We start from the raw sequence: 71,220 nt of genomic DNA, 5'->3' as shown, positions 1-71,220 counted from the left end.
TGTTACACTGTCACCACCACACATGGTGTAACTAAATAAAGGTCTTGTTACACTGTCACCACCACACATGGTGTAACTATATAAAGGTCATGTTACACTGTCACCACCACACATGGTGTAACTAAATAAAGGTCATGTTACACTGTCACACATGGTGTAACTAAATAAAGGTCATGTTACACTGTCACCACCACACATGGTGTAACTAAATAAAGGTCTTGTTACACTGTCACACATGGTGTAACTAAATAAAGGTCTTGTTACACTGTCACACATGGTGTAACTAAATAAAGGTCTTGTTACACTGTCACCACCACACATGGTGTAACTAAATAAAGGTCTTGTTACACTGTCACCACCACACATGGTGTAACTAAATAAAGGTCTTGTTACACTGTCACACATGGTGTAACTAAATAAAGGTCTTGTTACACTGTCACACATGGTGTAACTAAATAAAGGTCTTGTTACACTGTCACACATGGTGTAACTAAATAAAGGTATTGTTACACTGTCACACATGGTGTAACTAAATAAAGGTCTTGTTACACTGTCACCACCACACATGGTGTAACTAAATAAAGGTCTTGTTACACTGTCACCACCACACATGGTGTAACTATATAAAGGTCTTGTTACACTGTCACCACCACACATGGTGTAACTAAATAAAGGTCATGTTACACTGTCACCACCACACATGGTGTAACTAAATAAAGGTCTTGTTACACTGTCACCACCACACATGGTGTAACTATATAAAGGTCTTGTTACACTCTCACACATGGTGTAACTAAATAAAGGTCATGTTACACTGTCACCACCACACATGGTGTAACTATATAAAGGTCTTGTTACACTCTCACACATGGTGTAACTAAATAAAGGTCTTGTTACACTGTCACCACCACACATGGTGTAACTATATAAAGGTCTTGTTACACTCTCACACATGGTGTAACTAAATAAAGGTCATGTTACACTGTCACCACCACACATGGTGTAACTAAATAAAGGTCTTGTTACACTGTCACCACCACACATGGTGTAACTAAATAAAGGTCATGTACACTGTCACCACCACACATGGTGTAACTATATAAAGGTCTTGTTACACTGTCACCACCACACATGGTGTAACTAAATAAAGGTCTTGTTACACTGTCACCACCACACATGGTGTAACTATATAAAGGTCATGTTACACTGTCACCACCACACATGGTGTAACTAAATAAAGGTCATGTTACACTGTCACACATGGTGTAACTAAATAAAGGTCATGTTACACTGTCACCACCACACATGGTGTAACTAAATAAAGGTCTTGTTACACTGTCACCACCACACATGGTGTAACTAAATAAAGGTCTTGTTACACTGTCACACATGGTGTAACTAAATAAAGGTCTTGTTACACTGTCACCACCACACATGGTGTAATTAAATAAAGGTCTTGTTACACTGTCACCACCACACATGGTGTAACTAAATAAAGGTCTTGTTACACTGTCACCACCACACATGGTGTAACTATATAAAGGTCATGTTACACTCTCACACATGGTGTAACTAAATAAAGGTCATGTTACACTGTCACCACCACACATGGTGTAACTAAATAAAGGTCTTGTTACACTGTCACCACCACACATGGTGTAACTAAATAAAGGTCTTGTTACACTGTCACCACCACACATGGTGTAACTATATAAAGGTCTTGTTACACTGTCACCACCACACATGGTGTAACTAAATAAAGGTCTTGTTACACTGTCACCACCACACATGGTGTAACTAAATAAAGGTCTTGTTACACTGTCACCACCACACATGGTGTAACTAAATAAAGGTCTTGTTACACTGTCACCACCACACATGGTGTAACTATATAAAGGTCTTGTTACACTGTCACACATGGTGTAACTAAATAAAGGTCTTGTTACACTGTCACCACCACACATGGTGTAACTAAATAAAGGTCTTGTTACACTGTCACCACCACACATGGTGTAACTAAATAAAGGTAATGTTACACTGTCACCACCACACATGGTGTAACTAAATAAAGATCATGTTACATTTTCACAACCACACATGGTGTAACTATATAAAGGTCTTGTTACACTGTCACCACCACACATGGTGTAACTATATAAAGGTCTTGTTACACTGTCACACATATTGTAACTAAATAAAGGTCTTGTTACACTGTCACCACCACACATGGTGTAACTAAATAAAGGTCATGTTACACTGTCACCACCATACATGGTGTAACTAAATAAAGGTCTTGTTACACTGTCACCACCACACATGGTGTAACTATATAAAGGTCTTGTTACACTGTCACCAGATACCATGATTTTCCCCACGACTGTTTGCAGAACCGAAGTAACATCACGTTGTTTCAAACATCGTAACAGTAAGTCTATGGTACAATGCTGCCGTTTAGAACATCCGTGACACCACCTGGACAAACATGTTCGCCCATTTCGAGAACCATAAACTAATGAAACGATAAAGAATGATCAGGCCAGTGGCTATGAAATTAAGATATTTTTCGGAAATTCTGTAGGGGTTTTATACATTGAAGTCTCTCAAAAACACTTTGCAAACCCTCGAACTAGGATACTCTTAGAAACCATACTGGCATTTAATTCCATAACAATTGTACTTAGACAATACAGCAAGAATGTCTTTGACATTTAAGCTCAATGCTCCATCATTATTACAATAGAAACAAACTGTCTTTGACATTTAAGTTAAAGCCAATTGATGGAGATAAATGGAACAACTTTGCTATCGTTGGAAACAAACCTTTAATACAATAGAAAAGAGAAACCCCTCGGCTCCTACACAGAGACAATTGACCCGCGGAACTTTGGTATTTATAATATTACTGGGTTTTCAACCACGTGATACGAGTATTTCCTCCAATTTGGTATTAATGTAGAATGAACAAAGAAAAAACTCATTCATGATATTTAATTCCTGTAGAGCAGCATTACTAATATACAAATCCAACGTCGATCCGGAAACTAAGTCATCTACGCACATATACATACACTAAATGACTGCCCGGTGTTTCCGGAATCTAATGGATTTACATATACATTGTATTCAAATCTTTCTGACTAATTATGTTCTTTAGCAATAGTGTAACATGCAATGCCATGAACGCTTGAGCATGGAAGGATTTCACGTGTTTTGGTGTGTGTATAGGTAGGTACCCGGAGGATGCAACAATTTGTTGTAGGAAAGGCACATGTCACAGAAGTTGTTGATAAAGATAAATTAATGATGACTGTCTGTTGTCTGTTAGCCTAATCTGTAGTCTATTGATAGACATTATAGGTATGGATGTCCTACATTCTCCCCAGCACCGTCTGTCTAGCTTATTTTCTTTCTCTAATTGCCTCCATTGGGAAAATCTTGCCCATTGAGTTCTCGTTCCGTACAACGAATGACAAAGCAGCACACAACCATACTTTACGAAGAGGAACTCCGTACACCCGCCATTGAATACGTGTAATTTAGATTCTGAACACTAGTCCCGGACACCGTTGTAATGATGACTACCCTTCTAGCTGAAGCCATTTTCGGAGACGTTTCGTAAATAATTCCTACCACCAGATCCCACAGTTCTACGAATCTTAGGGATCAACGGATCCCATCATCCTTCGAATCCTATCGCCTTAAAGTATCAACAAAACGTACATCTACTTTGGTTTTGATCTACTGTGTATCAACAATAAGCTCTACTTTCATTTTCTCAATTTCAATACAATGTCGCAAACAGATAGCTAGGTTTTCTGTCCTATTTTTTTTTTTATAAAATGATAAACATGTCCATCCACACGTGCTGTTATCCTGACAAATTGTGTCACTCAGTGTCCTGTTTTAGTATCCCGATGTGTATCTTAATATCATTTGTTCTATCTCACCAAATCAACACCGCATTAACCAATAGTATACCGAGGAGAGTGTGGGGTCAGTCAGGAGCAACTGGGGTAGGGTGTGTAACCAGGATAAACATTGAAGAAAATGACACCGTCCTGTACTAACAGAAGTAAATGAGGTCTTAATCGTATGGTTATTAATCCTAAACAGAATAAAATGTTATTTTAGACTTCGCGAAGTGGTTACTACATTCTAATTGGGATCTAATAAACCAACAACAAATTATCTGACACGCTGGGTCCTTGATATAAGCCAAATGAATTTCTGGGTGGGAGTTATCTTCTTCATAGTCGTGATAAATGGATTTTACTTGTTTACTTGGGCCATCTTTCTCGCAAACATGAAGATAAGGAGTGGATGGATGCACCTGGTTTGTCCGGTAATTACGCCGTCCCTGACTTTGTTGATACTATCTCGCGACAGTTAACAGACCTCTCACTGAACATTTACCATACGTAGATTGTAAAGGGCTGGCCAGTCCCCACATCTTAGAATGCTCAGGGTATGCCAATCACGACAGACATTACCTGTGACAAGAAATCTTGGGGTGTGAGTCCAATGACATAAATTGTACACGGAAACTTGGCATGTTACAATGTTACACATTGGAAATAAGATTTTATTACCACTGCAAATATGAAAAAAATGACATCTTAATAGATTTTGGTTGAGAGAATTATGTTAATCCATTCCTTGAAACTTAAGTTGCTTCACCTATTTTAATGTTATCTAATTTTACTGATAAAGACTCTTTTAGATTGCGTCCATTACATATATGTACATGTATATGTTTTTAAATCCCCTACCCACATTCCAGGTATCATATTACTAGTATACTATAGATGGACAAGGGACCGTGGTGTGGACTTTATATCAAGTACCTGTTATATTGTGTGCTGAAAGATGGTAATGGTCTTGTCATTGTTTCTCTTGGTAATATTTTAATAATTTAGTAAAGGTTTGTGGATGGTCAGGATACGATTAATTTACGGGATAATACCTTAAACATTATACCCCCTCTGGTTATAATCTGACCATTTTAGATGAGTCTTGGTATTACTCTTGTATGTTCTCGTCAACTACAATTAATATTCAAATAATATGTTCTAATTTCAACAGGTTGAATTACTTGGAAATGATACTGTGGTCCAGTTCAGATTTTCTGTACTCGGCGCTTCACTGCATCTGTCCGCGACCATTACACGGCCGTAATGATTGGGCGTTATCTGACCAATTAACGCCAACATGACAGCAGGGTTATCACCGAGAGGTCTGTAGCCAATCACTGTCGGTGTATTGGCACGATGGCCTGTTGTTGATCTACCACAAAAAATATCGCAATGTTTACATTCGAACTTATTATATATTATATGCAAACAATATTCTATAAATCGAGCGAAGGTGGCGAACATTTTATTTCATTTAATTAAATATTCGTGAGGCTGACAATATACTTAAAGCTCGCACACAAGCAAGCCTTCCTCATCATATCGCTGAAAAGTTAAGGTTCATTATATGAACATGTGTAAATTCCGCATGTCAATTTGAAATGAGGCTGCATCTTTACAATTTCGAGTAAAGAAATCTTTTGTCAGACAGAAAGAACAAAAAGTCCCATTGTCAAATATGCCGCAATGGGAATATTGAAAGCCCCTCTATGTTTCCGTAACACACACATTATGACAAAACAAAACAAAAGAAATATGTTGAATGATAGAAAATATACCATAAGGATAATATATGTATAATGACAATCAATACCGTAGTTCTTTATAATTGTGATTAAACATCTCTAATGCGGTGCCCCATATGTAAATGGCCGAAGAATATCTGCCATACACGCATGCCCAAACCGGTTTGCTTTGAAGAATGGCGGACTGGCCGTCAAAGCCACCCATCAGATGCGGCCGTGAAGTTTAGATTGGTTTGGTTTGATATTGTTTAACGTCCGATCAACAGCTAAGATCTTTAAAAAAAACACAAAACATCATCTTCGACTTACAGGGTCAACGTGAGCATGTTAGACAACAAAACAAAACAAAAAACGTTAAACGTGAAAAACCACTATGAATTGGTAGTGAATCTTCTCTGCATTTGGTAAACAAACCCCTGCCTTTTAATAAATTATTTTAGAATTAACTAATATGATGATGTCAAAATTATATTTAATTTGAAATCATTCTTGACAAAGGGACGAATGAAATATAATAAATTATTTTAAGATTTAGTTAAAATATATCAAATTTTATATCCAAAATATTCCTAGGTCTGTACTTTCATATTACACATATTTGGCCTTTGGCACCAACTCTGTTTACCTGTTGACGTAGTTGATCTGATGTTAACGGTACGTGTTATACATGGTTATGTAATATTGTCTGTATATCAGACGTCTGTATCTATCAATCATAACTGTATACTTAGGACTATATAAGGCTGGATATTTCTGTACTGTTTTGTCGGAATCCTAGGACGGTACTGATCAGTCCTACACACGAGAATAAACCAATATATAACTACTTCGGACTCCGTCTTCCTCTCTTACACCACACCCATCAAAATCTACGAGTGACTTACAGAACTTTGTAGGCCACACTTTTTGTTTATCATCTGAGGATGTGACTCAGCACACGTTCGTTTGGTTCACATTAGTTTTAACAATATTTTAGTTAATTTATAGACATTGCATACAAAAATGCAAAATATCAGTTCATAATTTGCAAAAGGATATGGAAACAAGCTTAAAGCTTTATATCAATCCATCTCCCTCGAATTCTATTTCTAAATGTTTATTACATACGCTATCTATGAATTGTTGACGTAACTGAGCAGATTTGACCGAAATCAAATGTAGATAAACCTATAGGGATTATGAAGTTTAACTTTTTTTTTAAGTTTGATATTTATAAACAGAAACTTAGAGAGGCTTTAACGTTTGTTAATACAGTTTATGTAACAGTCACCTCGTCTTTTATCAGTAATTCCAATTTATTATTTTTCGCGAAAATTGTATTTTAAAAAGCGCGTATGAATGGGCATTTTTTTAAGTATCAAAATCCTTAAAAAATGAGCATTAATATGTTCCCGATTGATTGGTGTAGATATTTTAATTGTTGTATTTCAAATACACAATGTTTGTTAAAATACACAAGTAATGATATGTTTACCATAATAAATTGTAATACATGTGTGTTTCATCGCTAGATGTTATCTTTAAATTATGTGGAAAACAATGCAATCATAAACAATGAAATATTTCTTGTATTTACACAGCAAGTTATCAATGAAGATTGGACACTTAGTTTAAACTGTGTTTTATTTGTCAACTTCCATGTAGCAATATATATACAACATATAAATGATACAAAAAGGAATCAGAAACAAGTGTAAATACACTTATATAAATCTGACACCTCTATATATATATAGGTTGACGTTACATAACAGCATAGCCAAGATAAAAGACAACATCGTATCATAATGACAATTGAGTCTATTGTGAAAACATCTGTTGGAATTTGATCAAATAATTGATTATAATGAACACTTATTGTATATCACAGATTATCTAACTGATAAAACACACCAAAGCAAATAAAATTGCACTTCGTTACTTTGTTTTATACAGTTGAGTTCAAGTGTTTATGCCAGAGGCTACACTTGTAGACAACAATATAATCAATCAATCAATCGATCAATCAATCAATCAATCAATCGCCCCATCCATCCATCCATCCATCCATCCATCCATCAATTTGTTTATGTAAGTGTCATATACATGTACCACAATAACATTGAACAAGTATATAGTTACAAAGTATAAAACAGTTTAATATCGGGGATAGATCATCTTAACCTTGATAATATATAAAATGCTGATATTCTGAAAAGAACTGTTACAATAATATCTTTTTAGATCTATAAACCAATCACAAAATCACAAATTCCAATCCAGAGAGCAGGTGATTGGGACAGTCCCTACCTACCAAACTCTCTGAAATCGTACTGTCATGTACATCATGATTTAAAGACCTCTTTTACAATTGGTTTGGCTAGGTTTGGTTTGGTTTGGATTGGTTTGGTTTAGTATCGCCCTATCAACAGCTAAGGCCCGCCTCCTGGTTATATTTCGGCTGCTGAAGTCTTTTTCTGCACTATTTAGAAGAATCAAAGCAAGAATTACCTGTCGGAATATCTTTAAGATTGAATTCACAAATATTCTATTGGTGTTTTAAACAATGATTGTGAGAAAATGAAAGCTAGAGAAAAAAATCAATGTTACGGTGCCGCGTTCGTTTGAGGTATTGGCTGCTTCCTGTATCAATTTCAAAGACCACTGCTGAATTTCTCAACAGGGTTTGTACCAGGCGACACCAACAAAACATCTAAATAGTAGTTTGAATGTGATCTACGAGTAACACATTTATTACTAGTGACACCATTTGAAGTCATTTATAACAACTTTAAATGCGATTAGACAGGTTTATGGCATATACAGAGCAGACTGGCGTTTACAGTGGACAGTGGAAGGAGATACACATACCCCATTCACCCACCCCCACCCAACCGTATTTAAATCTACTGTTTAAAGTTTTCACTTGCCTTTATGTTTTTCTTAGAGAAAAGGTGCTGTCGGTACCTAAGACGAATCCATAATAACACGAATATATATAACATGTTAATTATGTACTGGCCTTAGTTAATTATTAGACTGGACATGGTACTGGTCAGGTTAGTGGACCTTAATCAAAAGGCTATTGCGGTATTGCTGGAGCCTACAGTATCAATGGTGTTATGGACGAGTATCCATCATAAGGGAGGTAACTCTAATGGTCATGCCTGGATGTGGCAGGCACTCGTTGTACCTTCACCACCAAAACAAATGATATTTTGTCATAGGACTGCACCCCCCCCCCCCCCCCCCCCCCCCCCCCTTAAACAGTGAATGATTATTGAACAACTAGAGTATCATATCAACCTTAGAATAAACAACGACTCCATATGTAGAAGTCCCAAGGAGGAAACAATGGACAGCTGCTACTGTACATACGTAGTCAATGCTGTCATTTAAGGAGTCGTATAAAACAATACGCGCCAAGCATTCAATTAGATATCCCGTTATTTTGCTAAATGTGACTTATGTCCTCTGTAACTTGATCTGGATATTGGACCAGTGAAATATTTCCTTCAATGTATTATAATTACAGCACAGGGGCTTGACTATACGTTTAATATTTCTAGTGGATCGGGAATTCGTGCCGTGCCCCTGTGTATTATGGAATGTCCTTTGTGTTTTCCCGACTTGTAATGTGTTCTTCTAAAGTGGTTAGATAAGAAGAAACATACATGACACAGGCAAACTATTGTTTTATGGAAAGCTTACAATTGTCCTATATATATACATATATTATACAATTATAGCCTTTCGACCAGCTCAGTGCATGGTTTATTAACATGAAAAAAATATTAATCGAGGACGAAAACCGAGGTTGACATTTTTTTCAGGTTAATTAAACAATGTATTAACCGAAATCAAAAGGCTTTAGTAGTTTTGTTATAAAATGATTGTTTTGATTTTTAATAAGCATTCCCTGAATTCAAGTAACGCTTGTATATATTATGTCAGAGAGTGACTTTTGTAACATTTGAAACTGATTCATTACATCTTTTAAACACTAAATAATCAAAGTAAACTAATACATTCCGGTGCATTCAATACACTTATGATAATTTAATATTCTAAAAAATGATTGCTTGTCATGTTTCAAAACCTGCAAGATATTTTACACTGTTGGACAATACCAAGAGGAAGTATTTTATATGTAATCTATTTTAGAAGCACCCAGTTAATCAGCTTTTTTGAACGGCCGATTAATGAATTTTTATCGGGAATCACTTGACACTATTTAAGCCAATCAGAAAGTGTGAACAATATAATTTATAATATATGTACATGTATATATATACAGTGTAAATATATACATGTATATATATATACGAGATATGATTAAAGATAAGCGCAATTTTCCATCAGGATTTGGAAATAATACTCTTAAGTGTCCATTAATGCTGGATAGGACGGTGTCGATCGATGGAAGGGAAATAACTCTTCCATCATTCGAAAGTACGGACACTCGACGATCCAATATATCATACTCTCCGCTTGATGTGGGTCTTTATTGCCTCATCCAATAATTTAATTGTACCCGCTTATAATTCGCCGTAATTACTGTTCCCCTGGTATTCTACAGCGCTTCCAAAATGCGCGCGTAACACAGAACACGTGTAAATCGCCATAAAACCCACATTCACTTGATTTCACGTTTTATAGTCTAATGAAAGTTTAAGTGCTGTGGAAAAGAATCAAATATCAATTTGTTAGCGATGGATAATCTAAAAACAAATCGGCTGGCCATTGTCGGTATTTTATTGCCATGGGAAATGTTGATTTGATCCTGGCCCCTATTTCAAAGTATTGCCAATTACATTGATGACACGTAGGGATCCCCTCCCCCGGGGCGCACGTATTAGATAGTGGTGTGGGGTTGTGTACTGGGGGTTCCATTTGAAGTGTTATATTGCGATTCTACGTCTCTTGGTGGGTACCGATATCCGTTATGATATTAGACTTTGCATGCTAAATGTGTAATCTCTGTTATAATCATCGACCATTTCTGTCAAAATACTAATTATAATCATTGGCTATTATTTCAAATTGATCTCTATAATATTTACTCATCAGTCGGCCATTTTTCTGAGTGGTACCGTGGATCAGTTTATAGTTCGTTCAACATTTTATGTTGTACGATTCAGCTACTTCCTGTTGGTTTCAACGTATACTTAGTGGTATTTACTTGCAAATTATATGGTACATAACTAACAGTTGTCAGCCGCTCTATATCTTAAAGAGCCGTTATTCATGCCGATAAGACTTTGTAATTATACTTTTAACTGTTATGTCTTTCAAATCGTAAACGCTTACCATCCACATCATGCTTCATCGATGAATGTTCACGTGAACGTTCCCTTTTTCTTTTATATTTTCACCAAGTATATTGTACAGTACATAGATAGTAGCATATTCCCAAACCATCGTGAAATGGAGATCGATATTGAAGGCTTGCCTTTCCATTATTGGTGTTGATATTGACAGCGAATCTTGATATGGAGTTCCCCCGAGTAGCATTATACTACTGTACATACCATAGACAGATTCTTTGTTACATAACTGGCATCAAATCAGCGGAAGTTATTACATTCTCCGGAAGTTTAATAACACCGATCTCGCTAGGTGGCGTATAAAGGTGACCAGACGCTGTGCCACTAAATTCTTTTCTTTATCTACCGGTACACGTGGAGGAAAATTTGAAATATTAAAAAGCTCGTTAAAAATATATCATCCATTTTAAGATTTGAGAACTTATGAGCTCCCTACTGTGGCACGCAGGTCTGTATCCACGAACGGGAAGGCAAGCTGTCTCCCAGCCGCTGAGCCGACGTCACTTTGAAAGGTACACGTTTATCATAGTTTGACGTGTAGCACAGGATGTTCCCAATATCATGATTTCCAAATTGAATGCCTCCTTCCCTTCCTCACCGAACATAAACTGACCGTCTCCCCACATACCAAACAAGCATACCACAATGGATCGTTATCCTCAAACATACCCAAAAATAAAATCGCACTCAAGTCTGCACCCAAATATACCTTTCAGCGCATCACTCCGACCAACATTATGTAATATTGATTCGCCTCAGATATGCTCCAACATGTATAACCGACCTCAAATATGCTCCAAAATAACTCGCCCTCAAAAATGCTCCAAAATAACCCGCCCTCCAAAACGCTCCAAAATAACCCAACATAATCCTACATTTAAACACGCTCCTACAAAACTCACAACCGAACACGCTCTAACATAACCTAATCTAAAATATTCTCCAACATAACCCGACCTCAGACATTATCAAACAGAACCTGCCCTCAGACATTATCAAAGAGAACCTGCCCCCAGACATTATCAAACAGAACCTGCCCCCAGACATTCTCCTACAGAACTTGCCCTCAGACATTCTCCTACAGAACTTGCCCTTAGACATTCTCAAACAGAACCTGCCCTCAGACATTCTCAAACAGAACCTGCCCTCAGACATTCTCAAACAGAACCTAACCTCAGACATTCTCCTACAGAACTTGACCTCAGACATTCTCCTACAGAACCTGCCCTCAGACATTCTCCTACAGAACTTGCCCTCAGACATTCTCAAACAGAACCTGCCCTCAGACATTCTCCTACAGAACTTGCCCTCAGACATTATCAAACAGAACCTGCCCTCAGACATTCTCCTACAGAACCTGACCTCAGACATTCTCCTACAGAACTTGCCCTCAGACATTATCAAACAGAACCTGCCCTCAGACATTCTCAAACATAACCCTACGTTAAACACGCCCCTAACCCAACATGAAACATTCTCCAAAATAATTCGCCTTCAAATTGTTCCAATCAAAATTGCATGGCATCAAAAATACTCAAACATCATCCGTTTTATAGCAAGCTTCGACAACCGTCCTCACACACTTTTCTCTGGCATCAAACTCTCGACAATTACACTATGCTCGATGTATCATAACGTTTCTAGCTTCAGATCTTCTGGGGTTCCCGTCATCTCATTCTTCGAAGTCACAGAGGAAAGTTATTGACTTTAAAACATTTTCAAGATTTCTAACTCTTTATATACATGTACCTTCAAAACCCCTTTAAAATAAACTGTTCTTTTTTCGATCTGTAGTTTACGATCTAGACTTCTGATTGTGCATAGACAGTGTATGTAATACCATGTACGTACAGATATGATACTTCTGTAGAGTATACGAAAATGTGATGACGTATGAGAAGGACCAATAACAGACTAATGTGTACGTATCGGTTCTTACTCAGCATGCCTGTAGGCATTTTCAGCTCTTAAAACTCACAAAAACTATAAAACATTTTAAATATATTCAAAACGTATGTTTCTACTGAAGAAAATCGATGGGTAATTTTCGGGACCATTTATCTTTACTGCTTTGTCGATGATTCTATTTAGATAAGACAATGCCTAGCTCGTGGGAGAGTATAGCAAACAATAAACTGGTATCTTATCCCGCCGGGGATAATAATATTACTATGATAGTAATGCGATTCTTTCTGGGACCACGCACATACCGATATATATATTTTTTACTACAATGAGTGCCATTTTGGGACAAAATACAAATAAACTTTTTACGCGTAAGGTACTTTGTATCCTTGTACCTGTTCCTGTGCTTTGTATTCCTGTGTCAGACCCCTGTGTTATACATCTTGAAAAGGGCATTTTTCGTATTCATGAAAATTACATACAAAATGCAGCTTTGAATGTCTGATATGAATCGAACTCCAAAAACATTGGTTATGGCTTAAGTTTAGTAAGGGTTTACATTATGCCTAATAAATCAATAAGGCTACACAAAAGGATCGAATGACATAAAATCGCCTTTAATTTATTCATCATACAGAGTAAAATCGCCACCAATGGGTCCATCATTAAGTATGCACCAAAGGGTCGACGGAAGTAAACTCGCCACCAATGGGTCCATCAATGAGGCTACACTAAAGGGTCGAAGGAGGTAAAGTCGCCACCAAAGGGTCATCAATGAGGCTACACTACAGGGCCGAAGGTGGTAAAGTCGCCACAAATGGCTCCATCATAAGGCTAAACCAAATGGTTGAAGGAAGTGAAATCGCCACCAAAGAGTCATCAATGAGGCTACACCAAAGGGTCGAAGGAGGTAAAGTCGCCACAAATGGCTCCATCAATGAGGCTACACTAAGGGTCGAAGGAAGTGAAATCGCCACAAATGGCTCCATTAATGAGGCTACACCAAAGGGTCGAAGGAAGTGAAATCGCCACAAATTGCTCCATTAATGAGGCTACACCAAAGGGTCGAAGGAAGTGAAATCGCGACAAATGGGTCCATCAATGAGGCTATACCAAAGGGTCGAACAAAGTAAAGTCGCCACAAATGGCTGCATCAATGAGGCTACACAAAAGGGTTGAAGGGGATAAAGTCGCCACCAATGGTTCCATCAATGAGGCTACACCCAAGGGTCGAAGGAAGTGAAATCGCGACAAAAGGGGCTATCAATGAGGCTAAACCAAATGGTTGAAGGAAGTGAAATCGCCACCAAAGAGTCATCAATGAGGCTACACCAAAGGGTCGAAGGAGGTAAAGTCGCCACAAATGGCTCCATCAATGAGGCTACACTAAGGGTCGAAGGAAGTGAAATCGCCACAAATGGCTCCATTAATGAGGCTACACCAAAGGGTCGAAGGAAGTGAAATCGCCACAAATTGCTCCATTAATGAGGCTACACCAAAGGGTCGAAGGAAGTGAAATCGCGACAAATGGGTCCATCAATGAGGCTATACCAAAGGGTCGAACAAAGTAAAGTCGCCACAAATGGCTGCATCAATGAGGCTACACAAAAGGGTTGAAGGGGATAAAGTCGCCACCAATGGTTCCATCAATGAGGCTACACCCAAGGGTCGAAGGAAGTGAAATCGCGACAAAAGGGGCTATCAATGAGGCTATACCAAAGGGTCGAAGAAAGTAAAGTCGCCACCAATGGTTCCATCAATGAGGCTATACGAAAGGGTCGAAGTAAGTAAAGTCGCCACAAATGGCTCCATCAATGAGGCTATACCAAAGGGTCGAACAAAGTAAAGTCGCCACAAATGGCTGCATCAATGAGGCTACACAAAAGGGTTGAAGGGGATAAAGTCGCCACCAATGGTTCCATCAATGAGGCTACACCCAAGGGTCGAAGGAAGTGAAATCGCGACAAAAGGGGCTATCAATGAGGCTATACCAAAGGGTCGAAGAAAGTAAAGTCGCCACCAATGGTTCCATCAATGAGGCTATACGAAAGGGTCGAAATAAGTAAAGTCGCCACAAAATGGCTCCATCAATGAGGCTACACCAAAGGATCGAAGTAAGTAAAGTCGCCACAAATGGCTCCATCAATGAGGCTACACCAAAGGGTCGAAGAAAGTAAAGTCGCCACAAATGGCTCCATCAATGAGGCTACACCAAAGGGTCGAAGAAAGTAAAGTCGCCACAAATGGTTCCATCAATGAGGCTATACGAAAGGGTCGAAATAAGTAAAGTCGTCACAAATGGTTCCATCAATGAGGCTACATCAAAGGGTCGAAGGAAGTAAAGTCGCCACAAATGGCTCCATTCAATGAGGCTACACCAAAGGATCGAAGAGAGTAAAGTCGCCACCAATGGTTCCATCAATGAGGCTATACCAAAGGGTCGAAATAAGTAAAGTCGCCACAAATGGTTCCATCAATGAGGCTACACCCAAGGGTCGAAGGAAGTGAAATCGCGACAAAAGGGGCTATCAATGAGGCTATACGAAAGGGTCGAAGAAAGTAAAGTCGCCACCAATGGTTCCATCAATGAGGCTATACGAAAGGGTCGAAGAAAGTAAAGTCGCCACCAATGGTTCCATCAATGAGGCTATACGAAAGGGTCGAAGAAAGTAAAGTCGCCACAAATGGCTCCATCAATGAGGCTACGCCAAAGGGTCGAAGAAAGTAAAGTCGCCACCAATGGTTCCATCAATGAGGCTATACGAAAGGGTCGAAGTAAGTAAAGTCGCCACCAATGGTTCCATCAATGAGGCTACACGAAGGGCGAAATTCAACATTGATTAACTTAACTGACTTTAAGGATATATTTGTTGAAAAAACCCTTGTAATCTCACATTTGTCCATGCGTTCCATCCCCAAACTCTGTAATGTTTTGTAAAATTTTACGACCATTTCCCCATTTTCCATTGTTGATGTCATTACTTTGTGTTCATTGTTTTGACTTGGTGTTGATTTACTTAATTATGTACTTGGCGTTGATTTACTTAATTATGTACTTGGTGTTGATTCACTTAATTATGTACTTGTTCATTTACTTAATTATGTACTTGGTGTTGATTTACTTAATCATGTACTTGTTGTTCATTTACTTAATTATGTACTTGGTGTTGATTCACTTAATTATGTACTTGGTGTTGATTCACTTAATTATGTACTTCGTGTTCATTTACTTAATTATGTACTTGTTGTTCATTTACTTAATTATGTACTTGTACATTTACTTAATTATGTACTTGTTGTTCATTTACTTAATTATGTACTTGTACATTAACTTAATTATATACTTGGTGTTCATTTACTTAATTTATGTACTTGGTGTTGAGTCACTTAATTATGTACTTGGTGTTGATTCACTTAATTATATACTTGTTGTTCATTTACTTAATTATGTACTTGTTGTTCATTTACTTAATTATGTGCTTGTTGTTCATTTACTTAATGTACATTAAGTTCATTTACTTCATTTACTTTGCGTACATTAACTTAATTATATACTTGGTGTTCTTTCCCTTAATTATGTACTTCGTGTTCATTTACTTAATTATGTACTTCGTGTTAATTTACTTAGTTATGTTCTTAGTGTTCATTTACTTAATCATGTACTTGTCGTTCATTTACTTAATTATGTACTTGTTGTTCATTTACTTAATAATGTACTTGTTGTACATTAACTTAATTATGTACTTGTTGTTCATTTACTTAATTATGTGCTTGTTGTTCATTTACTTAATGTACATTAAGTTCATTTACTTCATTTACTTTGCGTACATTAACTTAATTATATACTTGGTGTTCTTTCCCTTAATTATGTACTTCGTGTTCATTTACTTAATTATGTACTTCGTGTTAATTTACTTAGTTATGTTCTTAGTGTTCATTTACTTAATCATGTACTTGTCGTTCATTTACTTAATTATGTACTTGTCGTTCATTTACTTAATTATGTACTTGTTGTTCATTTACTTAATAATGTACTTGTTGTACATTAACTTAATTTTGTACTTGGTGTTCATTTACTAAAGTATGTTTTAGTGTTTATTTACTTAACCATGAACTTCGTGTTTTTACTAAACCATGAACTTCGTGTTAAATCACGAACTCCATGTTTATTTACTTAACCATAAGGTCCGTGTTTATTTATAAAACTATAAACTTCTTGTTCCTTTACTAAGCCGTAAACTTCGTGTTCATTTACTAAACTATGAACTTTTTGTTTTTACTCAACCATAAACTTCGTGATCATTTACTAAATTATGTGTTTTGTGTTCATTTAAAGATTTTTTTTTTGGTATTAAACATTGTTTCTTTACCGTAAACAAAAATGATGAAATATCAAGACGATTTTCATGTGTTTAATGCAGTTTTATATAAAAATCGTTCGACATACCGTATGTATTTTTAGATTTTAAGGGGTAAGGAATGTCGTCAATGTACATGTACTTTCGCAAACAAGAAATGACAATTTCTGTATTTCAGTTGAGAAACTAAAAAAAAAGACGCTAGATACGATTGGACACATAGATTTATTGTACATAAATTATATTTACAAAAATATGTACATAACAAATTCTCGGATAACAAATATATATTACCAATAACAGCATTATCATGCTCGTCTTGTCCATACAACAGTCAATCACACACACCCCTTAACAACCACACACCCCTTAACAACCACACGTACAATGTACCATTCTCCCAGCACATACACACATTTTACTACATCCATACTCTTTTCACTATCCACATAAGCCCAGTACAGACTATAATATTCTATCTGCCCTGGCCACTCGCCCGCACTCACTACACATTCTGCCATACCATCATATGTTGTGACCACGCCCATCTGTTTTGACAACGCCCATGTGTAGTGGCCTCGCCCACAGATGCCGCATGGACCATAATCAACAAAGGCAGTAGTCATTAACATCTAATGACAGTGTGTAGTGTTATCACAATGTCGACAAAAATAAGGGAAAATATCTAACTAACCGAATACAGTGTATGTACCACGTCCAACACATTGGGCAAAGTCTACCAGGCCTGAAGAGGAGACAATGTCTAACAAAGTCTACCAGGCCGGAAGAGGAGACAGTGTCTAACAAAGTCTACCAGGCCGGAAGAGTAGACAATGTCCAACAACGTCTACCAGGCCGGAAGAGGAGACAATGTCTAACAAAGTCTACCAGGCCTGAAGAGGAGACAATGTCCAACAAAGTCTACCAGGCCGGAAGAGGAGACAATGTCTAACAAAGTCTACCAGGCCTGAAGAGGAGACAATGTCCAACAAAGTCTACCAGGCCGGAAGAGGAGACAATGTCTAACAAAGTCTACCAGGCCTTAAGAGGAGACAATGTCTAACAAAGTCTACCAGGCCTTAAGAGGAGACAATGTCTAACAAAGTCTACCAGGCCTTAAGAGGAGACAATGTCTAACAAAGTCTACCAGGCCTGAAGAGGAGACAATGTCCAACAAAGTCTACCAGGCCTGAAGAGGAGACAATGTCCAACAAAGTCTACCAGGCCTGAAGGGGAGACAGTGTCCAACAAAGTCCACAAGGCCTGAAGAGGAGACAATGTCTAACAAAGTCTACCAGGCCGGAAGAGGAGACAATGTCTAACAAAGTCTACAAGGCCTGAAGAGGAGACAATGTCTAACAAAGTCTACCAGGCCGGAAGAGGAGACAATGTCTAACAAAGTCTACAAGGCCTGAAGAGGAGACAATGTCTAACAAAGTCTACCAGGCCGGAAGAGGAGACAATATCTAACAAAGTCTACAAGGCCTGAAGAGGAGACAATGTCTAACACAGTCTACCAGGCCGGAAGAGGAGACAATGTCTAACAAAGTCTACCAGGCCGGAAGAGGAGACAATGTCTAACAAAGTCTACAAGGCCGGAAGAGGAGACAATGTCTAACAAAGTCTACCAGGCCGGAAGAGGAGACAATGTCTAACAAAGTCTACCAGGCCGGAAGAGGAGACAATGTCTAACAAAGTCTACAAGGCCTGAAGAGGAGACAATGTCCAACAAAGTCTACCAGGCCTGAAGGGGAGACAATGTCTAACAAAGTCTACCAGGCCGGAAGAGGAGACAATGTCTAACAAAGTCTACCAATCATTAACAGGAAAAGATGTCCAAATGAAAAAGTATCCGCCATATTCAAAATATTGTGAAAAGTATACTTGGCCTTTACAGGAGATGTCCAAATGGGACTACATCCGCCTCGTGCAGACTTCTGACAGCGTCCAGTTCGTTATAACACCGCGTTAAGGAAATGGAACAAGATTCAGTTCGTCAGAACACGAAACAATGTCGATCAGACCAAAACGGGAGACACAGTTCACATAGGACATACACGGGCATTTGACGTGATCCAATTCGTCCTACACGGTGTTTATAACGAACGAATGCATGAGGGGCAATACACAACGTGTTCGATCACAAGTTCAACTCCTTCGATAGGATACAATGCCCTTTTACTTATTGTGAAGACGTATACTTATTCATTTGACAGATTGAAATTTCCTGAAGACGTCAAAAATGTTAGTAAGTGTCCGGATAGGACGAATGTCCACCATATCATTTCCTAGCACTAGTTATCACAAGACTTAAACAAATATCCAGCACAAGCGATCACATTTAGCAATCTGTGAACTTTGATTTCTTCTCATTAAATTACTAAATTAAGGGTGACTCTACATTGCTTTACTCACTATAACTACTACCGCCATCGATAAGATTCATAGCTATGCACGTGTTTGTAAACGGAAATAGATAACGCGCCAAACCGGAACTGGGAAAATGACTTCGGCCTATGAGCGTGATCAAATGTTACTCTTGCTGGTTTGGGGATGTGTTTTGTACCTATTTGATGATTCGGAGGAAATAGAACGAAGTGCGCATGACCTGTGTGTGTAACTTAACACCTTGATTGTCTTTCAGTGACACCATTTTACATTGCATCATCACGAAGGCCGGTCACGTGATCTCTGTTCATGATACACAAATCCATGCTCCCTATCTGATGACTTTCCAATATATCTAAAGTTCCTATCAATGTCCATCTTCCTGTCATAGAACAAGAAGCACCAATGTTAATGATAATGACCAATAGGATTGAAGGATAGTCGTCGCTCCGTTGTCTCCCGACACATATTGCTCTGTTTTATCACGGTGTGGCGCTCTTGTCACCTGAGCCTCGATAGATTTTTTCTGAAAAAATAAAAGGAAAATGTTTAAGTTATTAAGTCATATTATAGCTTCTGCAAAATCAAAACTAGCATATCCATAATAGAGTGTATTGGTCCCGTGTACCTAATGTTAATGGAGAGACGGAAATCCAAAGGAATCGATTTCCCAACTGGTACACGATAGTGCACTCTGAATACCGGAAGCTCAAGAAGGATGGTCACAAATGTCCAAAAGCTATCCAGCTCCGTTCACAAAGTAAGAAATACCGATTTACGTGTATTTCACCAGAATTAGACTGTATTTGGCGTTGATGTAATTGTCCAAAATCTCTGGAGGTCGGTAGCTGCGTTCTAACTACTACATTGCTCCAGTTCGACCACAGGAGGGACAACTTATAGGAGTCTGTGTACGTAACCTCTTTATTTACTTATTTCATCAATGTAGCATCCCTTGTGCAGTGACAATGGTAGGTTAGACGTGTTTCTGTGAAGGCGGTCGTCTGCATGGCCTGGTCACGCGTGGAATCGCGTGCTCCACGCACCGCATTCTGGCCTCCAACTTAAACACGGACTAAACCAATCAGTCTTCAAATAGCCCGACTTCCCGATATGATAATATACATACACAAGTGACTGTTTGTGAACAGAATCAAACGTTGTCTAATCGATGGCTCGTTGCGACTATCAAGACAATTAATCACGAATAAATTTCTCTGCAATGGCGATCAGCGCTAATCACTCATCACAGGGAGAAAAAATAACAATCACTACCGGCCTAACTCTGTCATAACGGAAATACAATGGACTGGGTGTATGTTTAGTATGGACACGTGACATGTAGGAAATAATGCCGAACACAGTCGCACATTGAAATATGTACAATGTAGTACAGCTTAGAACACTAGTGGGATTAAGGAGAAGTATTTCAAATACTTAGCTTCAATTAGGCCTCGGACTATTAACGATGTATATGTTTCAAAAAATTGAAAATTGAACCTGTTGACTTTAGTCGTTTTGCTGTAATTTTCCTCTTTTTCTAATACATTAAAATATTTCTACGAATGTGAAACTCTTGGTCATTGCGAAGAAGGCATTTCAAGACTATTACGCATTCATTTGAACAAGTCATGCATCCCAGTTGCTAAATTGCGAAAATAGTGTTTTAGCTTAGAATACGTACCGTGGTAGATGGTATGCTGTAGTCGCACTGCGTTGACCGACGCACCATGGGTTTAACCAGGATCTCCACAATTTTGGCAGCTTCCGACGAACACTTCATGAGGACGCCTGTCTTTATACACTTGATCAGCTGTTTGATGTCCCTGTAGTACAACAAGGACTTAGTTAAATCATCTGGTTACGTGGCCAATTAGCTCAGGCAAATACCCACTAACACAACTATTAGTCTAGTAAATTCTTCGAGGAGCATAACAACAGATCTTCGCCAAATCCAAGAAAAGTATATATTGTATGATAATTAGAGACAGGCTACAGCTGTTTTTTCATTGGACATTTGATTTTGTCACATTTTGTTTTCTTTCATCAAAAACGTCACATAAGATATGGTAACTAACAATACGACTCGTGCATGATATATTTAATGACGTCATACAATGTAATCCTAACACATACTTTGTATATATATATACAATGGAAATAAATACTTCTGTTTAAAGTAAACAAAGAAATGACAGTGGTTATGAATTGGTGTGTTATAGCTAGTGTTATACTGTGTAGTATATCCATTTAACCTTTCTAAGGTTTGTGTGACTGTACAGGATTAAATGTAGGTCTGTCGGGAGATACGACAGTCAGCGATGACAGTACCACGTGTTTGTGTTACTGAGTGTCCCCTATCGGTAGCGCATTAGTTGTTGGGCTGACTAGATTAATAAACTATTATCTGCCTTGTTTTGTAATTAGGGCTGACATCTCTCCAGGTGCGTGGTGTGGACACCCGGTCAGGACCCCACGGTACTCGGGCGGTGTTTACATTCTTCAGCCCTTGTGTACCACCCGCCTCGGAGTTCTGTCCAACCAAATCTTACGGTGTTTCTAAACAGGGATTAGATGTTGGATACTTAATCCTCGAATTTGACTAAACGCCCAAATGTAAATGAAGATGAATTTTATATGGATAAAACGTGTTTGATGTTAATCGGAGAGTAAAAACCATCCGAAGGGAAGATTTCTGTAAGACGGGGCTGTCGCCTGGGTGACCGGAAATGGTACTTGAGCATGACAAGGAAGTCAACCAATGACCGCGTGGACAGAAAGCGTTTTCACAAACAAAACTATTTACCTAGCGTATCCAGCCATGAGATCGAGCAAACATCGAGTCTACTCCAAACTAAGGTCGTGTATGAAGTACAGTCAATAACGCACTTGTCTCTTGTCATCAAAATAAAGATGATAAGTCTAATTTATCATGCCGGTATTCAAACATTATTTGACAGCATTAATCCATTACGTTAATGAGGGGGGTATAACTTCATTGACACAAATTATACATCACTTAGGTAAAATGGATTAGACTTATCTAAATATTTGAAATTTAAAGTATGCTATCGACAGAGGTCCGTCATCGCCTGATTCTAGGTACACTATATAGCTAGTCACATTGGCCTGGTAAGGTAACCATCTCTTTGCTCAGTCACGTGATAAACGTCTCAACGTGAAATCACCCTGACCTTTTAAATTTGCCTTGACCTTGAGATTATCATGGAGACACTAAGTATGTATTGCAGATGTTTGCTTATTATTGTGTTTACACGTCATGATACATGAAATTAGGGAATAATTCATAGTGCTATTGAATAGAACTGTCACGATACAGACATACCAACATGACATCTCTCCCGGTACATTATACTGACACAGAAAATGTCAGGTCCTACACACATTGACATGACATATATCTCGGTACATTATACTGACACAGAAAATGTCAGGTCCTACACACATTGACATGACATCTCTCCCTGTACATTATACTGACACAGAAAATGTCAGATCCTACACACATTCACATGACATCTCTCCCGGTACATTATACTGACACAGAAAATGTCAGGTCCTACACACATTGACATGACATATCTCCCGGTACATTATACTGACACAGAAAATGTCAGGTCCTACACACATTGACATGACATCTCTCCCGGTACATTATACTGACACAGAAAATGTCAGGTCCTACACACATTGACATGACATCTCTCCCGGTACATTATACTGACACAGAAAATGTCAGGTCCTACACACATTGACATGACATCTCTCCCGGTACATTATACTGACACAGAAAATGTCAGGTCCTACACACATTGACATGAAATCTCTCCCGGTACATTATACTGACACAGAAAATGTCAGGTCCTACACACATTGACATGACATCTCTCCCGGTACATTATACTGACACAGAAAATGTCAGGTCCTACACACATTGACATGACATCTCTCCCGGTACATTATACTGACACAGAAAATGTCAGGTCCTACACACATTGACATGACATCTCTCCCGGTACATTATATTGACACCGGAGTGGACTCTATGTATGAACTAAAGTAAGGATCAACAAGTACCAGCTTGATGTGACGGCGTGTTGATATAATTCATTCTTTCTCACAGGGACAAACGCCACAAGTGGGGCAGTATCAATGGAGACACTAGGAAGAAGATAGTGTTTTTCGGAAAACAGAAAAGAAGATTCATTCAGTCGCCTCTTTAAAAAACAATAGAATTGGGACATGCACAATTCTTCGTCCTAATTACAGAATGAAAGAATATCTAATTATACAACGTATCTCAGTATCGCTGTACTTCATATGATTTTATATTGTGTCACAATATAATGTACTAACGTCATATGATTATATATTGTGTCACAATATAATGTACTAACGTCATATGATTTTATATTGTGTCACAATATAATGTACTAACGTCATATGATTATATATTGTCACAAGATAATGTACTAACGTCATATGATTATATATTGTGTCACAATATAATGTACTAACGTCATATGATTATATATTGTGTCACAATATAATGTACTAACGTCATATGATTATATATTGTGTCACAATATAATGTACTAACGTCATATGATTATATATTGTGTCACAATATAATGTACTAACGTCATATGATTATATATTGTGTCACAATATAATGTACTAACGTCATATTATATATTGTGTCACAATATAATGTACTAACGTCATATGATTATATATTGTGTCACAATATAATGTACTAACGTCATATGATTATATATTGTGTCACAATATAATGTACTAACGTCATATGATTATATATTGTGTCACAATATAATGTACTAACGTCATATGATTATATATTGTGTCACAATATAATGTACTAACGTCATATGATTATATATTGTGTCACAATATAATGTACTAACGTCATATTATAATACGTATCAATCCTGTCATATCCCGGTACTCTATACATGTAGCATTTGTATGCGCGTGTACTATGTATATGTAACATTACAGTTATTCCTATATAATCTTCATGTGCTATATGTATTGATATGTAACATTTCTTTAATATATATGTAATTTAATGTAATATTTCTGTAATACAATTTTGTATGTTTGTAATTGTAAACAATGTAACATTTATGTAATATGCATGGAAAAAACGAAACATTCATGTAATATGTATGTATACAATCTAACATTTCCCTGCTATGTATGAAAAGAATGTAACATTACTATAATATGTATGTATAAAATGTAACATTATTGTAATATGTATGTATACAATGTAACATTACTGTAATATGTATGTATACAATGTAACATTACTGTCATATGTATGTATACAATGTAACATTACTGTAATATGTATGTATACAATGTAACATTACTGTAATATGTGTGTATACAATGTAACATTACTGTAATATGTATGTATACAATGTAACATTACTGTAATATGTGTGTATACAATGTAACATTACTGTAATATGTATGTATACAATGTAACATTACTGTAATATGTATGTATACAATGTAACATTACCGTAATATGTGTGTATACAATGTAACATTACTGTAATATGTATGTATACAATGTAACATTACTGTAATATGTATGTATACAATGTAACATTACTGTAATATGTGTGTATACAATGTAACATTACTGTAATATGTATGTATACAATGTAACATTACTGTAATATGTGTGTATACAATGTAACATTACTGTAATATGTATGTATACAATGTAACATTACCGTAATATGTGTGTATACAATGTAACATTACTGTAATATGTATGTATACAATGTAACATTACTGTAATATGTGTGTATACAATGTAACATTACTGTAATATGTGTGTATACAATGTAACATTACTGTAATATGTATGTATACAATGTAACATTACTGTAATATGTGTTTGTATACAATGTAATATTACTGTAATATGTATGTATACAATGTAACGTTACCAATATATCTGTTATACGTACCCACATAACTCCTGAAGAGGGAGCGAGTCTATTCGCTGCATCAATCGAACTGTTGTATGCATAATATTCTCAAAACATTGCTCAGAATTACTGCCTACGGCTTGTAGACAATTCTGGTTTCTTGCATAAACTGTTAAAATAAACAAAAACACTTACCATCTGTCATCAAATGTCGAATACATAATATTCTGAAGCTACAAGAAGATATCAATCCCTCGAATGTTTGAAATTTGTTAAAATCATTGATGTGTTTTATCAAGCAAGTTGTCATAACTCATTGGACAATCCGTACACTTAATGCTAACCTTACAAATAAGCTACAGACAGAAAGTCTAGTCCACAGATTTAAATACAACTGTAACAAGATCTGACGACAACATTCTAATGAAACAGCGACCTCGTGGACCTTGTTTAGTGTACCCCAGTTGTTGGCTATCTAGATTTGTTTTATGGTAGGGAATGGAAGTTGACGAGGGAAATTACAAGACATTGTATCGGCATGTATAAGATTTCGCAGAAAATCTTGATATCAGCGATATTTATATGGTTGCTAGGCAACCTTTTACGGTTATGTGCATTGTACGTGTATGACGTCATACATGCACTAATGAGTGTGTCGGTTTTCCTGGTGTCACTTGCTGGCATGAACATTAGATGACCGCTATAGAAATTGGTTAATCTACGACGAACTGCAGATCTACAGCGAAGCTAGGTGAGAATTACCCACAATGCATTTACCACGTTCCTAAATTGTCAAAACACTATGAACGGAATGCTGTTGTAGTCTTAGATCTGACAAGGGGCACGCTGTTTATGCCGGAGAGAATCTACAAACACATAAAGTAAACACGCGCGCTAGCATCCGTCCAGTTCTCCGTTTAGTCTGGAGTGCACAGGTACCACGTGCTCTCTCAGTGTTTAAACACGGGCGGAGGCTAATAGCACCTCAAGTGTTTCCCCCCGAGGTCCTGTCCTGTTCTGTGTCATGTTAAGAGTTTTCTACACGTGCAAACTACTCAAGATTTCAAATGGGTAAACTCTTCACTCTAAACCAGGTAAACAAGCCTGGCCTGATATGTACGTTTGTTTTCCTTACAGGTACCTATAGGCCTTTCAGCATTTCGACATTTGCACGTGCCACGACAAAATGGATTATTTAGGGTTATATCAGAGTGACCCGGAGTCAATAACGACTAGCAAACGTCATTATGGAAAAGAGAATCTTCCTAAGAGATCCCAATTTGACTCCTTGCTAGGAGTATAGCCATTAGTCACCCAGATATTTGAAAGACTGAAATGCACTTGGATGCCACTTGGTAATAAATGATAATTTTAATGGGTGTCAAATGTGTAGGACACTCTATACACAGTGATGCCGTTCTCTGCGTCTGTCGCACGGTAACTATGATTTATAATCGACTTTATAAGACAACGCTGTCTCCCGTGAGGGATTTTTCGTTCTCATGATATTCATGTTTCCAAATTAGTACGTCTAACAAGTACGTCTATCATTTAAATTCTTAACACTGCTGTCACACAATTTGAGACAGACTCGGGCTGTGATATTGTAAATTGTTATAACCTGCCTTAACCTGTCCATGTGTTACATCATAACAATTTATAAAGGTGTGATGTCATAACCTATCTCAATCAGTAAAGGTGTGACGTCATAACCTGTCTCAATCTGAGAATGTGTGATGTCATAACCTATCTCAATCTGTAAAGGTGTCATGTGATAACCTGTCTCAATCAGTAGACGTGTGATGTCATAGCCTGTCTCAGTCAGTAAAGGTGTGACGTCATAACCTGTCTCAATCTGTAAAGGTGTGATGTCATAGCCTGTTTCAGTCAGTAAAGGTGTGACGTCATAACCTGTCTCAGTCAGTAAAGGTATCATGTGATAACCTGTGTCAATCAGTAAATATGTGACGTCATAGTCTGTCTCAATCAGTAAATGTATGATGTGATAACCTGTCTCAATTTGTAAAGGTGTGACGTCATAACCAATATCAATATGCAAATGTGTGATGTCATTACCTGTCTCAATCAGTAAATGTGTTATGTGAGAAACTGTCTCAATCTGTAAAGGTGTCATGTGATAAACTGTCTCAATCAGTAAACGTGTGATGTCATAGCCTGTCTCAGTCAGTAAAGGTGTGACGTCATAACCTGTCTCAGTCAGTACAGGTGTCATGTGATAACCTGTCTCAATCAGTAAACGTGTGATGTCATAGCCTGTCTCAGTCTTATAATGTGTGATGTCATAGCCTGTCTCAGTCAGTAAATGTGTGACGTCATAGCCTGTCTCAGTCAGTAAATATGTTACGTCATAGCCTGTCTCAGTCAGTAAATATGTTACGTCATAGCCTGTCTCAGTCAGTAAATATGTGACGCCATAGCCTGTCTCGGTCAGTAAATGTGTGACGTCATAGCCTGTCTCAGTCAGTAAATTTGTGACGTCATAGGCTGTCTCAATAAGTTAATATGTGACGTCATAGCCTGTCTAAGTCAGTAAATGCGTGACGTCATAGCCTGTCTCAGTCAGTAAAGTTGTGACGTCATAGCCTGTGTCAATCAGTAAATATGTGACGTCATAGCCTGTCTAAGTCAGTAAATGTGTGACGTCATAGCCTGTCTCAGTCAGTAAATATGTGACGTCATAGCCTGTCTCAGTCAGTAAAGGTGTGACGTCATAGCATGTCTCAGTCAGTAAATGTGTGACGTCATAGCCTGTCTCAGTCAGTAAATATGTAAATTCATAGCCTATGTCAATCAGTAAATATGTGACGTCATAGCCTGTCTCAGTCAGTAAATATGTAAATTCATATGTGTGTCAATCAGTAAATATGTGACGTCATAGTCTGTCTCAATCAGTAAATGTGTGATGTGATAACCTGTCTCAATTTGTAAAGTTGTGACGTCATAACCAATATCAATATGCAAATGTGTGATGTCATTACCTGTCTCAATCAGTAAATGTGTGATGTGATAACCTGTCTCAATTTGTAAAGGTGTGACGTCATAACCAATATCAATATGCAAATGTGTGATGTCATTACCTGTCTCAATCAGTAAATGTGTTATGTGAGAAACTGTCTCAATCTGTAAAGGTTTGATGTCATAACTTGTCTAAATCTGTATTAAAATGTGTTACGTCACAACCTGTCTCGATCAGTAAGGTATGCCGTCATAATTACGTCATAACATGTCGCAATCTGTAAATCTGTATATGTGTTTATCATAACATCTCATACCTTAACTCACCAGGTGAAGATCGAACGCAAATAGATAAATAGATAGATAAATAAATGGCAATGTTTCCTCTTTAACGACGACTCGTAAGCCCTACCTTCGTATATCATATCGTTGCGACAGAGCTGCGTAAGTTCTTCGTGAGCACCGTAAGCATCCTGATTTTTAAGCGAATCGGTGATTTGTGCATCCGCTTCCGGTGGGCAGCCGTCAAACAACTGTTGTACACACCTGAGAGCTTCGTTGTATGTTCTGTAAACATAAAGGCTAGATAATAAATACAGAGAGGGCTAGAAAGGCGCATCAGTAATGGTAACCTGCCCCGGTTTCACCAGCTCAAAGAAATATCTTAAAGTAAATTGTCCATTGGATTTTAAGAAAGTTTCTTACTACATCCCCCCTTCTTTAAATCAGATATTGTTTTCACATGGAAAATTTTAGCTGAAGGAATTTCCTTAAATCAAGGATGTCGAATCGCGTTTCATTTGACATGAACATACATGTAGTTTAAAAACTGGGACAACAACTGATTAGATTGGCTACTAAATGAAAACATTTATCCGATCATTAAGACACCTGATGGCCAAAACATAACCTCGATTAATCTTGAAGCTACAGTATTTTTAGAAAAACCACACAGTCATAATATTTTCTCGATTCTATACAAAACAAGAATGGCGACATCCAAGATACACAATTTCACCAATAAACCACGCATATAGTTAAACACTGAATTGTTACCAGATGCATATATACAGCCGATATGAATACAATCTTGGTGACAGACATATCGACTCTATACTGCCATCTGGTAACAATTAGATACTTATATTTTCATTTTTACTTATTTTTCTTAACCTGAAACAAAGAGGGCGTTTAAATTTAGCGCTCACCACAACACTGACGTCAGCAAGTTCAATTCCAAGAAAAGCCGGTATTTCCGGCAAAACAACGTGCTCATAAAATGTTTTGAACAGAAAATCATTTTTTCAAAGGAGTGTCACCTTATCGCTGATTATTTAAGTAATTACATTTTTTACTAATTTGATGGTTTCTAATAAAAACCGTTATCGTACATTGATATATGATTTAGTAGGGATGAGACGAGGTTCTAACAGAATACATCGAGAGACTCTAGTGATTCCGCGGGAATCGTTATGCTTTCATCGACTGAATTTAGGTTATGTCCAGAAGAACATTCATTTGACAGTCTTCCTGTCAGAAGGTGACAACGATTCCAAAGATATTTCGTTTAAAAGAGATTCCGTGTTTAATCGGTCAGATCAGCATCATCAGCAAACGACATTGACAAACTTTGTAATCGAATGTCGCTGATAATAATTATGTGGCAACTTCGTTAATTTATGACGTCATAATCACAATTTGACTTACAAACGACATATAGGCAAATGTCATATAGAATGTAAATATATGTAATATTTCAATAAAACCATTTGCTATATTTTTAATTTTGACTTGTGTATCATTTGTTGCAATTAGATATTCCCAAAGAAAATGCTTCCGAGGTTAGTCACGCACGACTCATTTGACTACAACAGGGTTCCACATGCGTGGTTTATTGTGACAAGAAGAACAGGCATGCACCTGTCTTATTCTAGGAATGCATGATTATTGTCCAATGGAATGTGTCGTTACATCACCAACGTGGTATGATTGACAATAACGGTCATAGAATTAATTAAGAATGTGAGAGTGAATATATTTCATATAGAAGTGTATTACTGGTTACATTGTATATATAAATATATTTCCAAACGTCGTCTCGCAGTCAGTTTAGTCATACACAATCACGTGGTAAAGCCACATGAATAACATGCGCAATACTACAGGAAACATGTGACACGAGATTGTGTGCACTTTTACTGATATCTAATTAATGCAGCAATTTCTTCCCTAAAAATCTGACAAAAGACGAGAATGGAAACAGTAGACTCGATCTGTCATTCACGTCTCGTTTCACAGCATGTGACAGATCGTACGATAAAACAAATTACATTGAATCTTCGTCCTTCAATTTCGTATTAATGATAACATGTACTTTTATAAAGTGTTTTCCCCTGAAAAGTTTGTTGTTGAAATCCTAATAGTCAAAAATGTACCTATATCAAAAAAAGTTAGAACGGGTGATCGGAAATGGAAACCATGGTGACAGAACCCACATCCCCTCTCTTAGTTTGAAGCTATCACTCCCAATTTGATATCGGTGTATTTTATCGCTGTGTATGGAGATACATAACCTGCAAACAAAAATGTCGAGGCGTTTTTGTCCAGAATGATTTATCTAAAGACACATAATTAATCATTAGATCCACAGTGATCCTAACGGGCGTGTAGACAACTAGGACATGGGAGGACAGACACGGGAAGCTGCGACATCTCAACAGCCAATCTCAATAAGATAAATGAGCAGTCATCACGAAGTCTCGTGAGCTCGAGATGACGACGCGAACGATCAGGCGACCCAGACAAACACCGACATAAGTTTTTGTCGTTATAAAAGACAGATTGATTCGTTAGAAATTCGTTAGTTAATCCCTTCTGACAGAACATCCACTATCACGCAATTCCTTGTATAACCCGTTTTATGGTTTTTATGGCGTTGCAGTTACTATATAGACAAAAACGCTGTACAGCAATATCTAGACTAATGATTCTTATGCTGAGGATGGGCGTCCGGCAAACTCCACCCTTCCTACTGGTTAAACGCTCGCGCCAAATGCTTTTGAGTTGGAGCTATAATAAACAATTGATATTTAGGCAATGTTAAAGAAAGCCAAAGCTTTTACTACCACTGATAGACCATCACATGAAAGGAAAGCATTTTTTTCCAAAAGATGAACGTTCTAAAAGATGAACTTAGACTCGGTTTTGATCCCCTATGTGAATAGCAGTGTTTGCCGTTTCATTATTCCTGCCATGACCACATGTGTGTAGTGAGCGTTTGATCAGTAAAATGGGTGTTATGATGGTAAAGTATGATCTTACTACACCACATACTAGATACCGCAAATTAACGTGCAAATTATGCAGAATTTCTATGAAGTTATCAACAACAAAAAGATTGCGAAGGAAGCGATGAAACTGGTCTGTGATAATGTACACGTTATCTGTAAGACTACAGAAGACTGATACCATACAAGACTCGTGAAAACTGCAAAATCTGTGATCTTGTTGACGAAACACACACAAAATATACCATTAGTAATATACTATACAGGCGAGCTAAGTCTTAATTACGTGAACATTCTTGTCTCAAGCAATTCCGAATTTTTAATTCAGTTAGTCTCTAAAAAAAACAATAGGCCTACTCCTGTCCTTTATAAAAAATGTTTTCCTAGAATAGGTTATGCATGACAAAATCTAAGGTTAAGAATCAGTTATGTAAATTGGTTGCAAACTTAATGAATTGATTCACTGGACTGATGTAGAATATATTATGAATCAGAGCCAGTATTCCTACCGCCTGATGTGGTGTTTTCCCGTAACAGTGCTCACCATCTATCATTGTGGCGTTTTTATTTCAATGGCGTAGAGAAGTAAACGTAACATCGAAAGCAAAACCCTTGGATATCGAAGTTGACTTAGAATCTATTCAACAAACGGTCTCTACAACGGAAGAGGCTTGGTCTGTGTGTACTAAATTTATTGATTTATAATTAATGCTGTGACTTGCCTGTTTGCGTAACATACCACATTATTTGTAGACTAACTAAACGGATTTTATGTGCTGGTGTAGATGTATTGCTCTCGATCTTTGTCGAGATGACAACCTCACCTCTAGGTCTCTCATTAACTAGTTTGGTAGGTAAGTAAGTGTGACAGAGGTGCCGCTGGGTCACCAGTATGGCAAGTAGGATGCGTTACGCTGGCATACACATGATTAATTAAGCTGTCGTCCAATTAAAATATGACTTAGTGGTATCCCGGTAAGGATGCCGCGCCATATGTCGGCGTCCCCTACCACCATAAAGCTTGATCCAGAATTACCTGGCAGGCTGAGCGGATGCACCGTAAGTGACGCCCAGGTGCTAATCTCTCATATTTAAATGGCGTTGTTAAATGAAACCCGTCGGTTATAAGTAAAAGGTGAGAGACGATGTCGACGATCAGATAGAGCAACATAGTAACTGTACAATTGGCGGGAAGGTTCGACGAGTTCCTCAGCCAGGCGTACAGTGCCCGAACCACCAAGCGTGCAGGTGTTCTCTGATACAAATTATGATATAAGTCAGCACATCAGCCTCCTATTCATTAAAACGGGAAATATCATTTTATACAGAAATTCTTTATTCATGATAGAGTAGTCATGCAATTTGTTACGTAGTATATGTAAACATAAAAGCACCAGGGATCTAGTTTCAATCGAGTTCGCTGTAAGACGTTTCCCCATAAATCTCCAGTACGCACTCCACGACGCGGACGGTTGTGTTTTCGTTGCAATGTGAAGAAAATTTATCGTATTTACCTTTAAACATTAATATTTTAATTCCTCTTCAATTAATATGAAATTATGACATAATCATTATAGAATTTTGAGGGTACGCCAATGTTTGCATGTTATCCTACTCGATACGTCATGCTATGTAATTTAAAATGGAATGCTACTCTCTCTGATCTTGTAAAAGTGCACTGGGTAACCAATCGATAATTGGATAGGCTAATTCAATAATGACGCTTCTGTGACGTCACTGTGAATAATGACCTTGACATACTATGCCAATATGACGCTTGAATAAGTTGCTACATCGTTGTAGACATACGTCTGTAGACAGGCTTGGAATAACCAGAAAATTGTGAAACTAAAAAACAACAATATTGTGATGATGTTGGTGACTTACGTGCAGAATGAGCGAAGTAACTCGACGTTGACGCCAGAGAAGAGGGCGTGGTCACTCTCCTGGAGACTGTGGAGCTGAGTTCGATAGTCACTAAAGCAATTAGACGCAGCGGTCTTTACATACTGCGGACACGACGTCCCACCAACTTGTGACGTCACTGAAAGACAATAAAATTGGTCACTAAGATACATCGCACTATATTTAATTTTCAAGTGAGTCTGACCACAGGGTGTTTGTAAGTACTAAGTCTAACCCACGTTTAAATGGAAGGTCTCTCTAGTCCTCAGTCTGACCACATGGTATTAGTAAGTACTTAGTCTAACCAACGTTTAAATGGAAGGTCTCTCTAGTCCTCAGTCTGACCACATGGTATTAGTAAGTACTAAGTCTAACCAACGTTTAAATGGAAGGTATCTCTAGTCCTCAGTCTGACCACATGGTATTAGTAAGTACTTAGTCTAACCAACGTTTAAATGGAAGGTCTCTCTAGTCCTCAGTCTGACAACAGGGTGTTTGTAAGTACTAAGTCTAACCCACGTTTAAATGGAAGGTATCTCCAGTCCTCAGTTTCCATATTCAGATTATAATATATTTTTCTAAAGACAAAGGTTCCACTAATCTGTCCAAAGATTATCGTTAACATTATTCACTCTAAAACATGAATTGAAAGGACATGACAATACGTTGAAAGGAAGGTAGGAATTGTACAATTCAACAAATATGAGTTTATATTAATACCGTACAGTATGGATCCCTATAAATAGTCTCGTACAGCATTACAACGTACATTAAATGGAAAATAAATATTGAGGGTATTTTGATATCATGTTTCCATTTGACAATACAGCTCTGGATATGAATTTAACCGTAGTGATATGTTGTGTGTGTTTTACTGCTGGTATATGTCAATGTCATTGAGACAGGCCAACGTCACTTCCGGTATTGGAACCGTTCACAGTTGGGGCAATAGTCGGCATCTGCGTCTGACAGTCCGTTATCATACCAAGTCAGCACAATTATAACAGCAATATATTAATGTTCGATATACCAGCCCTTCCTCTATCCCCATGGGAACCAACATATCTACTAGTATAAATTGCTTCGGGCGAAAGGAAACGAGGCAACAAATGAAACGTCACGGCTAGCAAACGAGAGAGGCGCCGACAGGCACAGGAGATGTGTGAAATACATTAATTTAAGAAATGTTGCGATAAGTAGATTAAATAAATTTCAAATATTTCAAGAAGTGGATGTCAATACCAGAAGATGACATGTCTCCATATAGCTCGAGCTGATGGAAAGCTGTGAGCGTGGCAGACAGTTTAATCTCTCAATAGGCCGACATACATTTGGTGTACGACATTTCTCACCCAGGCTTTCTCACCCAGACCACACGTTTGGTTGTTGTGCTAAACCTGTAAATGTTGATGTCGTTTCCACCAAATCTGACATAGTAAACAACCGTCAAGTAATTTAATATGTGCATAAGTAAGACCAATTATCACAGTTTGGCAAACATCATTTTTGCAATTGTAAGATGCATATTTAAATCACTGCCTTCGCTAGGAATCGAACGGGACAACCGATCGAGTTAAAGAGTTTTTCTCTAGCAAAGCGGTATATCGCGGCTATTTACCACCGCTGAGAGTTTATCGCCAACCTCCAACCCTTAAAAACAAGTCAAAATAAAAAAAAAAATAAGAAAGAACAACTACACCACGGCATCTTTATAAAATATCTCCCAAACTGGCCGACTGATGTTTATTGGGGGTCTGTAATGAGCAGTGATTGGAAGAGCTATCCCCGATCAATGTCAACACACACTTACAAGGTAATAAATATAAAACCAAAGCTAAATAAAACGACCAAAATGTCTAGATCCGACTTCGAAAATGTTTGAAAAGTAATAAACTGTGGAATTTATTCCCAGCCGATTGATTTTGTTGGACTGCGGAGAATGGGATCCGGTTGATACAAGCGCCACCTGCCGGGTAGAACAGAAAGCCAGTCGTTAAAGTCATTGCCTCTCTTTACAGGAAAACGTTTGCTCTCAGTCAATGGCTGTAACCTGCCCGATTAAATATCGACCTGCTCATAAACGGGACAAACACACCGAACTGATTTCTCTTCAAATCAACTCCAGGTCTAGACGTTACAGAAAAGTAATAAGTATAGGTTTGATACTTGTACAATATTGGAGAATCCCCGCAGTCGTAACGATATGAATAATAACGTATCAAAGTTTGAAGCCCATATTTACTTCCAATATCGTTCCGTTCATATTTTTCCAATATTCACTTAAATGCGGATATTGTGTCCAAAACAACAAATAAATTATATACAATTTCTTGGTGGGTTGTATTGGGGATCTAACTAACGTTGTAGGAGAAATACTATCGCCGTGATGTTATATACAAACTTTTACCAACCCGTGTTGACAGGTAGCATGCCAGTATTTCAAGTGGAATCTATATGTGTACTATTTTAGTCCGTAAAATTTGTGATATCAAAAGTACGCTAAATATTTGGAATCGGGGGAGTAAATTACTAGGGAAAGAACGAACACACAGCTTCCATAGTAACGAGAATCAGAATGTACTACCATCATAATATAGTATATAATATCTCCCTTGTGATCCATCTTGTGCAGATCACAATATAATATATACTATCATCTTGTGCCGAGTACTACCATCACAATATACATGTATACTATATATACAAGTCACGAGCCTGTACAGATAATCGGGACATGTTTTATGGCATTCCTGAAAATAACATTACTCTTCAAATAAAACCTAGGCAAATCGATTCTATTTCTAAATAAAACATACATCAGTTTTCCTCGAGACCACGTGTATATACATTTAGATATCTATCTCTGGAAACTGCTATTTATTCGGCGATATCCGCCGATCCATATACCGCTATTGCTCTAGTGAAGATCGTAAACAAGTAGGATGTGGCACCCTTATTGTCCTAATCTTGTATTGTACAAATTTCTCTCTTAAAGTGGGCACATTTGATACAGACCAGCGACCTCGGGGCGATACGTCAAATCCAAATAAACTTCCTCTACGCAGGGGCTTACATGTAATGCTCTACAAATGGCTACTGTACAAGTTCAAGTTCATTTATTACTTTGAGTCTTACGACTCATCAGTGTAAACATATGATATACATGATATTTACATATATACAAAATGTACAAATCGTTCACGGTACCCACAGATTTGTTTTGTTTGTAGGATTTTAGAGGGCAGTGAAATCTTTTAACTGCGTCTTTTCGATGAGTAGTACACATATTATCACTCACTACAACAGATAATTCACCAAATAGATTCAGTAAAGTTAGATGTCCATGAGTCTATAGACCCCCTCGTCTCGATTCATGGCAAAACCACTACGAGGTATCAAGTAGGCTTACTTCATCCACCGTTTGGAAGGCATACTGATCTTGGGGTGTTAAATTTGCTTTCAGCTTGTAAAATACTTAGGCATTATACACTTTTCATAACGGCCAAATGTGTTCGTATTGGCTAATGGTCCATCGACAATTCGTCATTTAGGACCACCCAGCAGCAGAAAAGGATAATACATCAACCCCTAAACAAAATGGTAAAAGGTTAGATAAGAAAAATAAAAAAAACTGATATAAAACAATCCGGTTGCAAAACACATTTCTAATAGTGAAGCTACATATGGTCGTATAACTACGCGTACTTAACGTTAGCGTACACAGTGCCCCTCTGTTGACTGGTCAATCAATTAGCAGATTTGTTTTGGCAAAAATTGTTTCACCCTGTCCGACCCTGATTTATAATGTGTGGGCACATAGGAGGGACAAGAGTCGTTGACAGACGGGTCTATCCATAACATGACCCTACCGGCACAGTCTACAACATTTGTGCAGCTCGCCTCCTACTTCTCCCAGTCCCTATAATGTCCGTTTGTCACGCGAGACTTTTGTAAAACAAGCACTTCTGTCAGCCTAAAACACTCCGTGCTAGGATCCCTGGGGAGTCGCGATCTCCAAAACTAGAAATCCGGGCGTGTCGGAGTTCTTTCCAATACACTATCTCAGCGAAATGTCGCCGTAACGTTTAGCCACCTTCCCGTTAAGGAACGGCACTAAAAGGCCCGCAGTCACAGGTCCGCTGATTTACGGAGCGTCAAAATGCTCCGTTACACATTTAACCCCGCCAGCTATGCGATGAGATGGGACTGATTTACTCCCTTACATGTTTTAGGCTAATTTCTTCAAAGCATGTTGTTCAGTGGAAAATCGAGTTTGGTCGTAATTATCAATGAGGAGTTTTTCCAAGAAAGTACTGAGAGCCAGTCTCCGTTCTGTCGGACAGGTGTGATACGACACAGGCTAATGCGCCATTATACCAGTCCATTATCCCAGGAGAGTCATTCAGTACCGACTAGACAGTAGCGACGGAACACATCAACGTGTCTTCGCGACCACTGTTCGCTGCCAGGTGCTTGTGTGAGGAAGACAAGTCCGATTGTCGGGGTGGGTGTTCGTAACCACGGAATTTTATAGAAAAATCGCGTTATTTCTTAATAAAAATATACTTTTTGTCAACGTCTTTCAGTCGTGGAAGGAAACGAACGCATTTCAATGGGACACTCATAATGATGTAGTCCGGTGGGCCCCGAATGGATTAGATAAGTGATGTAGTCCGGTGGGCCCCGAATGGATTAGATATGTGATGTAGTCCGGTGGGCCCCGAATGGATTAGATATGTGATGTAGTCCGGTGGGCCCCGAATGGATTAGATATGTGACATAAGTTATTTGACAGGTTAACGATGAGAATATAATATACAGAATACATTGTTATGTGAGAGTGCCGCATTTGAGGAACGCTATGTATGGAATTATTTTAATAATATACTTTTTAGCCGTCCGAAAACCACCCAGTTCTAATTCTGCCTATATCTATCGTAGTAATCTTTCTTTAAAATGTGGAGCTGGGGGCGTTCTTAGTTACAATCAAGAGATCCTTGATGGCAAAGCTTAATGGGAGGGTGTGATATTTCTGGCTTAACTACATTTATCGACATCCAAACGTTTTGTGCGTCTGCGGTTGGACGTTGTCATACCAACGTTGATAGTTTATATGTACTTTTGTACAGTGGTTCTATGGTCCCCTACCCATTGTACATTGGTTCTATGGTCCCCATCCCATTGTACAGTGGTTCTATGGTCCCCTACCCATTGCACATTGGTTCTATGGTCCCCATCCCATTGTACAGTGGTTCTATGGTCCCCTATCCATTGCACATTGGTTCTATGGTCCCCATCCCATTGTACAGTGGTTCTATGGTCCCCTATCCATTGTACAGTGGTTATATGGTCCCCGGCCCATTGTACAGTGGTTATATGGTCCCCGACCCATTGTACAGTGGTAATATGGTCCCCTACCCATTGTACAGTGGTAATATGGTCCCCTACCCATTGTACAGTGGTTCTATGGTCCCCGTCCCATTGTACAGTGGTAATATGGTCCCCGTCCCATTGTACAGTGGCAATATGGTCCCCGTCCCATTGTACAGTGGTTCTATTGTCCCCTACCCATTGTACTGTGGTAATATGGTCCCCTACCCATTGTACAGTGGTAATATGGTCCCCTACCCATTGTACAGTGGTTCTATGGTCCCCGTCCCATTGTACAGTGGTTCTATGGTCCCCGTCCCATTGTACAGAGGTTATATGGTCCCCTATCTATTGTACAGTGGTTCTATGGTCCCCTACCCATTGTACAGTGGTAATGTGGTCCCCTACCCATTGTACAGTGGTAATATGGTCCCCTACCCATTGTACAGTGGTTCTTTGGTCCCCGTCTCATTGTACAGTGGTTCTATGGTCCCCGTCCCATTGTACAGTGGTTATATGGTCCCCATCTCATTGTACAGTGGTTCTATGGTCCCCATCCCATTGTACAGTGGTAATATGGTCCCCTACCCACTGTACAGTGGTAATGTGGTCCCCTACCCATTGTACAGTGGTTCTATGGTCCCCTACCCATTGTACAGTGGTTCTATGGTCCCCTACCCATTGTACAGTGGTAATATGGTCCCCATCCCATTGTACAGTGGTTCTATTGTCCCCTACCCATTGTACAGTGGTAATATGGTCCCGATCCCATTGTACAGTGGTAATATGGTCCCCGTCCCATTGTACAGTGGTAATATGGTCCCCTACACATTGTACAGTGGTAATATGGTTCCCTACCCATTGTACAGTGGTTCTATGGTCCCCTACCCATTGTACAGTGGTTCTATGGTCCCCTACCCATTGTACAGTGGTAATATGGACTCTATTGTACAGTTCGATTGTCCCAACACCATTGCCGCATGCTTGTGCGTAGACAGTTCCGAACGGTACATGTAGGTTGTTTGGTAAACAGATATATGTGTATCGCCAATCCAATTATCTCACCTTCGGCCAAGTAAATACCGTCAGTTGGAATGAGAGACTGTTAACCTGTCAGACTCGCGCCTATTGTGACATTTTAGTACTGTAGATGAAAGCAAGCTATGTCAGCCCTGTGGTTTAGCCGTTTTAAGTTCTGCCGGAATGCTGTTACATAAGCCCCATTATGGGGTTCGGTAGACAGTGAAATAACACGAGAGAACTGTGTGATAGACATACAGTGCATCAATTCCTCTCAGAGTACTAATAAAACTATCTCATCGACTTTACTACAATATAAATGTAATCTTTTATTTGACTTCTGGCTACACCAATACTCTGAGTGCACGCGACTTGAGCGCCCCCTTGTGACACTCTAAAGAACTCGCAGACAAGCAGGTGTCAAATGACAGGTGTACATAATGGCCGGCTATGAAACAATATCCTCATTTCAATAACCATTGTGGTCCTATCGAATGCTATGTCTTTCTTTCAAATTACGTCATCAATATGGGACGACCTCTGAGCACTCTACCAGTAGACGCGAACACATACAGTAAGATACGCTTCAAAATAGAAAATCAGTGGAATGGGAACATACATGTATATTGTATACTGTAGTTAGGGTTTTTGATGTAAGTCTCGAAGACATCATAAGACTTGACAAGTTATCAGACATTCTTTCGTCCGTCACTAACTAAGGTTGTCACATGCGATTTTGACATGCGTTAGTGCATGTAATGTGCGATCACGTGGCAATAATCTAAAAAAAAAAAAAAATACACAAAACGCTCTGCAATTGATAACGAACTAAACAGGCCGTCTACTAGCACACGTCCGTATCCCAGGCATATCTTTATAAGCCTCTCAGTAAATAAGCATTTTGACAATATGATAATTCCCCGATCCCAGATCTCCAACTCCTACCATACGATCGCCTGGCGCTCCACATATTGTACAATCTGTTTATAGTTTACTGGTATTTACCGTGATGCCATGTCAAGGTTTGGGAGGTAAACAGTCTCTCCCTGGGTGAGCGTTTTGTTTATACGAGTGTGCACTCCTCGCGTGTGTGAGACCATTTACAATGCACAACTTTAAATGAAGGACACGCTCCGGGGGTGACAGGCCAGTATAATTTTCTGCTCGTCAGCTCTAGTCCTGTTCACTGAGGCGCTCTGATGTGGTGAGTAATTAGGGGTATCAAACACCCGAACTCTTCACTCCTCAAACACCCAAACTCTGTCACTCCTCAAACATCCCAACTCCGTCACTCTTCAAACACCCGAACTATGTCACTCCTCAAACATCCGAACTCTGTCACTCCTCAAACATCCGAACTCCGTCACTCTTCAAACACCCGAACTCCGTCACTCTTCAAACACCCGAACTCTGTCACTCTTCAAACACCCGAACTCTGTCACTCCTCAAACATCCAAACACTGTCACTCCTCACACATCCAAACTCCGTCACTCTTCAAACACCCGAACTCCGTTACTCCTCAAACACCCGAACTCTGTCACACCTCAAACATCCGAACTCCGTCACTCCTCAAACACCCGAACTCCGTCACTCCTCAAACATCCCAACTCTGTCACCCCTCAAACATCCCAACTCTGTCACCCCTCAAACATCCGAACTCTGTCACTCCTCAAACATCCGAACTCTGTCACTCCTCAAACACCCGAACTCTGTCACTCCTCAAACACCCGAACTCCGTCACTCCTCAAACACCCGAACTCCGTCACTCCTCAAACATCCGAACTCTGTCACTCCTCAAACACCCTAACTTTGTCACTCCTCAAACATCCGACCTCCGTCACTCTTCAAACATCCGAACTTTGTCACTCCTCAAACATCCGAACTCTGTCACTCTTCAAATATCCGAACTCCGTCACTCCTCAAACATCCGAACTCTGTCACTCTCAAACATCCGAACTCTGTCACTCCTCACTCACCCGAACTCCGTCACTCCTCAAACACCCGACCTCTGTCACTCCTCAAACATCCGAACTCCGTCACTCCTCAAACATCCGACCTCTGTCACTCCTCAAACACCCGAACTCTGTCACTCCTCAAACACCCGACCTCTGTCACTCCTCAAACATCCGAACTCTCTCACTCCTCAAACACCCTAACTCTGTCACTCCTCAAACATCCCAACTCTGTCACTCCTCAAACACCCGAACTCTGTCACTCCTCAAACACCCTAACTTTGTCACTCTTCAAACATCCGAACTCTGTCACTCCTCAAACACCCTAACTTTGTCACTCCTCAAACATCCGACCTCCGTCACTCTTCAAGCATCCGAACTCTGTCACTCCTCAAACATCCGAACTCTGTCACTCTTCAAATATCCGAACTCCGTCACTCCTCAAACATCTGAACTCTGTCACTCCTCAAACACCCGAACTCTGTCACTCCTCAAACACCCTAACTTTGTCACTCTTCAAACATCCGAACTCTGTCACTCCTCAAACACCCTAACTTTGTCACTCCTCAAACATCCGACCTCCGTCACTCTTCAAGCATCCGAACTCTGTCACTCCTCAAACATCCGAACTCTGTCACTCTTCAAATATCCGAACTCCGTCACTCCTCAAACATCTGAACTCTGTCACTCCTCAAACATCCGAACTCTGTCACTCTTCAAACATCCGAACTCTGTCACTCCTCACTCACCCGAACTATGTCACTCTTCAAACATCTGACCTCCGTCACTCCTGAAACACCCTAACTTTGTCACTCCTCAAACACCCGGACTCTGTCACTCCTCAAACACCCGAACTCTGTCACTCCTCAAACATCCGAACTCTGTCACACCTTAAACACCGTCAGCCGGTGTAGGTACAGCAAGATATACTGCCAACTAATGACTCAAGACTCTGACAGTTAGTAAGTCTCTTCATTAAAAAGTCGTATTAAATGAGGGAAGCATGCTTGTATCTAACTCTATGTATATTATAGATCGTATTTAGACACATTCCGTATCCATACTGTATAAACACTAAGTATTATCTATGTTTGCGCTTCCTATAATATTACCAATTACTACTATTGTTGCACGCCAGTTAACATGTTTCTGGTGGCCCGGTAGCAGGTCATTTGACTTCACTATCCGTGTTGTAACACTTCATTGTGTGAATCGTTTAGGCGGGCATTTTTATCCACATTAAAGTTTCAAACATGCATACAAATGTTCAACTTTCATTTCGTTATTTTCCTCATACCAGACCATCTCCACGTGGGGTAAGACTGGTCTTCGAGGACAAGAGAGCTAGAGAACTACCAAAGACACCTCGCCCATATAATGACGTTCGAGTGACAGTTCACAATACCTATAGAACTTACCAGTCATTTTCACACGACTTTATAGGTAGTATTTACAGAGATAACGCACAGACACTATGACCACGACTAATTAACGAGACAACAAATGATCGGAACAAGACAGATCGTAAGAGCGATAGGAATACTTCAAAACTCATTAAAGAAATTTTATGACTAGGCAAAAAAATGTAAAAGAATTTCAATCGCTTGGCAAATTACGAGTGTAAATATAGAGCGTGTGCTTATCTCGGTTAATCATCTTCTCTATGTAGGTCGCTCGACTTTACCTGGAATACCGTCATCACCATAGCAACAACAACAAATGATGATGCAGCATGACCCTTCGTTAAATATTGATCACACTGGACATGGGTCTGTTTGTCAGGTAACAGATGTCCGTAATCCCATCTGGCCACGTATACCTTTCCTGTAGGTCAAGTATACATTGATAAAATATTGACTAGAGTCGACATTAGGTTGGCTATCCTAATAGGATCTACAATTTATTGTCAAAGTCAAATGAAATAATCCCGACGGTCAGCTGTGCGAGAGGTCACAGTTGGTCCGAAACAATAGTGCATTGTGCCTAGTTCGAGCAGGTTATCAAATATCAGTATCATATTTCTAATTCAGTGACTGAGATAAAATAAGACGCGATCTGTAGGAAGCTCTGCAAGTCTTAATTTCATTGAAATCGTGTGCCATTTAGGTTGCTGTACTATGCCAAATGCGGCGATCTCTTCAAGGTAGACTTCAGCTATAGTATTGTAAATAAGAAATTATTTTATTTTGGGTGAAGCTCTACTAGGTTATTTCTATACACAAACCGACGAGAGAAGGGAGGGACACAGACCGACCAGAGAAGGGAGGGACACAGACCGACAAGAGAAGGGAGGGACACAGACCGACCAGAGAAGGGAGGGACACAGACCGAACAGAGAAAGGAGGGACACAGACCGACAAGAGAAGGGAGGGACACAGACGACCAGAGAAAGGAGGGACACAGACCGACAAGAGAAGGGAGGGACACAGACCGAACAGAGAAGGGAGGGAAACAGACCGACCAGAGAAGGGAGTGACACAGACCGGCCAGAGAAGGGAGGGACACAGACCGAACAGAGAAAGGAGTGACACAGATCGATCAGAGAAGGGAGGGACACAGACCGACCAGAGAAGGAAGGGACACAGACCGACGAGAGAATGGTGAAACACAAACTGAACAGAGAAGCGTCTCCACCTGAGGTAGCATCAACCCGATGTTATACCGGAAGGGTTTTTCAACATACAGGACATTTATGTATCTTCTATAATTCAAACATTCGTCCTTCTAATCCGACAGTTTAAGTTTGTTGTTTTGCTGGCATTCCTAGTACAATATGTATATGCTGAGTATGTCGATGAATATACCTTTTTTCTACACAGTGCCATGTTGATTGACATGCGTGACAAATCACCCTTACACAAATCACCGCTCACCAACCCTATCATCAACTAATCTCCTGCATATTTCAATTACAACAGCCTGTGGTTTTGTTTCGACTTTTTTTTTATCAATGGCCGCTACTGTTTAAACAGTGCATGCTTCGTCCGACATTACCTGTCAACCTGTCGCCCTGGGCAAGGTTTTCAGGCATCTCGTTCAAACGCCCGTAAACAACCCTCACTCAATTGAGACATATTTAAGATGCGTTTTAAAATGTTAATTTTAATGCTTACACTCGTGAGTGGGCCGTTAACAGATCGTGTGTGGTGAGGCAAGTACCGTGTATTGTATCTACCTGGCCCCTGTATCTACCTGGCCCCGTCGTAAACTCGCTTTGTTGGATGTAATGGTATTCTTGTGTGTTGAAAGAGAAAATGTACTAAATAATGTCATTCAAAGCTTCAATTAACTTCATCTTTAATGTCAAAACCCTGTTTAATTTTTATTTATGGATGAGAAATATGGACAGATGTTTTAAACTCGGGTCCCATTGTTCGCCACCAGGAGGCGTCTACAACATTAACGTTGCGTATTCCCCCCCCCCCCCCCCCCCCCCCCCCCGCGATATATTTTTGTGTCTGGGTTTGAGGAGGGGTTAATTAATATCTTTGTGTCTGGGTTTGAGGAGGGGTTAATCTAAGGAAATATGGAATGCATGACTCCATGACAGTATTACAAACATTTTGAGTCACACGTGAGCCCACAATTTATCATCATACTTCATTTGCATAGCGACTACAGTTTTTGAAAGAATATAGCATTGGAATTATAGTCATTTCCTCTTTGGAATACGTTAACTACATCATACTATTATTGCGATTTGCGGCATATTATCACGAGGTAGTAGACTGTTAAATGTCCTCGTCACACGTACAGTATGTAGGTAAATGTATAAATCTACATGCTTTACTTCCGTTCGAGACCGGAGGCCGTGGAAGTTGTCCCCGGGACTTGCTGTGGGATTAGAGATTGTCTGGATGGTGGCGCTGACAGCTGTGGGGACGGACTGATCCCTGTGATTGACATCACCACAACACGATACATTCGAGCTTTAGTGAGTGGCTAGAGGTTACAATTTAATTCATTTCAAATGTTCATGGCACAATTATATAAGTATATAAGATTATACCGAAGACAACCCCACTCACAGTTCTAATGACTGGTTTATGATATATAATCTTAAAGCATACCTGTTTTAAATAATGAGTTATTGTTTTGAGATGGAAGTTTTGCTTCTCACAATAAAGCTATAACGCAAAACCTCGTGTAGTTAATTCAAATACACTGTACTGCAAAATCATACGAATATAGATCATAGAATTACTTAAGATCGAGGAATATGCGGCGGTAATGAACGGGATGAAACATTACAGACAGTCCACTGGGACAAGTCGAGTCTTATATTAGACGAATAGCCTCAAATAGAAAGACAAGGGAAGCATCCGATCGTCAGTGAAATTCTTACCTATTCTTTTCAAACTTATTTTTTTCCGTAAAAAATCTCCACCTACCTACTAATCCTACTACCGATCTCTTCAGAAGACCTCATCTATCGGTTCATACATGTTTTATATATGTAACATTTATCGTAGTTGTGGAAATCCAACTTTAATCAGGACATGCGACAAGATTTCCAGCTTCCCAAAAATTGCCTAACGGGCGCTTGACCTTCACCTAATGAAACCTAAACTATAGCAGAGCGACTGATGTAAAAAAAAGTATAGCAGAGCGACTGATGAAACATAAAGTATAGCAGAGCGACTGATGAAACAAAGTATAGCAGAGCGACTGATGAAACATAAAGTATAGCAGAGCGACAGATGAAACAAAGTATAGTAGAGCGACTGATGAAACATAAAGTATAGCAGAGCGACAGATGAAACAAAGTATAGTAGAGCGACTGATGAAACAAAGTATAGCAGAGCGACTGATGAAACATAAAGTATAGCAGAACGACTGATGAAACAAAGTATAGTAGAGCGACTGATGAAACAAAGTATAGCGGAGCGACTGATGAACCAAAGTATAGTAGAGCGACTGATGAAACAAAGTATAGCAGAGCGACTGATGAAACAAAGTATAGTAGAGCGACTGATGAAACATAAAGTATAGTAGAGTGACTGATGGAATATAAAGTATAGCAGAGCGACTGATGAAACAAAGTATAGCAGAGCGACTGATGAAACAAAGTATAGCAGAGCGACTGATGAAACAAAGTATAGTAGAGCGACTGATGAAACATAAAGTATAGTAGAGCGACTGATGAAACAAAGTATAGCAGAGCGACTGATGAAATATAAAGTATAGCAGAGCGACTGATGAAATATAAAGTATAGCAGAGCGACTGATTAAACAAAGTATAGTAGAGCGACTGATGAAACATAAAGTATAGTAGAGCGACTGATGAAACATAAAGTATAGCAGAGCGACTGATGAAATATAAAGTATAGCAGAGCGACTGATGAAATATAAAGTATAGCAGAGCGACTGATTAAACAAAGTATAGCAGAGCGACTGATGAAATATAAAGTATAGCAGAGCGACTAATGAAACATAAAGTATAGCGGAGCGACTGATGAAACATAAAGTATAGCAGAGCGACTGATGAAACAAAGTATAGTAGAGCGACTGATGAAACATAAAGTATAGTAGAGCGACTGATGAAACAAAGTATAGTAGAGCGACTGATGAAACAAAGTATAGCAGAGCGACTGATGAAACAAAGTATAGCGGAGCGACTGATGAAACAAAGTATAGTAGAGCGACTGATGAAATATAAAGTATAGCAGAGCGACTGATGAAATATAAAGTATAGCAGAGCGACTGATGAAACAAAGTATAGTAGAGCGACTGATGAAATATAAAGTATAGCAGAGCGACTGATGAAACATAGTATAGCAGAGCGACTGATGAAACAAAGTATAGCAGAGCGACTGATGAAACATAAAGTATAGTAGAGCGACTGATGAAACAAAGTATAGTAGAGCGACTGATGAAATATAAAGTATAGTAGAGCGACTGATGAAACAAAGTATAGCAGAGCGACTGATGAAATATAAAGTATAGCAGAGCGACTGATGAAACAAAGTATAGTAGAGCGACTGATGAAACAAAGTATAGCAGAACGACTGATGAAACATAGTATAGTAGAGCGACTGATGAAACATAAAGTATAGCGGAGCGACTGATGAAACATAAAGTATAGCAGAGCGACTGATGAAACAAAGTATAGTAGAGCGACTGATGAAACATAAAGTATAGTAGAGCGACTGATGAAACAAAGTATAGTAGAGCGACTGATGAAACATAAAGTATAGTAGAGCGACTGATGAAACATAAAGTATAGCGGAGCGACTGATGAAATATAAGGTATAGCAGAGCGACTGTTGAAACAAAGTATAGCGGAGCGACTGATGAAACAAAGTATAGTAGAGCGACTGATGAAACATAAAGTATAGCGGAGCGACTGATGAAATATAAGGTATAGCAGAGCGACTGTTGAAACAAAGTATAGCGGAGCGACTGATGAAACAAAGTATAGCGGAGCGACTCATGAAATATAAAGTATAGTAGAGCGACTGATGAAATATAAAGTATAGCAGAGTGACTGTTGAAACAAAGTATAGTAGAGCGACTGATGAAACAAAGTATAGTAGAGTGACTGATGGAATATAATGTATAGCAGAGCCAGTGATGAAACATAAAGTATAGCGGAGCGACTGTTGACTGATTAAACCTAATTATGATAGTATATTAAGCCTACAGCAGTTATAGGGGTGATGAACTATAGAGTAATTATTGGATTTAACAGTTATGGGGTGATGAACTATAGAGTAATTATTGGGCGTTGGACATTTAACAGTTATGGGGTGATGGAACCTAAATCAGCTACGGTCGGGGGCGATAGAACCTTTAGCAGAATCATTTACAGTCGGGGGCGATAGAACCTATAGCAGTTACGGTCGGGGGCGATAGAACTTATAGCAGTTATGGGGGCGATAGAACTTATAGCAGTTATGGGGGCGATAGAACTTATAGCAGTTATGGGGGCGATAGAACTTATAGCAGTTATGGGGGCGATAGAACTTATAGCAGTTACGGTCGGGGGCGATAGAACTTATAGCAGTTACGGTCGGGGGCGATATAACCTATAGCAGTTACATGTATGGGGGCGATAGAACCTATAGCAGTTACGGTCGGGGGCGATAGAACTTATAGCAGTTATGGGGGCGATAGAACTTATAGCAGTTATGGGGGCGATAGAACTTATAGCAGTTATGGGGGCGATAGAACTTATAGCAGTTATGGGGGCGATAGAACTTATAGCAGTTACGGTCGGGGGCGATAGAACTTATAGCAGTTACGGTCGGGGGCGATATAACCTATAGCAGTTACATGTATGGGGGCGATAGAACCTATAGCAGTTATGGAGATGGTTGAACGTAGAGTAGCCAAATTCTACCTCCTGGAACAGCATGTCAGCAAAACTCATCTACCTACTATTTACATTTGTATATTTGTATCGACAACTGATACTGTCTATATGTTCAATGTTGCTATAATAATCTGCCATACCGTAATATATCGCTCCATTTAGAAATTGTCCCTCCGAGGAAATTGGTTGATAGCATAACTTTAACGGTTTTAAAACATTATATACACATTTAACTTGAAACTAAAAAAATGCTGGATGCATTTTACAGCCGAACTTTGAAAATTTTAATAATGATTCAGTGAGAAATTTAAATTGAAACTGTCAATTTTAATTATCAATTTGATGTAAAAATATACAGACAACTTGAATTCTACGAGGCATATTTAAGACAAGATGAGTCGGGACGGCGTACAAGCGGAAGATGGCCTTCCTTTCTCCTCCTCATTCACCCCCACACGGCTTCACGTTAATTTCTCCCAGAGAAAACCTAACGAATACAATTATTTAATTATTATTTAATTCGTAAAATGGCCGCTTAGGCTGTAGGTATAATTTTGGTTGGAGTCTTCCGTGTTTTTCTAATCAATGCGTTGATCGTGTATAATTGGTGCACATGTGCCGACTTCCTGTTTCTATTCCCCACCCCCCAAGTCGACCCCCCCCCCCCCCCCACCCCCCAGTCGACCCCCCTCCCCAATCTCAATGTCTACTTTCTCTATCCCCTCGCATTCTGATTCTCCTCACTGATATGACTAGGTCTTCTAGCCCGTCTGTAAACATTACATATACGGTGATAATATGTGCACTATATAAATGAAATGTACATAATAATATGTTCTACTGACGGAAATATAACCTTAAAGAATTCCACATCCGGAAAGGTTTTTACTAACTTTGCTAAAAGGTAGTGTTGGTTTTGCTAACGAAATGATACACGTTTCATCTAAAGATACGTCTGCAGAGGGATAATTAACAGGGGGAGGTAACTCTATCAGAAATAACAGTTTTTGTTATTTTCTATGTCGTATTAGTTAGCACGGGTAAATTAATTGAACACTCTCAATAAGGACATCTTACATCAAGTTACATTACACCAGTAAAACATGTATCCGTATATAATTACAGCGACATAGATCATTCCGTCTCTGTGGAGAATTTCAATTCACAACATACAATGTTCTTGTAATATTTGTTTAAATCTTCCAAGTTAATCATCACATTAGAATAACCTAGTAAAGAATAATTCTCGTTAACTCTCGTTAATTCTAGTCAGAATAATTCTAGTTAGCTCTCGTTAATTCTAGGCAGAATAATTTTCGTTAACTCTCGTTAGTTCTAGTCAGAATAATTCTCGTTAAATCTCGTTCATTCTAGGCAGAATAATTCTCGTTAACTCTCGTTAATTCTGGTAGAATAATTCTCATTTACTCTCGTTAATTCTAGTCAGAATAATTCTCGTTAACTCTCGTTAATTCTGGTAGAATAATTATCGCTAACTGTCGTTAACTCTGGTAGAATAATTCTAATTTACTCTCGTTAATTCTAGTCAGAATAATTCTCGTTAACTCTCGTTAATTCTGGTAGAATAATTATCGCTAACTGTCGTTAACTCTGGTAGAATAATTCTGATTTACTCTCGTTAATTCTAGTCAGAATAATTCTCGCTAACTGTCGTTTGAACCACTAAAGCTCAACAAATCCCGTCTGTGGTTTTTAAAAGCATCATACTTGTCGATGTTGTACTTTATAAGGTACGTACATATACTGAGAGTGTTATAATTGACATCCCCTTTGTTGGTTGACCCTTAACTGACCAGAAGTTAATCACTGACCGCCATATCTGTCATAATCCAGAATATTTATTTCAAAGATAAATGTGTTTCCGAGAAATGTATATCAGATAGAAGAATTTCACAGATAAAAATCTAGGATAAATGTATTTTTGTGGACCTGTTTCAACCCCGACAATATTGCAGCAGTATCGCTTTAGCCATTAATATCAAGTTCAGATGGACACTAATGGTCGTGTTACAAAGAGAGCTGTAAATGTTCAACAACTTTGAAGACATTTAATTCATTTGTTCAACGATTGTTAAATGATTTTTCTCTAATTTTAACAAGTTTAACACGATTTTATTCACCCCGACATCGGTGACATAGCTCAGTCATAACACTAACCCAAACACACCAGGTAACCGTGTTTAATCACTCCACATTTACCGTATCGGACCAACCTACGGAACGAACTAAGATCAAATCTTGGCCCCTGGTCATCAAGTTTTTTTCTCTAACAAGACTGGTCAGCTATCTACCAGCTCCATCTAACTGACCTTAATGTGTTTACCTGTAGAAATCGGATTACCCGCGAATCAGGCATATTTGATCAGATCCAAATGACCGATACATATTTTAAGCGATAAAACAAGTCACGTGCTATTTGTACAGTTCTGGTCTGCTTTGGAATGCAGATTCCGGGGCAACAGTTTCTCATTAGATACACCAGATTTGACCACGGCTGATTCACCTTATACAAGTCAAACTCTCATTCTATGCCAGGAATCCAAGCTATTAGTGAAACCAATAAGTGACCCTTCAATACATGAAGGTACATATAGTCAATGCAATTCGTTAATTATCACAGCTAAGTGTTATTGTATTGGCAAACGGCATGTACAGTACCTTATCTAGGTCAAATTATATTTTAATGGGTAAAATGATTGCATCTTATCCAGGTAAAATTATATTGTAATGGATAAAATACGTGTATCATATCTAGGTCAAATTATATAGTAATGGGTAAAATACGTGTATCATATCTAGGTCAAATTATATTGTAATGGTAAAATACGTGTATCATATCTAGGTCAAATTATATTGTAATGGGTAAAATACGTGTATAATATCTAGGTAAAATTATATTGTAATGGATAAAATACGTGTATCTTATCTAGGTCATATTATATTTTAATGGGTAAATTACGTGTATCATATCAAATTATATTTTAATGGGTAAAGTGACTACCAGATGGTGATGGCTAGCGATGTCCTATTGTAGAGTAAGCACACAGTTATAGACTGGACGCGAGGGAAATAGTCATGTTTATTACATGTTTACCGGTGAAATATATAGCGGATATTGAATGGTTTCCCGTTTAATATATCATATACTTCACGAGAATGACAAAATATCAAAATATTCTGTCATACGAGTGAAATATACAGGTATGTTATTTTTAAACGGGAAACCATTCAATTTTCTTTTTATTGCATTTTATATACTTAAATTAAATTTAAAACATCGAAAAATTAATAGTGTCAAAAAGTGCGGGAATCAGTAATAACGTCATCTCTTCGTGATGTTACTCCACGTCAACTTTTTTTCAATTTTGTTTTTAAGTTTATGAAATGCAGTAAAAAGAAAATTGAAAGGTTTCCCGTTAAATTTAACATATATTTCACTCGTATGACAGAATATTTCGATATTTTTAACTCGTGCTTCGCACTCGTGTAAATATCGATATTCTGTCATACTCCTGAAATATATGTTATATTTAAAGGGAAACCATTCAATATCCTCTATTTATTACAATACATGTATTTATGAAAGCCCAGGGTAGAAGGTGCAGGTAGCACGTGTGATTTGGAACGTTAAAACTGTATACTATGTTAAAGGGAATCCAATGACGACGGGAACCTTCTATGTCTAGTAAAGACAATTGTTAATTTATCGCCGACAGTAAAGATTTCTCAATAGCAAGGATATTTTTCGTGATGAACATGTTTACAAACAGGGTTCCCTGGCAAGCTAACTGTAACATTCACTATAGATTTACGAGTCACGTTGAAGAAAAATCCTGACGTCGGTACTTACAACTGTAACTCTTCAGAATATTTCATAACTAAGTTCTCAAACAACAATCTTAAAAATACCTTAAAAGTAATTTGGGTCGAGCGTTCCGGGCAAATATATTTAGAGGAAGAAAGATACCTGTAAACTAAACTTAACTTTTTAAAAAACATCCTTCTAAAAAGATTATGCGGACAAAAACAATTTAAACGTAAACAAAAATCTTAACAAAGAAGGCTTTTTAACTAGCCGGTGTGTAGCAAGTCACAGACAAGATGCTGAAGATACCATAACACTGGACCGAGAAGTACTGACGACGTTTTCTATAAACCCTATGATAAGTAAATTGGGTAATATCTGACTGAACTAGCAACTCTAGATTTGAGATAACTCTCCGGTTACCTGCCACCCCTAACGATCCGTCCCGACACTGGCGGGGTAGAAGGTATCGGTGTCGGCTCTCGAATAGCACTTTACCCAATCGACCAAGTCAAGAGGGCTTATACCCCGAATGTTAAACGGATTACGTGGAGTTAAGTGGAAGTATTTAACAAGATTTCTCATTTAATTTACCATGTACTACATGTTTGTGTTGGGCAAGAATCGTCGAGTCGTCTAACCAATTGTCCGCTATCGCACTGAACAAAATGACCAGATATTTGTTTGTCTAATAAATATATCATGTTTCGATAATTAGTTGTGTATATCCCTTTTATAGTCAGTATATTGTTCACCAACCGAAATATCTACAACTTAATTATTCGTCAAACACAATATTAACAAACCCAAGTATCTCTATTTCTGGCAGTGACCAATGGAGAAACCTCGACATCAACATGTAATATCCGCAGATAGCATCACCAACGTAAATGTCAACCCAAACATCACCGATCCAAATATCAACTATCGCTTCTTAACATCACCGACCTGAAATCAACCCTTGCTCAAAATGATCACCGACAACTTTCAACTTTCTTTATTCAATCTCTTTACAAAAGTTCAATGTATAGAGAAACATATTTACAACATTCAACAAATACAATATATAAGGAGGACAAATCATATAACTTTTTAAACAGAACTTTGATAAATCTACATAAATTTCTTAATGTTTTGATATTTGTAGAGTTCATTAGTTGTGAAAATTTTTATAATATTTGGTATCGCAAACACCAAACCTCGCTACAAATCATCACCGACCAACATAACGCGATAACTCCAATTTTACTCAACGCACCAACATTACTAAACGGTTAGTGAACTCTTATATAAAGTACAGGTTCATCATCTTGAATAAAAATACCAGTGATTAACTTTGTAATATATATCACAACCGCCCGGCAAAACGGACATGGTCTATCTATATATGGTGTTCTAACACAAAACAGACATCTACACAAACGATTTAAGGTTAAATCGGTTCATTATTTTAATTCCAGGACACCACATTTCATCTCACAGCCGTGTGAGAAGGAGTCGGTTACAGTAATCCGATTACGTACGACTTAGATTTCATAGTTTCGGCAAAGTTATACCACAGCACTATACACTTCCAGTCGGCAAGATACAAAGCCACGCCAGGGCCATACCAATCAGGGGATTTCTCCCCCACTGTTACCTCTGTCCACCTCAGCAGTTCTGAAATATCTTTTTCTCAATCCATGGATTCATGAACCAAATTCAACACTACAAGATTAGACTTACTTCCGGTCACGGTCATACTTAAGACCTTTGACCTATATTGAGATCGGTGATCCGTATGAAACTTACATGATGTGTGATGGGAGACATTTCCAGTAACTTGCCTATTCACTATCACATGTCACTATTCACTATCACGAGTCACTATTCACTATCACGTGTCATTATTTACTATCACGTGTCACTATTCACTATCACGTGCCACTATTCACTATCACGTGTCACTATTCACTATCACGAGTCACTATTCGCTATCACGAGTCACTATTCACTATCACGTGTCATTATTTACTATCACGTGTCACTATTCACTATCACGAGTCGCTATTCACTATCACGAGTCACTATTCGCTATCACGAGTCACTATTTACTATCACGAGTCACTATTTACTATCACGTGTCACTATTCACTATCACGAGTCGCTATTCACTATCACGAGTCACTATTCACTATCACGTGTCTCACTATCACGTGTTACTGTTCACTATCACGTGTCATTATTCACTATCACGTGTCACTATTTACTATCACGTGTCACTTTTTACTATCATGTGTCACTATTCACTATCACGTGTCACTAATCACTATCACGCGTCACTAATCACTATCACGTGTCACTATTTACTATCACGTGTCACTATTCACTATCACTTGTCCGCCATCTCATTTGGTTTGGTTTGGTTTGGTTTGTTTTGTTTAACGTCCTATTAACAGCCAGGGTCATTTAAGGACGTGCCAGGTTTTGGAGGTGGAGGAAAGCCGGAGTACCCGGAGAAAAAACCCACCGGCCTACGGTCAGTACCTGACACTGCCCCACGTAGGTTTCGAACTCGCAACCCAGAGGTGGAGGGCTAGTGATAAAGTGTCGGGACACCTTAACCACTCGGCCCCCCCCCCCCCCCCCCCCCGCCATCTAGTACTATATTATGTACATAATTAATGAACATCGGCCATCATTGTACGTCACCTCGTAACTCTAAATCAATTGATTCTAATGACATGTCCACATTTCAAATTTCAATTTTCAAGAGGTTAAATTAAGTCAAATTGTACCAAATTAGCATATAGGCGACATCAACTTGTGTAACCGGAAGCACGTCGTCACGTAACGTCTATGAACGTTCCAGACCAAAGCACCATCTTAGAGCTAAGATGTTTCTACGAGAAACGGCACCATCAACTGTTATTTCAGTTAAAATACCTAACATGACATACTGGCCCTATAATAAAGCTCGGGTCTAGTTAACAAGGACGGAGCCAGAGTAGCTCTCTCTACACACCGTCCGCGTCAGACATTCCCGACTCCGTGTGTAAGCATGTCCATGAAATTGGTTTAGGTAAAATACGACAGTAATGCGCGGTCATAAATAAAAATAACTAACAGTTCTAACAAATGTGACTCCGTCATACTCATCAGACTCTCAATTTCCCTCAACAAAACGATCCCCACATTTAATTTAAACTGTTTTGTTTATGAATCTTCAACGAAGTAGCTTGAAGCTGGCGAGAGAGACAACGATCTGTAAATACCAGTCTCGTGCGAGATCACGGTGCCAGTGTGATTGGACATACAGACTGATGGTAGCCTCGGTCATACTTATGTAATGGGGGCGTCAGATAATGGCTGGCCATTGTCTCGCATGGCTATAACTCATTTCTGCGGTGTGGTGCTACATCAGCACAAAATGTGTCCTTTGGATGGACTATTCTTATCAACAGAAAATGTAAGTTGGGACGGAATGGTCTCGCCAACATGAAATGTATCATAGTGATGAAATGGTCGGCCACTTTGTTCATACATCCGTACGGATACAGATGACAAGTGATATTAATGCCCCATGCTATACTGGCCACCGGCCTCTAAGTGTTTTGTTAAGAACTAATACTAGCTTATCTCCCCCTAGTTTGAAACTTTGGGGTAGAACTATCCGAGACCAAAGTCACGAAGCTCAATTTTATTGATAATTTCAATATCCTAGAGACAGGGGGCCAGTCTAGTCCTAGGCCTGTGTCCTAAGTCTAAACTGTTGTATTACACCATGAGTTCGATTTTACTATACTATACGCATTAGGTATATTATGAACTATTGCACGGCTAAAATGACTATTACACGCTCACGTGGGAACTATTGGACACCTGTGACGCTTCGAAAGTTGGTCACGTGCGAACAATTGAACACCTAACGTTTCGGAAGTTAGTCCTACACTTTCAAGCGTCTAAGTCACTCAGATTGCAACACTGCCAGACGACAGTTATGGTGACTTTACGGCCTGCAGGAAAGTCGAGATTTCAGTGATTCTAAGTATGTTTTAGTGTTTATGTAATAAAACAAGTATATCATGGGTGTCTGTGCAATTGTCCAGAATATTTGACCCTCAGTACTGGTAATCGACCGCTGTTCTGTTGCACTCGGCCTTCGGCCTCGTATAGAATAGCGGTCGAGTATACCAGTACTTCGTGTCAAATAGGCTGGACTAAATATTGTACAGACACCCATGATATATTTGACTAATAACGAATAGCAGCTGTATCATAATTCCGTACTTCAATAAAACTTCTTTACAAATTATTCTTCATGACAGACTGCTATAAGCAATGAAGGCCGCCTCTTCTGTATGTAGATGATGCACATTACTGCTGACGTTTTAGACTTCACAGGCTCCTGTGTGTGTGTGATGAGGTCGGTTCCGCCAGACCGATTTACTCGTTCACACCCGACAGAGTATAACATGCAATAAGGTAGACTATTTGTCATTATTAATACTTGTAATTGGGCATACATCCGCAATTAATGTGTTGACGGACCGCTGTGAAGTCTTTATTCTAAGTAATATTCATACCGTGGGGAGCGTACAACATTGTTGTGTCTATGCATCTGTCCTTTAGTACGAAAAAAATATCACAAGATTGTACAATATACTGAATTATATCTCGTCACCACGTCTGCGGATTAAATTCCTGTTGATGCCATGATAAGTGTATTAAATGTGATTGATATTACCGGTATGCGTGTGTATATCACTTTTGACCGATTAAAGCAAAAGATCGGAGATGCATGGTTGAACGATGCCTATACCGTGCTGGGTTTGTGTTTCTCAGGAAGCTGTGCTGTCACGGTGGAGAAGTCCTTGGGCAAGGCACTTTACCTTAATTGATTTGGACGGCATGTGACACGCGCCCATAAGTTGTTTAGTGAGGTAGTCACCGACTACTACCAAGAGATCTCACCTCAAAATAACCCTGGCAGTTCATGGGGCGATAAACCCGGGGCAACAAACACAACTCGCTTCCATGGTTAAATTCCAAATAAGTCAGCACTTGAGTGAGTTTTCCCTCACATTATATGCAGACTTACATTTGGTGAGATTTTAGTACATATATCTGTTACTCTAATATGTCGCGAAACCATTTCCGGATATTTATGATTTGGGTCCAGTTGGACAAATTAATGTTAGGCTCAGGTGGCGAGGTATTGGCAGTACTCATGGTTACAGTTTTCTAAGACATGAGTGAGGAGGTTCATTTGTATTAAAACAAGACCGGCAATATCCATATCACGATTATTTTTCTATTAGGAAAGTTGGCAACATTCGCTCCCGTAAAACTCTGAAGAATCAATAATGTCAAATATTTTCTATCGTACGGAGAATTTCAAATCACGGATTTATGAAACTGAAACTTAGTTATGAAACTGTAAACTGAAAAACTTCGTACTGACAGTTACTGACCTTGAGAATAATAAAATAAACATGTGCAACTTCAATGGTAAGTTCCAGGTATCGTGTTTGTATAAACATGCATTCTGATTGGAATACGTAATGTTACATGTAGGCGGTACTAAGTATAATTATTATGTAGAAACTGTCAAAGCGGCACATAAATGTTAACTTATTTCCATGCTAAGGTATAAACATTCATTACAATTAAAGCTATATAACTTGAATTGCGCATGCGCGTTCTTTGTCAGCCTGAATGCTAAGCGTTGAAAATTAGCCAAGAACTAATTTAATTACATATGAAAATTTATGAGTCTGATGAGACCGTTTCTTTCATTTGTCAGATGCCTATCCGTCAACTCCCCAAACCAGCTAAAATCAGATTTGGACACGTGATGGGTAACATAGCTTACAAGCTCTGTCATTTATTAATGGAATTTGTCAGATAACCATCAAAGACGTACATTGGTGATGGACAGGTACTCGTTTGACAGCATGTACGGAATCACCACAGTCCTCATTCCAACACCATTTATCATCACTATCTTAATGTGCCCAACAAAAAGCTTGCTCAAATATACAGCAAGCAGAGCATAATCTGGATCTCCTACGTGTAAATGATAAAAATCGAGTGCAGATTTCGGACAAGGAAACTTACATCTGACAAAGACTGTATAAGTGGTTGATGTTTTAAAAGACCGATATCTGTGAATCTTTATATAGTAGACGCAACACTAATTGACTAAGAAATAAGTGCGGTAATGTAAATGGTAAAAAGATGAGCTCATTTACAAATAACAAATGACATACAACACAAACCAGTGCTTGTTAACAGTTAGAGGTAAATCGGTGTAGTTGCCCTGTGCGGAGATCTCGGGATAAGTTATATTATTTCTGCGTTACCGATTCCAATCGCTTTGTCTAGTTTAGTTTCCGTTGTAAAAGATTTCGTAATGCTATATTCGGTCACGTGGTGGGCAATTACAGCTTGTACCGAGCCATCTGAGATTGTGATCAAGCTTGCTATTCTTGTTATGACAATGATGACGTCATAATTCGAGTGCGGATTCCTCTTATGTGTGATCATGTGACATGGCATGCATTGTTAAATGTTTTTAAATACTGCCGAAAAAAGTTCTAATTCGGTATAATTCGAAATATCAATTTCCTTAAACACAACCCTCGTAACAGAAGACATACATGACTTGTGCAAATCTCATTTCAAACGACCAATGTCTTTATTTTATTAACTTACATACAATATGCTACTGTACCTGTATGATATCTTAAGCGATGTGTGGTCTTTATGACGTAAACATTTATTGCGCACAGTATGACGTAAAATGTCCGATTATGTATACCTCTTGAGTTCCAGAAAACATAGACAGTCCGGCCGTAACATACAGTATAGCCCGGCTGTAACGGGCACTATTACATAAGCGGCCCTTGTATACAATCGATCAGGGACTGCCAGAGGTGGCATAGCCAGACCCCTATTCTGATTAGGGATTTTATTTGCCGAGAAACAGACCGAATCCAGACGCTCGTCAGCTATGTAAGACTACCAGGGCTTCACATTCCCGGCAGTTACACAATTATGGCAAGACTGCAGATGATTGTGATTTGCTTGATAATCCAAGGAGATCGCCTCGCATTAAGTCAAGAGCCTGTTTAGATACAGGGATGATGTTCTTCTTGACTTTCATGTGAAATGAAGGATTTCAAATACCATTAAATACCACTACATAGATTTTGTCTTATCTTGCCAAACTTTTCTTCCACTATTCAAACCACTGGATTTCCCATTCAAATGTATTGCACGTGTTTAAGTCAAAATACATGTATGTGCTCTCCCTTAGCCCCATCGTACATTCAGTGGTCAACTCTAGTCCAGGCATGGGCAGGTATCGTGCGAACTGGACAGGTGTATAGTGGACACGCCGTGTTTTAAGTCCGCTGACCATCCGAGTAAATAAACTTGTCGAGATACAAGTCTTAATTGGGTGTTCGGTATCTTAGATATTGGCTCAATCATCCACATAGAAACCTTTGTGAGCGTGGTGTCAATCACATTACATTATATAGGTATGGTTATTACAAGTTTGAGGAGACACACAGTTATAGACTGAGCTGTCAATGAGAAGACAACACGTGCTTTGACCACAACATGTACTTGACAATATTACGTAGTACAGTAAGTGCTATGCCATGAGTAGGTCGTTTAGAGAACCGGTTTTCTGTATTTCATACATTTGTATTACGTATGTAATCCCCACTGCATACCTGGCATCCAGCAGGGACTGGCGTTGACACAAGTACTAAAATGTCGGTATATAATGGTGTGGTTGATGGAATTACAATCTGATAAATGCCATCTGATAACACCAGTTAGCTGGGACAGCCGTGGCCCACCTAGATCTACACCAGATACACACTGTATATCTGATAAAAGTCTAATTACGTTTTAAAAGTCAATATTTTGGGCGAGCTTGTCACCCTAACACTCTACGACTTGGCAGATAAACCTCACGACAGGTAGCATATTCACTTGAATAACGTATTTAAACAACTGGAGTCAAATTATAGGCGTCCAAAAAGGTTAAGAGAGCAGCATAAAATCTTTAAAAAGAGCAGATAAAACTATGATCAAATCAACAGACACAATAATATAGATGTGTAAGGAAAGACTTCAAACAAAACACAAAAGTCTGTACCGGAATATCACTGACTTTTATCAACCTGACAATTCAACTTTGTATGTCATCATAGACAGGTAAGTTTGTATACAGGTGAATGTCGTCATAGACAGGTAAGTTTATATACAGGTGGATGTCACTATAGACAGGTAAGTTCATATACAGGTGAATGTCACTATAGACAGGTAAGTTTATATACAGGTGAATGTCACTATGACAGGTAAGTTTATATACAGGTGAATGTCACTATAGACAGGTAAGTTTATATACAGGTGAATGTCACTATGACAGGTAAGTTTATATACAGGTGAATGTCGTCATAGACAGGTAAGTTTACATACAGATGAATGTCACTATAGACAGGTAAGTTTACATACAGGTGAATGTCACTATAGACAGGTAAGTTTATATACAGGTGAATGTCGTCATAGACAGGTAAGTTTATATATAGATAAATCCCATCATAGACAGACAGCAGAATACTAATTACTTACTTTAGTAGATATTATTTTTACACATGTTATATCATAAACGACAGGTATTTTGCAGGTAAATATATTTACGTGTGAAATTCTTATTGGAATTGTAAATTTGCGTGCTTGTTAAGTTTGATATTTTTTATGAACAGGTAATTTTGTTTACATGTGCTATTCGTAATAAACAGGTAACTTTGTTTACATGTGTTATTCGTAATAAACAGGTAACTTTGTTTACATGTGTTATTCGTAATAAACAGGTAACTTTGTGTACATGATTGTGTTATTCGTTATAAACAGGTAACTTTGTTTACATGTGTGTTTCGTAATAAACAGGTAACTTTGTTTACATGTGTTACTCGTAATAAACAGGTAATTTTGTACATTCATACGTGCGTATTGATACAGTTTTCACACGCGTCAACTGTCATATCGGAGAAAACGAAAGTAATACTCACACTGAAATGAAACCACTACTACGACTATTAGTTCACAGTAAAATCCGGATCGTAACCGTCTCGCGGTCCGGAATGTACCTCCTTCGATAGCCATAACACTCAATACTCCGAACAATATAAATTACTCCAATATCACTTAGGTATCATCGTCTGAATTCATGTCCCGGGTCACTCTAGGGCAGCACCATGACGTACCGTCCTCGTGCTGTATAGCCCTCTTGTGCTAGTGGTGTTCGTCAGACGCCAGACTATATCACCGCCTTATTACAGCCAGCAATCAGGCGGCCAGCCAATCAGAGTGCCCGTTATTACCACCGCTGTCAGGCAGTGTGTTGATATATAGTAAGTGACCCGAAACCTTTCAGGTTAGCAACTTAACAAGCATTCATCATAGCTTGTTTATAGTTTTGTATGATGTTGGGCAATGTGTGCCGCTTTAGATATGTGTGGCCTCTGGTGGCACAGCCGTGCCACTATAGTATTACCGCTTCAGAGAAGTTTGATGATCACAGCGATCCCTATTAGAGTTACAGAAACAATGCGCAGTGTGTAGGTCTGTGACTACGTTTGGTGTCGAGGGAAACATCAATCCACTGCGTGCTGTTTTAATTTCTCGATGAAATATGAGGAACTGTGTTTGGGATTTTGTGGTCCCTCTTCTGGTGTTGGGAAGAAACGAAAGCTAGCCTGACATACATATGATAAAGGATTCCAGCGAGAATAGGAATCTCATTAACACAAAGATTTTGTCACATTTGTATTAAATCATGTTATACAAATGAACTGGGGATAGTATGAGGAATGTCTTTTAAAGGTTATACGAACCGCCTGACAGATTCACGTGACATTTGATGAGGGGGCGCGCGTGCGAGCGGTTTCGATACAGCTTGTAAAGCAACCGTTTTATTGGTGGAAATTTGAAACAAATGTACTGGATAGCTTCAGGGGAATGATTTTGAGTAAACCACCACACAAATCGTGTGCATGTAGATTATGAGAAAGCGTTTAAAACTTGGTTAGTGAAAACACGAAACAAATGTACTGTAAATTGTGAGCGAGATAGTCAGGACCGCTGTGGGATACACACAAATCAAGCTCGGGCTATAAGATTGTAGCAACATTTACACAAACAACCTTCACTCCGTTTTCATATCTTTATGCATGCCTACAAATTGTGCAAACAGTACACACACACTTGCAGAACGTCTACTCGATATTCATATCTTGTGTTATACTTTTGGAAATTAAGAGTACACAATGTTTGCATGGGATTCCCAGCCATTATAGTCGATACAATGTAGCTTATTCTAGATCTCTATCTCGTACCTGCCCACTTACATGGCCTCAGTATCCCCACTTACGAGCTCGCCCTTTTTTCCGCGCCATTTATTTTCTAAGTGTAGGGTATAATCTAAAGATGAGTGGTGCAACTACAACCAGATAAAACATCCCTTAATTAATAGTGTCGACATTGTCAGTCTGTAAGAGAAGTCATGTTCTTTTTAGTCGCTGTACCTCGATCGTCCCGCCTCCCGGATCGAATATTGTATCTTCAAAGACTGATCTACAGATGGAAGGGAAACTTTTGACTAGTATCGCTGTCACAACCTGATGGGTTTCTGTACTTTTAAGTGCTAAACAATGTAGTTTTACTCTAACATGGCCATTTTGGGTATTCATGTCTGACCTTTGACCCGGATAACGAGACTGATTTAATAGCGGCACATTGTTGATCACATGACACTGTTCAATGGTTACCGATACGATCTTGCGAGAGTCTCGTCAACAGAGTCGCGGTTACGTAATAGCAGGGTACGACGAATGTGCGGAAACTCGAGACATGACCGTACAGAAATTGTAGAAATAGAGATAAAGCAAACATGGCCGTTATAATATCTAGTATCTGCATTAAAACAGAAGAGAAGATCATCGTTTAAATCCAAGTTTGATGATACCAATCTCTACCTGCGATTGATGTCGACTCGCCCACCCATACACCAGATCAGTGAGGATATAGGCTATCCGTCTCTAAAGTACCGACACAGACATTCATTTATTCTCTCTCTAAAACAAGATCCAATGTATTTACAACCAGTGCTCGTATACATGTTCCAATTTTTAGAATCATATTTTAAGATAGCAAGAAAAAAATTATGTTGAAAAGCCTAAAAAAGTGTTCTTTTTTTCGTATGCGTCACATGTAGCCTGGCTCGGTCTAGTGATGAAGAGGCTATCAAGTTGGTATGTGTATGAACAATGTATAGTTACATTATGAATGACATGTAATGTCACTTACTGTTGATTTACTAAGGCCTAAACCTTACTATACGGTACTAAAACAAACCTTCCACTCACTACAGATAATTATATTTATCTCTAAAGATCACACGTCCATGAGAACAGTTTTAAAATTATTTCAACTCCTAATACACATTTCTTAGTTTATGGGATAGTTTAAGTAAGGAATTTGCTAATTTACCAGAATGTGTTCATAAGCCTCACACAATGTAGTTTTTTCAGGCCGTTAGAAACGGAAACCTTTGAATACTTGTAAAAAGCGGTAACAAACTGTTCACACGCGCTCACGAGAATGAGTAGGCAGGTAGAACAGCTATAAGTCACCTACTAACCAATTGAGTTAGCTGTCAGCAGCGCAACATCTCCACGACTACAAAGGCATTCCCAATAATGCGGGAACTTGCACGCGCATACGTCTTATTTTATAAGAAAGGTCTGCCCCTTGAAGTTTTTGCGGCTTGCCATTTCATTTGGTTTGGAATCCACAGCACGTGTATTTAAATCAGACAGCCATTCATCACAGGGCATTCATACTGCGCATATATCCTGCGCATTAGGAAAGAGTACATGCGCATTACGACTAAACGAGTCCAGACCGACAAGAGCTTATGATATAGGTTGATAAAACTTGATTCTCAATCGTTGTAAAATAAATAAATTTTACATACTTATATTTGATACAGGACAACACCGGTATCAAAGCCAAGGTCACGGGGGTCGGGCATGTGTAATCAAAATACACACATATCATATATGTTTATATACACTATTACCGGTAAATTCATATTAAATGGGAATGTACGTGTACATTTCTATAGCTATTTCATTTTACGTTTTAGAACATCTACTCTAGCCAGTTCCTAATCTTCGGTGTTGTATTCTAATGACGACAGGCTTGGTAACAAAACTATATCATTTTTAGCATAGTACATGAAGATTTGTTTGTTTCCGCATTTTTTACTGAATTCGAACTTAAAATAACACAGCACCAGTGACATTCGTCAGGGTTCATGTCGCTGTGTTCGGATTCAGTGGATATTCCTACAGAATAATCTGATATATATATATATATATATATCATAATAGGCCCTCGGCGAATTAATTATCGGCCGAGGGGTATCGTTTTTACAACATTACGATATTTATTGTTGTTTATACGTACTATATTTGTGTAACTGTTCCATGTTCTATGTCTATATGTGATCGTATGTAATTTACCTGTGTCTTGATAAAGGGGCAGATTGTCTCGAAAATTCGACAATTTACTTGTCTGTACTGTCGTTATTACTACTTGACAATCATATATATATATACATGAAGTAGAAAGTCAACAATACTATGGATGAAATGGAAAAATACCAGTCTGTGTTATTAGTGTGGATTTAAATGATTAATTAACCAATCGTGTAGGTATGTTTTATAGCCCGGTTTCATCTAAGGTTATTTCCTTGAACCCAACAATGTTTTTCCTGTGGATAATTTTGATTTCAGGAATGTTGATTAAACTAGAAGCAGGGCCCCAAAACTTAGAAAGTCACGTTTTCATCTTGTAGTACTGCGCTATTCCTCCACATTAGATAACGATCCCTCTGTCCCTTGTTATGGGGTTAGACCAGCTCTGGCTCAGACTTTTTTCCAACTAATTATGTTTCATTATGTATCATCCTTTCACTGGTTTGTGTAAAGTATGCGCGCTGACATGACACCTCGTCGCACGGGTTGGATCCTTCATTCGGGATGTATCAGCGGATATAGGTGAGCCGTTGACATTTGTAATGTACACATGATGGTGCTATCACACCTGTCAAATCTTGTCACGTCAATGGTGATTCCCATAATTGTCAATATTACACTATCATATGACGCCGCCGTCACTCAAAATCGTCCTACGACATATTAAAGCGGTATTGTCTTGCACCAAGTGACATGAGTGACGATGCCCTTTTGCTGAGCCCATTTTATCCTGGTGCAGACGAATGACTGGTCATCTACTTATCATATCTTCTAATTTGACAGAAGTGATGTTTCTATGTATTCTCCATATCATACCACCGGGAAAATGAGTTGCCGCCCCTTCCGCCGTATAGACGACTTGGGCTATCTAAAATGGTAGTCATAACAAATGCCAAAATGTCACCCTAATCCTAAGAGCACGCCAATCACGGCTGCTACCTCTCTCACCACACCCTCACACTAAGGACGACAATGATATCCACCTCCTCACATCATTGACGGCTGCTACCTCTCTCACCACACCCTCACACTAAGGACGACAATGGTATCCACCTCCCTCACATCATTAACGGCTGTGCTATCCTCTCTCATGACTCCCTCCCGTTAAGGACGACAATGGTATCCACCTCCCTCACATCACTGACGGCTGTGTTATCCTCTCTCATCACTCCCTCCCGTTAAGGACGACAATGGTATCCACCTCCCTCACATCATTGACGGCTGTTTTATTCACTCTCATCACTTCCTCATACTAAGGACGACAATGATATATCCATCTCACCCAAGTCATTCTCGTTTGTGTCCTTATTCCACATCACTACACCATAATTATGACGGCATTGTCATCTTATTCTTTCTTTTGAAGATTCCAATATCAATGCCGATGGTGTTATTCTCCCCTCCTCGTTCCAAAAATGACGTCATATTTCTTCCAAAATTTCTCACGCTAATAACGATAATGTCATCGACCTCCTCGTCTCTCCCCAAAATCTTATTTAAATATAAAGGGACATAGTGTTATGAATCGGTCCCTTACTTACAACGGTTTTAAATATAATTTATATATCAAGATATTTGTGATAAATCCTGGGGTTGTTGAGCGAAATATGCTGCAGGTGAAGATTTGACGCGCTGTTTCCCAGTGGAGGAATAATCCGGCTCCCGCGGATCGGATTGAGTGATGACGCCAGATCTGGACCCACTGTATCAGAGATCTCGGGGTGTGATGGAGGGATTCTATGGATACGGGAACCAAGTCGGTTATTGTGATGATGGGAATTTGGTGAGTGTAAACCTGTGTGGATTAACCAGTCCACCATGTGTCTTTTAGAAAGTTAAATCTCCGATTTACGAAACTCGCTGTAAACTGCCAGACAGACTTATGAAGAGCATTCAAAATGATCCCTAAAACGTACATCAAACTATTTAACAAGTTATCTTAGATTAGTCTTCTCCGCCAGCTTTGATCGCTGAAAATAATTTAGTTGGATTGGTTACAGAATTTCCAGCTCCTACTATTCATGTAGGAGAAATTGTTTGTTTCAGATATGTCAATTTACAATTCCATAATTTTAACATCAACAAAGATCAAAAACAAAGATTCGTTTTGTATTACTAGTATACTGTATGTTTTGTATGTATTTCTGTGACTTTTACGACAACTACAGACTTTTCTCTTGTCATCCGTCTGGTTTCCATAGTGAGAACGTAATATTACTTCGGTTTAAGCAAAACTCAATCGGCGGCTTCGATTTATTTTGTATTTTTTAACGACCTATAATTTAAGGACGGTACCCCTGTGTACGAGATGTACATGTATGTGCGTTTTAGGAGGCTGCGATATGTTCGCGTTTGTCTCATTGTGAAAGCACGGAACGGATATCGACTTTGTAGTGCTACCTCACTGAAGCATACCACCAACGTCACCTAGAAGGATACCAACCCACTCACATTATACAGGCGAACTGTCTTCCATGAAACCGCATGCGTCTGCTTCTGGGTAGTATTTATAGAAAGAAATATCAACCCCTTATTCCTCAACAAAGTGTAACATTTTATAAGATCAAGCGAAGCATCGACTGTGGAAATAGGCGTTTGATTGGTCGACAATTATAGATATTTTTGACTACAGAGCTGTCGACCAATCAAATTGCCCCTTGCATACCGCTCTTGAATATACAGACTACTTCCGTTCCACAGTCAATGCATCGTCTTCTATCATGGCCGCTTTTGATCCATTTTCTCATCTTTAAATCGTTGTCACACGACAAAACAATAACATACATTGATATTTTAGGATTCTAAACCAAGGTACGTTACTGAAGTTTGTGAGCATTTGATATATTAGTCGGATTGGACTTAAATTCAAAGTGAATCTAAAGCCATCCCCACTTGCGACTTTTCGAGTGTTACATACACCTTGTTGAGATAGTAGGGACTTTTATTTTTCTGTAAATGCTAACCAGAAGCCTGCGATGAAACAGTTTTGTTCATGACCTCGCTTTAATGATTTTGAAATAGAAGTAAATTTTCACGCCAATGCTCTCCTGCTGTTGCGACCGTACACGACGACACAATCATGCCAGCTTATGAACCTTTTACTGTTGTCTATAATGCTTCTCGTCGTGGATTTTTTCGTTAGTTTTATTTGATGTTTCTTCCTCAGCAGCCGTCTCCGTTTTTTCCATAATTAAATAAATAGATAATATATAAATGAATAAATAAATGAATGAATAAACAAAAATAATACGTAGTTATGTATTCATCGTTTTACCCTAGATTATGTAATGTGGAGGTCCCAATAAAAAATCAACAAATCAAAATATTGTACATGTATATTAAAACTGCAAATATACATCCCGTTATATTTGTGAAAACACTTCAACAAATGAATATTTAAACAACCAGCGCCGTAGCTTTTTACTTCATTTTATGTAAATGATATACATTCTTGTACTGACGTAAATATGCGTTCTTCTTTTGTCAGACTTGTCCGGGGCAGGACAATGTCGTGTCTGCTATACATTTTGACCATACGACTATTTAGATTAATCTGGGCCCTAAGCACTATTGGTAGTAATGGTGAAGCAATGTCTAACTCATTACTGTTTACAGGTACGGATAAACTGCTACATTTTAAATCTTCTAAAGCTTTTAAAAAAAGTATTGTGTACTGGTCACTCAGGCGAAAGGTGGACATTTTAAGTTGTCTGGGACAATGTTCGCCGACTCGAGGACGACAGTCAATAAAAGGCGACTTAATTATGTTCGGTCATCACACATGCATGTGCTGAAATAAATCGTTAACGGTTAATTAGACGTGATTTAGTCGTGATATACTGTGGGTAGGTTAGAGGACGATTATTTATACTGATTAGTAGAGGTGACAACAGACCAATTTTGTGTCGTGCACTCTGATATTGACACAGGGGCTCGAGGTCTGGTGACAACAGACCAGTATAGAGTGATAGACTCTGATATTGACACAGGGGCTCGAGGTCTGGTGACAACAGACAAGTATTGTGAGTTGCGCTATTGTACTGACACAGGGGCTTGAGGTCTAGTGACAGCAGACCAGTATAGAGTGATAGACTCTGCTATTGACACAGGGGCTTGAGGTCTGGTGACAGCAGACCTATATATTGTAATGTACCTTTATACTGACGCAGGGTCTCGACGTCGGGTGACAACATATCTGTATATTGTAAATTATATTGACATAATGGCTCGAGGTCAGGTGACAGCAGACCACTACTGTGTAGTGCACTCTGATATTGACACCGGGGCTCGATGTCTAGTGATAATAGATCAGTATTGTGGGGTGCACCCTATATTGACACAGGGGCTTGAGGTCTGGTGACAACAGACCATTTGTGTGTGGTGCAAACTAATATTTACACAGGTGCTCGAAATCTGATGACAATATACTAACTTGTTGTGATGTGAGCCTTATCTTAACAAAGGATCTTGAAAGTCCGACAGAGACATATCAGTATTACAAATTCTTACAGATGAAAGAAACAGCCTTCAAACTACAATTGTGAATGCACTTCCGGTTGATGATGAAAAACTTCCGTCTTGGAGGGTATAATGATATGTTTGATATTTCTTCTGACCATTGGTATCTGTTGATTATTGAGTATTTCTACCATGTTTGCCATGTAACGCCAGTTTTGATTGGTTAAAAACCATGTATTATTTTCCAATAACCCACGCTCGTGCCAATAATACACGCTCGTGAGTCACGGCTGTTACAATTTTAAATATCTAATATTCACCCGTTTCATAAAAGGTTACTACAGCCGAGTGGGCTAATGGGTCAGTCTTTCAATATATTTTTATCACGACGCGAGTTCGAATCCTACGGAGGCCCCCACTTTTTTTCTTTTGTTTTTAATTCTTTTTTTTTAAATTTTCAAAATAAATGCCATATAATAGATGCTCTTGATCGTAGTACTGTATTGCCTGTATATTTCATCAACAAATAATGCAATACTCAAGACATAAATTACAAGGTTTTCCCGGGGTTTCTTTGCTGTTTTTCTATTAGAAAGAGGTCGATCTCAGAACTAAACAGTACATGGTAGAATAGAAATAATCAACTTTGTCTCGTGTATTGTTGCAGGATATACAACGAGGACGAGGATATTTTGCAATTTTAATTAATAACTCAGGCCTGCGGCCTTCGTTATTAATTTAATTGCAAAATATCCTCGTCCTCGTTGTATATCCTGCAATAATACACGAATCATCGTTAATTATTTCTTAAGCAAAGACACCTTTTCTAATGAGATCAGCCCTTGTGCATTGGGTGTCCCACCTGCAGTGTTTTATCACAAGATGGGCGAACTGTGTTAAATGAT

General features: G+C 38.7%; 1 protein-coding gene across 1 annotated transcript; it reads right to left on the bottom strand.

The window, feature by feature from the left end:
- Positions 1 to 17,431: 17,431 nt before the first annotated feature.
- On the bottom strand, positions 17,432 to 62,563 carry LOC117331828. The gene is made up of 6 exons (XM_033890748.1): positions 62,327 to 62,563; positions 33,754 to 33,910; positions 28,992 to 29,146; positions 25,643 to 25,772; positions 21,298 to 21,439; positions 17,432 to 20,139 (listed from the first exon to the last, which is right to left on the bottom strand). Exons 1-6 carry the CDS (start codon positions 62,418 to 62,420, stop codon positions 19,999 to 20,001), a joined length of 819 nt encoding a protein of 272 aa, XP_033746639.1. The 5' UTR covers positions 62,421 to 62,563; the 3' UTR covers positions 17,432 to 19,998.
- Positions 62,564 to 71,220: the final 8,657 nt, after the last annotated feature.

The sequence above is a fragment of the Pecten maximus genome, chromosome 7 (genome assembly GCF_902652985.1).
Source record: "Pecten maximus chromosome 7, xPecMax1.1, whole genome shotgun sequence".
NCBI classification, from domain to species: Eukaryota; Metazoa; Mollusca; class Bivalvia; order Pectinida; family Pectinidae; genus Pecten; species Pecten maximus.
Note: the sequence above shows the minus strand (reverse complement) of the source record. Positions and strands in the feature narration are given on the sequence as shown.

Bases quoted from the DNA above. Each gene is read 5' to 3' on its own strand.
- LOC117331828 (XM_033890748.1), bottom strand. From the start codon at position 62,420: ATGGCTATCGAAGGAGGTACATTCCGGACCGCGAGACGGTTACGATCC. The intron at 29,147-33,753 runs GTAAGTCACCAA...TTATGTTTACAG, and splicing joins TTACTTCGCTCATTCTGCAC to AACATACAACGAAGCTCTCA. The intron at 21,440-25,642 runs GTACGTATAACA...GTTGTACTACAG, and splicing joins CCTCTTCAGGAGTTATGTGG to GGACATCAAACAGCTGATCA.